General features: G+C 40.9%; 3 protein-coding genes across 3 annotated transcripts; 2 read left to right on the top strand and 1 right to left on the bottom strand.

Moving 5' to 3' along the window:
- Positions 1–8,923: 8,923 nt before the first annotated feature.
- LOC311055902 (extracellular calcium-sensing receptor-like) lies at positions 8,924–15,120 on the bottom strand (the record flags this gene model as incomplete). The annotated part of the gene is made up of 9 exons (XM_084072170.1): positions 8,924–9,840; positions 10,030–10,048; positions 10,487–10,711; positions 11,203–11,478; positions 11,556–11,762; positions 12,360–12,635; positions 13,285–13,359; positions 14,323–14,409; positions 14,860–15,120. 9 exons carry the CDS (start codon positions 15,118–15,120, stop codon positions 8,924–8,926), a joined length of 2,343 nt encoding a protein of 780 aa, XP_083928296.1.
- An 8,923-nt stretch (positions 15,121–24,043) lies between these two features.
- Positions 24,044–31,620, top strand: LOC311055892 (extracellular calcium-sensing receptor-like; the record flags this gene model as incomplete). The annotated part of the gene is made up of 8 exons (XM_084072160.1): positions 24,044–24,352; positions 26,129–26,215; positions 26,708–26,977; positions 28,480–28,674; positions 29,517–29,792; positions 30,175–30,402; positions 30,500–30,623; positions 30,722–31,620. The coding sequence occupies 8 exons, from the start codon at positions 24,044–24,046 to the stop codon at positions 31,618–31,620; spliced, it is 2,388 nt and encodes a 795-aa protein (XP_083928286.1).
- An 8,964-nt stretch (positions 31,621–40,584) lies between these two features.
- LOC311038236 (uncharacterized protein) lies at positions 40,585–50,421 on the top strand. The gene is made up of 7 exons (XM_084047630.1): positions 40,585–40,651; positions 45,639–45,743; positions 48,047–48,179; positions 48,366–48,456; positions 48,993–49,086; positions 49,666–49,811; positions 50,093–50,421. The coding sequence occupies exons 2-7, from the start codon at positions 45,650–45,652 to the stop codon at positions 50,219–50,221; spliced, it is 687 nt and encodes a 228-aa protein (XP_083903756.1). The 5' UTR covers positions 40,585–40,651; positions 45,639–45,649; the 3' UTR covers positions 50,222–50,421.
- Positions 50,422–57,866: the final 7,445 nt, after the last annotated feature.

Genomic DNA, 57,866 nt, shown 5'->3' with positions numbered 1-57,866 from the left:
TGTCACTCACGAGGTCCACAGATGTGGTGGTACACCTGAAGTCCATGTTTGCCCGTCATGGGATTTGTGAATGTCTTAAATCGGACAACGGGCCCCAGTTCTCAGGTAGCCACTTCAAAGCCTTTGCAGCAGATTATGACTTTGAGCACGTCACCAGCAGCCCCAGGTTTCCTCAGAGCAATGGGGAGGCGGAACGCGCTGTACAAACAGTAAAAAACCTGCTGACAAAGGCGTCAGACCCATATCTTGCACTGCTGGCCTACAGAGCAACCCCTCTACAGAACGGCTATAGCCCAGCTGAGCTGTTGATGGGGCGCCGCCTTCGCACTACAGTTCCTGCCCTATAGTCCATGGGCCAGACGAGATGTCGGTACACCGAAAGGTGGCAAAGGTTACTTATCATTTTTGAGAAGCTCTATGTCTGTAGATAACATTTTGGTATGATAACCCTTCCTGGGTCACAGCTAAATTGGTGTTATCAGGTGCTGAAGTTACCCTCCCCCATTGAAAAAAGCCATTTTAGATGCAGGTGCATATCTTGGTATTGGCACCTGTTGAGTACATATTTCAATATCTTTCACTATAGTGTTTGGTATCATTTTTAAGGGGACACTTTAAGCTTTCATTCAAGCCCTTTTGTGTATATGTGGGACAAGTACAGTGGATACTGGAGCTCTTCAAACTTCGAATAAAACATTTTTAACACAATATTTGCCGAAATAATATTTTTTCTTTTAGAGCTGTGCCATTGAGAAACATCAGTGGCACAAAACACAAAATCTGGAATGCTGACATGACCCTAAGGATTCAGGAAATGTATAATTTACCCATATTATTTCATTTTGAGGGACAGATTTTCAGCCTTATATTAAACAAGCAGTTTTAACGCGAAACTAATCAGACCATAGTCAGTTACAACACAGACTCGTTTTAAGTATTTGTTCAATAGTAGCATTTTATAATAAAGCCGTTCATGAGTCACAGTAGTAGTCAAATCAACATGAAAGTATATGCATGAAATGATGTGTCCTTTTATCTACATAATGCTGTATATACAGCAGTAACAACAGTGTAGTAACATCAATATAGATATACATTGTGCAACATTGGGTTGATCGCACTATATAAGAGACTTCAGTCCTTTGTGCCGACCCACTTTATTTTTTGTTCAGTTTTCTCCTTGCATGGCTTATTCTTTATTTCCTTTTTTCTCTTTTTGTCTCTTTTTTCCCAATGTCCTTGTTCATGGTCTAGCTGCCGGGTAGAAGTTTTTTTCCAAACCTAGGGCCATGTTACACATTAAAACTGGTCATCAATTTCTCCATCTGACTCCCCAAGTTCAAATTCTGTTCCAGTGAACAGAATCCAGTGAATGGCCAGCTTGCCATCGTTGTCGGTCCATCCATGGAGAATAGGGCTTGGCACAACAGGAGATGCCTGTTGATGGTCCATTGTGGAACCTTGGACTGGGCCGTCAACCTTTACTTTATAGAGTGTGGAGCACAGTAGCTGTGCTCTAGTAAGAAGGAAGGCCTTGACAGCCACAGCGTTGATATACTGAATGTTATAGATAAGAACTTCAGAATTCTCCAGGCGCTCAACCGAACGCTTGTTTGCATGCAGACCTAGATGTGGAGCGAATTGCCTTCGTGATATATCAGGTCGTATTGTTTTAATATCATTAATTTGCTGTTCTTTTATCCACATAGTATAAAGGGAGTCTCCCTTGTTTGTCAATAAAGATGCCTTGCGCATGTGAACGGTAATTTCTGTGTATGTCGTCTATAAACTGGACTTTAGGGTTCATTGAACCAAGAGTGACAGGTCTGCCACGGCACATCCCTGTAGACAGCAGTTCCAGATTGCTGCCTGGTAGTGGTTGAGTTGGAAAGAATGGAAATGGCAGTCTCTCTGCCTTCTGGATGTCTTATTTGGACATGGTTTAAATCATGTTGGGCCTCATTCGAGCATCTAGAGAGGGAGAGTGGATGCTTCACCTGGCAAGCATTCGAGCAATGATTCCTTGGTGCTTTGCATATGACCAAATTAATTATGCACGGTACCTTCCCTACTATTACGCCCAAATGTCTCAACTGCCCATCACACACCCAGATGTGTATACAGAATTCATGGAAGGGGGTTTCTCAGTTCAAATGGGCTCCACCAATCCCTTTCCCCGAATCCCTGTTGACCAAGCCATAGAAGAAACGGTGAACAAAGACAACCAGACAGCTGGAGGGACAAAGGGATTCAGCTTGAAGCTAGGAGCTGTGATAACCTTACAGCCGAGTACAGAACCTTGTTCCTCAGACATCTGAGAGACTTGATAGGTCAAGGCAGTTACAAGCTGTCCCATCCAGATCTACAGGGTCCAAGGATCAAAAGAAATTATGAGGATGTCAAGGCTTTCATTGACCATATGGAGAATAACTGGTTCAATCCTGTGGCTCCAAATGGCATTGATCTGGTTGGCCTCTCCACTGGCTCCATTGCACCACCTGATGTGACCAGGAATCTCTTGAGAGTTCCTGAGATAGGCGAAGAGGCCAAGGACAAGTGTGAGGAAATAGCAGAGTTGCACTCCACGCATGAGGAAGCTGATACTCATTTGCTTCGCCATGCCTTGCATGCATCTAATGCAGGCTCACAGGCAGTAGTAATTACAGCTGAAGATACTGATGTCATGGTGCTCTGTCTTGGCTTCCAGAAAGATATTGCCTGTCCCATCTATCAAAAATGTGGGACACAGAACCGCACACGTTTTCTGGACATCACAAAACTGGTAGGCTCAATCGGACGTAGTGTATGTGACGGCCTAATTGGCTTACCCACCTTCACAGGATGTGACACAGCGAGTGCATTCGCCGGTCGAGGGAAGCTGAATGCTCTGAAGATGAGGACCCTTTCTGGCAAGATACTTTCAGTCAACTGGGGAAGTCATGGAATGTATCTGATGATCTCTTCCAGAAAATTGAGAAGTTTACCTGTTGCATGTACATCGCCAATAGCAGCGCAGGTGATGTAAATAAGATGTAAGTAAGCTGCGCCACAAACTGTTCTGCACCAAAAGGGGGGAAATCGAATCCAGCCAGCTGCCACCATGTAGAGATTGTCTCTATATGCATTATTGAACGGGCAAACTACCAGGCAGCAATCTGGAACTGCTGTCTACAGGCATCTCCTGTTGTGCCAAGCCCTATTCTTCATGGATGTACGTACCGACAGCGATGGCAAGCTGGCCATTCACTGGATGCGTTCCCCACCTAAACCAGATGTGGTCTTGGAGCTGTTGTCCTGCAAGTGTGTGCAAACTGCCAGATTGCACGTGCCTGTAATGGACTGACCTGCACCGACATGTGCAGGTTGCAGACCTGCAGCAACCAATACAGGCAGATGATCCACAACCAGAATTTGAACTTGGGGAGTCAGATGGAGAAATTGATGACCAGTTTTAATGTGTAACATGGCCCTAGGCTTGGAAAAAAACTTCTACCCGGCAGATAGACCATGAACAAGGACATTGGGAAAAAAGAGACAAAAAGAGAAAAGAGGAAATGAAGAATACGCCATACAAGGAAAAAACTGAGCAAAAATAAAGTGGGTCGGCACAAAGGACTGAAGTCTCTTGTATAGTGTGATCAACCCAATGTTGCACAATGTATATCTATATACTGTTGATGTTACTACACTGTTACTGCTGATATACAGTATATATAGATAAAAGGAAACATCATTTCATGCACATACTTTCATGTTGATTTGACTACTACTGTGACTCATGAACTGCTTTATTATAAAATGCTACTATTGAACAAATGCTTAAAACAAGTCTGTGTTGTAACTGACTATGGTCTGATTAGTTTCGCGTTAAAACTGCTTGTTTAATATAAGGCTGAAAATCTGTCCCTCAGAATGAAATAATATGGGTAAATTATACATTTCCCGAATCCTTAGGGTCATGTCAGCATTCCAGATTTTGTGTTTTGTGCCACTGATGTTTTTTGATGGCACAGGACTAAAAGAAAAAATATGATTTCGGCAAATATTGTGTTAAAAATGTTTTATTCGAAGTTTGAAGAGCTCCAGTATCCACTGTACTTTTCCCACATATACACAAAAGGGCTTGAATGAAAGCTTAAAGTGTCCCCTTAAAAATGATACCAAACACTATAGTGAAAGATATTGAAATATATACTCAACAGGTGCCAATACCAAGATATGCACCTGCATCTAAAATGGCTTTTTTCAATGGGGGAGGGTAACTTCAGCACCTGATAACACCAATTTAGCTGTGACTCAGGAAGGGTTATCATACCAAAATGTTATCTACAGACATAGAGCTTCTCAAAAATGATAAGTAACCTTTGCCACCTTTCGGTGTACCGACATCTCGTCTGGCCCATGGACTACTACCAGCCCTATTAAATCCAGCTTTGCCTGACTACACCGCGCTGGATGCCAAAGAACGGGTGAAGAGGAGTAACGACGCGAGATCCTTCGACAAGAGACATGGGGCGAGGGACCTGCAGCCACTAGTGCCTGGGGAGGATGTGTGGATCACCGATGCAAAAGTCCAGGGCACGGTGCTATCGCGACACAACACTCCTCGCTCTTATCTTGTCCAGGTGCCTCAGGGCACACTGAGGAGAAACCGGCATCACTTGGTGCCGCTGGAGACAAACAGTGGGGGATTCGACGTTGATGAGCCGGTGGGAGAAGATTCACCTACTCCAGAGCCAGCTCCACCAGAGACAACATCACCCAGCGGAGGGGGCCCCACAGAGACTGTGCGAACCAGGTCTGGGAGAGAGGTTAGACAACCACACAGACTTGACTTGTGATTGATTTGTTTTCAAAAAAAAAAAAAAAAAAAAGAGACAAAAGGAAAACAGAGAGAACTGATTTGTGACATGTGATATTGCAGCTATTATTATGTAAAAAAAAAAAGAAGAAGAAAAAAAAGGAAAAAGTGTAATGTGATTGTGAAATTGTTATGCATTACTGTTTACGTTTGCCTGAAACCAAAAGGTTTAAGTTTGGTAGAACACAGTCTGCTAAAGTAATGGTTCATAGTATGGTAATGATTAAGCTATATTATTTGTATTTTGCATGTTGCAATAGGGACAGGTCTTCCAGCAAAAAGGGCAGAATAAACCCCTTAAGACCTGCAGAGACAAAGGTGGTCCACCCTTTGTTCTCAGAAAGGGAGATGTGGTATTATGTGATATTATGGAATGTTATTGGCTGTGATGCGGATGTGACGTCAGGGTTCATAGTGCATGCTAACGCGGAAGCAGCTAGGCTATCATTCTCAAGTTACCGTCGTTGTTGTTCATTCATTGACCTGCTGTTGCTTAATAAATACTGTCCGTTACGTCGTTGTAAGAGCCTGCTTATTAAACAACTCGACAAGGCTCATGAAAGACATATGGAAGAGATGAGAAAGTGGAGAGAAAGATGTGAAAGGGGAGCAAGAGAGGAAGCTGAGAGGTTGGGTTGGAGAGAGAGAGCTGCAGAGGAAGCTGGGAGACAGAGAGCTGGGAATGCTAGGAGGAGAAGATGCACTATTCTATGATTAACAAAGTTCATCAAGTAAATCAAATAAATCCACGTCACAATAAACGTGACTTTAAAGAGTGTTTTGAAGAACTGCATTTCACAATTACAGTTCAGGCCAATGTGTACAGCTTGCCTCTATATTTTATCCTATTAAATCCCTTGTTGATCTTTGGATTGTTATGTGTTGGTACTGTATATATTTGAACCTCTCTTCACTTTCTCTTCTACAGACCAGTGGAACTATTGTGATCATAACTTGTGTTCTGTTAATCTCAATAAATCGATGCAAGACTTTATACATGTGTCATGTGTTGTATATGTTATAATGGACAACATATATTTGACTTTGGTATGAAATCAGTGAAGCAGCTGAGGTGCACCTGGCTTATATTGTTGGAATAGAACCAGTTTTGTTCTTGCTTTGCAATAACTATCACATATAAATGAATATTGGGAATGAATGCATGATAAGAGCACAGTGGGTTGTATGAGACAAGAGACAACAACCTGCTTTTATGCTTTCTGAACTATAACATGTCCATTCAAATGAAATACTTGTTTTATATTAACACCAAAATCTTAGATAAATAAAATATATGTAATATGAACATAGCCTGTACATTTTATCTTATTATATAGTATTTATTCATGCATTTGCTTGTTTGTGACTTGGTAAATAGTTTAATATTGTGTTGTTACTAGTGTGTTTTGTTTTTTACCACATCTCATCAAGTCTAAGCACACTTTTACTTGAAATTAAGGATTCAGTACCTGTAATTCATGATAATGAATGCTGTGTTCATGTTCATGTCTCAATATGTGCATTGTGCAGTCATCTACATTTATATATTCTCCTTTTAAGAGTATTCCACAAATACTCTTAATTATTCAGTGACATTCATGTAGACTACTTTCCCTTACTGTACACCTAGTCTGACCTACTTTAAACTAGTCACACTCATAAACAGAAGAACAATGGCTGTCTTCTGCTTGAAATGTGTCATGTTCACTGAACCACTGATTTAATGAAAAGAACACCACAACGTATGACGCAATGAAGCTGGCAACCCTGACGACAACTAAGGCACACGAAGAACATGCACTGTAACAACTTCTATAATATTTAACACAGAGGGTATACATAGACAAAAGACTATAACTAGACACAGGTGAACATAAGTACAATCAACGCACGATAGGTCGCAACTGAACAAGACACAGGTGAACACATTTGCTAACTAGAAAAAGTGCTCCTCGGAGCAGAAGTCTCCGCCAGGTCAGGTAGGTTATTGTGGCCTCCTGCGGCGCCAATTGGCCAATGTGAAACGGGTGCCATTTTTTCTTAGGCCTTTCACGGCAATCGGACACTGCATTTGTTTAATTGTTCCAAAAAAATGTTTTGCTAAATTAGACCTGCTGGTGGCGCTATAACAGGCCAATGTGAAAAGGGTGGCAGTTCTTCCTCGGCCTAGTGGGAATGTGCGTGCAAAATCTCACGGAAATCGTACACTGCGTTCATGATTTGAGGCATTTTGTTCAAAACGGACCAATCCTGTAAACTTTGGAAGCCAATGTTAGCCAATTAGGATGGAATATGAAATATTGGACACATCCATCTTGATCGTATGACTATAGAGATACTGTGTACCGATTTGCGTGATTTTTGGACAGAATCTGAAGGAGTAAGAGCAAAAAAATGTGTTTTTACAAAAGTCAGCCTCCTGGTGGCGCTCTAAAAGGCAGATGTGAAAAATACAGAGCAAAGGTTTGTCCTTGGCCTTTAGGGAGTGCGCGTGCAAAGTTTCACGCAGATCGGTGCAGTTGAAGGTAAACACAGGTAAAAATCTGCCTGGTATTAGGGCCACCATGAGGCTGATTTGAAAACATTTAAGTGCGATTTCTTCCTGGGCCAAGTGGGAATCTACGGTCTACTGATAAGGCATACTGACTATCAAGAAAATACAAACATGGCACTTTGTGTCAAAAAGGTTGTCGACCCCTGCGCTAAAAAATAAACACAAGCAGACAGGTCATGACAGGAGCGGCCCAATAATAATTCTTACACTATCTGGGGGGCGGCCATAGCTGAGTGGTTAGTGAGCCCGCCTAGGGAGCCAGAGGTCCTGGTTGCCCCAGGTTCGATTCCAGGACAGGCCAGCATATGTGTCGATGAAATGAAATTTGTCCCTGAGCAAGACTCTTAACCCCTAATTGCTCACAGGTTCTCATTGGAAACAAGACCGCAAGGACTTTCATGAACGACCTGTAAGGAAAAATCCTTATCCTTATCTGATGCAGTATATCATAGTCGGCGCCTGATTGGGAAGGCTAATATTTGTTTTAACCACCATGGAGGACAATGTTCAAGCACTGGCCGTAAACAATATGCACAACTAATAATGCAACACAGTAAAACAGTGGTTAGAAATTGAGTTTTAATTCCACAAGACGAGCATGAAGTGACTGGCCTTTGTGAAGTCATTGATTTAACCATGCAACAACCTCAGAAAGGCTAGATATAACATCAAACAATCCACGTATTAATCAGAGCACTTGAAAATGTGTAACAATGGGGGAGTATAGAAACAGCTCCGTCTCTCTCTCTCTCTCTCTCTCTCTCTCTCTCTCTCTCTCTCTCTCTCATATACATACATACATATACTCTTACACTGTTTATTTTCTTAATTTATCCAAATTCCAAAGCAAATAAATTCAATTTTAGAGCTGTGTGTGCGTGCGTGTGCGTGTGTGTGCGTGTATATATATATATATAGAGATATAGATATATATATATATATAGAAATAGATATAGATATAGATATAGATATAGATATAGATAGAAATAGATATAGATATAAAACACAAAGAAGCGAGCTTGACAATTAATAATGTTGTCTTTGGGATGTACATGACGGGTTGCTATAATGGAGTACGGACATTACCGCGAGTGACTGCAAAGAGAAGATAGTAAGTACAATGTTATTAGCTGGTTAGCGGTTTGCGAAAGTGGAACGGCATCACAGAAGCTGGTCTCGATAAGTAAACAATGTTGGTGTAACTGTCGTAGATTTTGGTTGCATGTCCGCTATGTCACGTCTGCACGTGAGTATCCTAGCCAATGACAGTTCGGAACGGCGTCTACAACGACGATAATAGCACAGCAAACAGCAAACAAAAGACCGCACGGGGCATGGAAAAGCTACGCGTGCATGAAAAGCTGCAAATGTATAGATAGAGGCCTCAAGCTGGTCCTGTACCACACAGGAACACCGGATTTACAACAGGTCACTGACTGAAGAGTGAACTTTTCTTTCTCTTTCTCATCATCCTGGTGCAAGTTTATCCTGTGTTGATTACATTCTAATTAAAATGTATTGGTGGTGCCTCGACCCATGATGGACTTCTTAGTGTTTCTCTCAGGTCTAAACAGGATGGTATAACACTTTGGGCCAAACAGTGTCACCAAAAGGCCAAAACTAGATGCTAAAATAGCGAATACCTCCACTACATCTGCATATTTGCCCGGAGAGCTGATATATGCTGGGACGAAGGATATCCACACGGCACAGAAGATCAACATGCTGAAAGTGATGAACTTGGCTTCATTGAAGTTGTCTGGAAGATTCCTCGCCATGAATGCTAGGACGAAGCTGAGGAGTGCCAGTAAACCAATATAACCTAGTAACACTGCAAAACCAGCTGTTGAACCCACCTCACACTCATAGACTATCTTATCACTTTGGTATTGTGTGTTTTTATGAGGAGCTGGTGAGGCAGACACAAGCCAGGCTGTGCAAATTATTGCCTGGATGGAAGTAAGAGCCAGCACTATTCCCCTCTGCTGCATGGCACCAAACCACTTCATAATGTCTGCGCCTCCAGGCTTGGAGGCCTTGAACACGGCCAACACCACCATAGTCTTTACCAGGATGCACGAGACACACAGCACAAAGCTGATCCCAAATATTGCATGCCTCAGCTGACAAGTCCATAACCTGGGACGGCCGATGAACAGAAGCGAACACATGAAACAAAATATGAGTGACAGCAAAAGTTGGAAGCTGAGTTCTGAGTTGTTGGCGCGCACCATGGGAGTGTCTCGATGATAGATGAAGATCCCCAGGACAATGGCACAGGTAAGTGCGCCGAACAATGAGATGGTGGTCAAGGAGATACCCAGGGCCTCATGGTAGGAGAGGAACTCCATGCTCTTTGGGACACAGTGGTCACGCTGGGGACTGGACCAGAAGTCCTCTGGGCAGCTGGTGCACTCTGTAGAGTCTAACAAAGAGGGCAATATTAAAGGGACAGACAGACAGACAGAGTACAGTAAGATAACCTACTGTAGCTAATGTAAACCTATACCAGTTTCATTGCTGATCTCTCCCTCAGAACAAGCGATGCAGTCAAAGCAGCAGACAGGTTCTCCTTTCCTTCTGGCCACACGGGTCCCAGGTGAACAGCTCTCACTGCACACTGACCGAGGTGCCTACAGAGGAAAGGAAAGCAAGTCCAACATATTCATAAAGTGTATTGGCCAAAGTGCTGTAAAGACTAGGATGTAGCTACAATCACAAATATAGAAACCATAGATATAAACACAGAGAATACAATTCAGAGGCACAAGAAAGAAAGAAAATTGCACTACTGTGTTTCTCTCTCTGTTTGCCAAACTTAAATGCAGAATCAAAGTGCACACTGACGTTTTAGACATGGGGTTTTAGAAGGCTGGACAGGTTGCCAAGATGTGATGGAGGCAGGGGGACAAATAGGACAACTTAAACTTGATTTAATTCAGCTGTACAATGTTGTGAGGTATGCAACACTTTACAATAATTATAATAACAAAGCAGTTTATGAGGCTGACCAAACTAAATTGCATTCACATCATGAGCTCGACCTTAGCTATGTTAGAAAGAAAAGTTACCTTTGTGAATGCAAAGTTCCAGAAGATTCTGTCTTCATTGACGATGATTTCATCTCCAGATGCTGACTTCTTGACCACACCCACATTTTGAACCTTTGTCCTTCCATCAGGGAGCCACGCCCAGTTCATGACATCATAGTTTGGTATGGGATCGCCATTCTCATCAAATGATACATCATCACCAAATGATGTGGTGAAGTTGATCTTTTCTAGGTAATAAATAAGCTAGGAATGGTGATGAGCAAAATTATGCAAGATGTGACAGCATGCAATATACATAATTGATATATTGACAGGGTGTGTTGCTGTATTTACACCTCTGCAATATTTCTAACACAATATGAACACTGCATTTTGTTCAAAATGTCTGTGCCTACCTAAGTTGTTGTTCCAAGTCTAGGAATGTAATTAGATGTTTGTAAAATGTTCAGGCTTTTTATGATTGTCATAATTATATACATATACATTTTTATTCAAAATTATAATGTATTTTTGGGCTCTATTTTAGATTATTATTTGGAACACAAATGAAGGGCGTTTGTAAGGTATTTTGTCATTTGTTCACCTCTGGTGTGGCAAGCCAGCAATATTTTTGTTTCATTATTTATTTTGAATACAAGCTTATAATCGTTTATTACCTCATCATATTATCAGTTGTCTCCGGCTATATATATTAAAACATCTTTTAACAAGAAAGCTTTGAATTGATGTTACACCTGCCATGGCTGTATTGTCTGCAAACTGGCACAGCTGTGCCCAATGAAAGGCCCTCTTCCTGGCTCACACTGCAACATGTCATGGAGGGCATGGGCCAGAGCGTACACGGCCTTGTACACATTATACTCTATCCTGAGGTCAGACACATCCAACAGGGTAGTTTCTGCTGTTCCTAGGTCCTCTTGTCCAGTACACACCCCTCCACCAGCGTCCACCCACCCTGGCGGAAGGGGTGCAAATTTACACCCAAATGTGTTCTCCCAAAACTGCCTCACCTGAAGAACCACAATGAAGACTTGAGCATACATATCAGAAATTACAGCTTAAACACTAAATTAAACAAAGGACTCACTATGGTATTCTCATGTCTGTCGTCAGGGTCGTTGTCAGGGTGTATTTTTAACAAGAAGTCCTTGAGACCCGCTATCTCTCCACGGCGGACGACAACACCCAGGGTGCCCGCCAGGTACGGCATGAGTTGAGGAGTCTGGAAATTAGGATCTGTTGTCCAGCCCCCGTCAGCTATCCACTGCACACCTGTCACATTCTGCTTTACCACCTGTTGATTGTTAGATATACTTACAGTGTATATATACTGTAAATATATATAGCCTATAACATTGGTTCTCAAAGTGTGTAAATATAGCATCAGAATAATTATGACCTTTTATACTTTGGCTATTCAAAAATAGCAGATATACAAGCTCATAGCGCGGCACCGAGTGCCGCGCTATGAGCTTGTAGATCTGCTGTTTTTGAAAAATCTTGAAAATGTGTCCAAATCTTTGAACATATATATTTTAAAGCGAACATTTTTAACTGAAATCTTTGCTTCTGGGGGTCCCTGGCACAACATTTTCCGATGGGGGTCCGCGGCCAAATGTATATCAATTTAGGGGTCCTTGGCATGAAAAAGTTTGAGAACCACTGGCCTATAATACCTTTTTTTGAAAGAAAATAAAGAACAAAAGAATACACAATTGCTAATCATTTAAATAAGAACATTTATAAATTGCATTGCAATAAAAAAAACAATGCCTGCAATTAATTGGTGACCTATTTTTTTTTTATATCTATGGAGGGACGTATTAACTTCAATACAACTCATTTCTGATTCCTTATAATTATGAATCCCTAGATTAACATGAATCATAACCGCAACCTCTTCCAGCAGATTAAACATATGGATCCCGTATAAAAATCCAATGACCACGCGAGCCGTGGACGTCTTCATCACGGTGACGATCCTCTGCAGTTCAGCTGGGTCATTGTCCCAGGGCAGAACCTCCGCATAGGCCAGACAGCCCAGACCGGACTGGGCCAGCTCAGACTGGAATGACCTGGCTGCGTCGCGGCCGTAGGCGTCATCAGTGAACAGCATGCCTGTCCACGTCCATCCAAACCGCCTCATGATCTGCAGCATAGCGCGCACCTGATTGAATAAAGAATTGAGGTATAATTGTCTAAGCTAGATCAGCGGTTCTCGGTGTTAATTTTGACAGCAAATTCTGATTTAGTCTTAGTCTTAGTCTTTTGAATAACACAACACTTTTAGTCCTATTTTAGTCATCTGAAATTGTTCAGCCTTAGTCTAGTCCAAGGGTCTTCAACGTTGTCAGGCCAAGGACCCCCTAGCTGAGAGACGGACGAAGCAGGGACCCCCTCTATATTGCATAAAATTGTGTTTCAGATTATACTTTTTTTGCTTACTTGGTCTGCTCTTTTTTCCCTCTACACCTTTACCTCTTTGCCAAAAATAGCCGATCTGCAAGCTCACAACGACTCGCAGCGCGAGGCGTTGTGAGCTTGTAGATCTGCTATTTTTGGCTAAAGTTCTACTCAGAAAAGCCATGCTAGGGTTTAAGTGGTTATGGTAAAACAAAAAAATCATATCACACAAAGATTTGGTGGACCCCGTGTAGTAACTCTGAGGACCCCCTAGGGGTCCCGGACCCCCTGTTGAAGACCCCTGCTCTAGTCTTAGTCGACTAAATATCGAAATATTACTCTTGGTCGTCAACAAAATGAACACTGGTGGTTCTAAACGGCATCCCTGGAAAATACATTTCCTCCACGGTAACCTTTCCCATCAGATCAGGCATAGCGGTGTGGGCCGCAGGTACGTGGCAGCACCACTCCTGGCTGCTGGAACCACGCTGGAGGTGATAGCAATCTCTGTAAAGCCACAATTTTGGCCATTTTACCGCTCCTGACTCATCACAACACGGCCTCCAATGTCAGTCGCTGAATGGGTGTAAGGTTATCTAGCTTCTGACATCTGCTGGCAGCTATAGGAAGAGCACCTTTGCCGGTCTACATAATGTACATTTTCTCCCACAAGATATGTTGTGATGAAAACTTGAGAGAATTTGGACTTTGGTCTAAACTGAATATAACTGATTGAATATAACTTTGTATTTGACGTTTAACCCATTAAGACCTGTGTCATTTTTAGATTTGAGCTAAAAAAGCATTATTTTACACTTTGGGCTATTCAAAAATAGCAGATATACAAGCTCATAGCGCGGCACCGAGTGCCGCGCTACGAGCTTGTAGATCTGCTATTTTTGAAAAATCGTGAAAATGTGTGAAAATCTTTGAATATATATATTTTTAAAGTGAACTCAAATCTTTGCTTCTGGGGGTCCCTGGAACAACATATTTTGATGGGGGTCCGCGGCCAAATAGATATCATTTTGGGGGTTCTTGCCATGAAAAAGATTGAGCACCACTGATATAGAAAACTGTTGAGATTTAGGAGACATGTAAAATCGGCTTCAGGTCTCAATGGGTTAAACTGATACAAAAATGATTGAGTGATATTGGTGAATTCTAAATATTATATATGCAGCACCCCTGGACTGGCATCACAGCCCCCTATGGTGCCGTGGCACCCACTTCTAGAAACCTTGGCCTAGATTACTAAATCAGCAAATATCTTCTCTAAGGTCTAATTATTGTCTTTTGACACTGTCACCAGAGATCGTCAGCTCCAGTAGTAATACATGCAAACGGATGATAGGTGATATTGATTACACTCACTACAGGGACGTTTTAGTCATGTGTGTGGAACATGCAGGCCTACTTCTTGATACCAACATTTGTGTGTAGACGTTCACCTGGAAAAGACCACTTGGAACTGTTCTAAAGAAGGATGGAAACGTATTCAGGTCACTCAGACAGGAGCAGGTGGCGTAGTAACTCACCTGCAAAAAAGCATAAAGGATCATGGTCAGTAATATATGTTAAATGTCCCCTGCAAGTGATGTGTATGCATGTAATCATGTGACGGAAGAAGTACTCAAATGTATTACTTCGGTGAAAGTATCAATACCCTATTGTAGAAATAGTCTGTTAGTACACAAACAAAAGTATTGGCATCAAATTGTTCAGGTCAGTATGTTATCTGTACCTGCTGATAAGTAAAGTCACGTATATATATATTGTTGTTGTCACGCCTCATCAATACATTACACTCTGTGTCTTTAAAGCTGTAAAAAGATGATTTTTAAAAGATTCTTACAACTAATTTTCAATAAACTAAACATAACACAATAAACAATACTTTGTTTATCATATTTTATATCTGTAAACAAGCTAAATTAAACTTATACCAAAATAGTGATGGTAAAACTGGGTTCACGTGGGAAACTTACCATGGGCACTCTGTACAGACCTAATATACTAGAGATGGCAATAGTATTTGTTGAGGAATCGTCACCCACAATCCCGAGCACTGGAGGAGACCCGACACAGCTCTCATCCAGTGTAAACTGCTCCTCTCTCCCACTGACCATGGACAACGCTGCACGGAACGCCACTCCCAGAGAGTAGCAGTTATCATGGAGACTATATCCCAGAGTCACATTGGGCAGCAGGCCGGGGTTTCTGTTGATCTCTGCAATGGCAAAAGCCATGGTCTGGGCCCATCTGAAGCCTTCAATGTTAAAACTAACACACAACATGCACCTTTAATATGTATCATTGTAAAAATATACTGTACATCAACTTATCCTATGTTACTACAGCACTGTTTCCCAAACAGTGGGTCAAGACCCATCTTTGGGTCGCGGACCAACTTTTATGGGTCGCAAGTTAAAATCTCTTTGTTTTTTGTTTTCTAAATTGTGTTATTAATTATTATTATTTATAAAGACTTTTTTTTTAATTCCACATTTTCATAAAAAAAAAAAATCATGAATTAAATAAAAACAAACAAATAAATTCCCTAAATTAGAAAGCAAATAGAAGTGGTGAAAATAGCAGATCCACAAGCTCACAACGCGGCGCGAAGCGACGTGTTTTTTATTTCTATTTTCACTATAGTTTGGATCCTGGGGCAAACGTCTGATCTCTCTTTTGGGTCTTGAGCTAAGAAAGTTTTGGAACCACTGTACTAACAGCAGCCTATCTATGAAAACAAGTTCCCCATCTGTCTTGCTTGCTATCGTATTCTGTGATACTCACGTATTGCACGTGGGGTCCAGTGGCTTGGAGGTGAAAGACAGCTCCGGGAACACAGAGGAGAAGTGGATCGTGAACAGGCCTCCCAGAATAAAGTCACCAGCCTTGTAGATTCTGTTGAGATTAAACTGTGCCTGTAACTCACAAGAAGAGGAAGGTGAGGAAGACAAAGGAGAGAAAGAGGAGAACAATATCAATTTCAAATAGATGTATGAAATAGAAGCCCTCATCATGACTGTGTCCTGCTCTGTCTAGCCGCCCCCCCTTCTCCCCAAGTTGTTCGTCCAGTTGTTAAGTTTTATACACAGCGCTGTGCCGTCCTCTGTGTCAGCTTATACGTAATCTTTCACACCACCCATCTGGGCAGAGGCACTAGGGGCTTTAACAATCATTTGATATCAAAATAATGTTGTGTGCCCTGTTATGTGTCAACAACACAATCTCACCAGGGCTACATACGCAAAACATAATGCACTGTGGGTAATGAGATTCATTATGGAAAACGTTATTCTCTTAGTTAGACTTACAATGCGTAAACAGTGTTGGCAAGCGTTGCTGTTTAGATTCCACGAAGCACCAAGAACATAATAACCAACAACTACACACACATTAACAAACACTAGTCTAGTATAGGGGCCAATACAGATATTTTCATGAATTGGTACCACCAAAGGTGACCATAACATGTCTGCAGTTTATATGGTCCTGCCAATCTTGTAGCAATGACAGTTATCACTCTCTCTAGTCTCTGAACAAACCTACCCCCATATAAAACTGTGATGTGTATATATCATTTATATGACTTCTAGACGATTTTGGAAACCAATGGTCTTATACAACAGTTGAACAAGGTCATTACCCCTGTCGAATGCATTTCTCCTCAGGACATTTTTGTATTGTGCATACTTAATGAGATAATAAGCATATTTGAACAAATTAGTGGAAATAATTATATGATCAATGCAATTAAGTGAAATATTTCAAAAGGTATAAAACTTATGTGAAACAAAAAAGTGTGGAGATACTTCTGTGGCCTACTGGTGATGTGTACACGACATTTGGTCCTGATCGGAACCAAGGGGTTTGCAAGATTAGCTCCAGACAAGCGGCTCTAGCCATAATAAATGTATTGATAAGTGGACTATATGTACACAGAGGGGGATAATTTTGTCAGGACAGTGGCTCTCCCTGAATGTGTGGATGACTGATTTATCACTAACCCACTACCCAGTGGCCAATTTGACCAAGGCCAGGTGTGACTGCTTGATTCACCCCCCATCCCACATACTGTACAGCTGTACAGTTTTAGTCTGTCGTCTGATGTTTGCTCTGTATCATTCTGCCATAACATAGCTTGCTAGATAAATACAGCATCCACTTGTTAGTAAAGTGAAAACACTGTGGCTAACTTTGGCAACTTTGTGTTTGTGTGGTGTATGCGATGAATGATGCGTTGGCCATGTTGCCAAACGTAAATCACACGTAACTTCCAGTGCCCCTGAACTGTGGTGAATGGATTACAGATATTAGGTAAGCCTTAAGATGTTTGAAATTTACATTTTAAATATGTTGAGTAGTGCTACAGCTGATATGTATTGTGCCTTCTGTGTGTGTGTGTGTGTGCATGGCACAGATTGTGACCAGGATCCTACAAACGTACAAAACTAGCTGCATCATTCATTACACTGGTGATGATTCAAAGCCAGTAACATTGCAATGCAAAGTCTGGAATCCTGGAAAACCCTGCTTAGAGCTGCAGAAATAAGACAACCCATTACAATAGCCACGGGCCTAGGAGAAGGTGAAGTAGCCTACCATATACCCAGTATTGTATATTCACTATGAAAAAGCATCTTTATGCCATCTTAAACTACATACAAAACCAAGGTCCTGATGTTGAGGCTACAGATACTGGTAGAAGACAATGATCTAGAGATTCCAAGTACTTCACAAGTATATGAAAGGATATGTATCTTCTGTGACAGCTCAAGCAAATAGATGTCAGGAACATATACACAAGAACATCTCTCACAGTATTTGGAGTTAGAAGCTGATGCCAAGTAGCTACAAGGAAACTTGATGAAAAGGTTCTTGCAGCATTGAGTCGAGACCTTGTTGCAGCAATGGGACATTACCACAAATGATGTCATAAACTGTAAACAAAAAAAAAGAGTCTACACAGACACATTTAGTATGAGTGAAAACCTTGAAGAACATTCAGAGTATGAGAAAGCAGTGGAACAAGCATATGAGCAGCTCTTCGTGTACATAAGGAATGCTTTTCTGACATGTACATAAGGAATGCTTTTCTGCCACATCCTGATGTTCTTCCATTAAAGGACGTCACATCAAAGCTTGAATAATCTCTTAACATTTTCATGGCATTGCACAAGTTAAACCATCAACCAAAAAAAGAAAGAAAACACATCCACCGAAAGTTGGAAAATGAGTTCACCGGATCGCTAAACTTTGTCAATGAGGATAAGGGTCAGACATCAACTGAAGCTTTCTGGTCAACAAGTCCACAAGTTGAAACACGATTTCAAGGCTGCAAGATCTGTCGCATATCATCACTGCAAGAGTTATCACAGAACAAGATATCATCACAAAAGCGTCCATGGAATTGAGACACAGCATATAATAATGCAGAAACATGCATTATTCCTGAACCAATTGCTACATTCCTGAAGACACTGCTAACTGGTGAGAATGAGTGTGACAGTCCTTCAACGCCTGGTAACTTCATTTGGCAGTGATCTGGTGTATGCTGTCATAACTGGCAGGACAAACCACATAAGCATGTTCTTCTCCCTTTTGCCATAGTCTTTGACAGGAACAAACAAGGAACTGATACAGATAATGAATAGACTTGGCCACAGTGTGTCTTACTCACAACTGGAAGAGATTGACACAGCATTGTATCTTCAAAAGCTATAGAACTTGCAAATGAAAATACAGTTCTTCCAAATGCTCATTCCCATGTGTTTACAACTATTGTATGGGACAACATAGATAGAATTAAAGAGACACTCAGTGGTGGTACATGCCATAGGGTTAATGGCAATGCTGTCCAACCCACAGTTGAAGGACCTTTACCAAAGTCAGCATTACCTAAAATAACTAAAGCAAAGAGAAGCAGCATCCCTCCTGTCCCACCATAATGTTGGACGGAGAGCTGAACCACCCAAGATTGCGACTGTAGACACTGATACAACATCAGTAAGTAGACCCCCCCCCCCAGAGCCTTCAGCCACTCTCATAAATGGAATGAGCCTTGTCCAAAAGATGGATGGGAATAACAAGACATTCACCCAACTGGCAGAATCAGTATTGGCTCAAGCTATGCATGAAGGGGGTGATGTTTACAGAAAGATGTCCATCATGTCCAGAAAGATTTGGAGAGAGCAAGAGGTGCATAAAATAATCAGCTTAGGTGCATTGCACCTGGCCACAATATACACCAGCGGGGGAAGCTTTTGTGTAGCTCAAAAAAAACAAAACACTCAAGTTCATGGTGGAAGAATGGAAACAACTTCACAAGATAAAGGTCAAAGTGCTGTATGTTACCTGTGAGGATACCTGCGTGCACGCACGCACACACGCCATTAGGAGCAGTGCTGTGTAGTCCGGCGTATTTTGAAATTCTTTATTAGCACATTGCACCAAATTTCCGGTTTTGCAAAAAGTGACGTTGAGTGCCAAAACCGGGAACCTCCGTGAAGTCACTTTTTTTTTTCACACAGGGGGGGCACAGCTCTGGAATCACCCACGGTGACTCTGAGAAGGAAGGGACAGATGGATCACTGTGCCAAAAAAACTGGCTCCCGTCCGCTCCTATTCTATCTCCTTGAAAAAAAAGTGCATATTTCCTTAACTTTTTACAGTGGGGAAAACCGCTAACTTTCGATCAGAGATCACTCCGCCGTGATGACTCACGTGAGAGATGTTATTGTTCCAGGCGTTAGCCAGGACCATCCACCATCGTGCACGCATATATTGTTTACAATCGGGTGCTCGCCGTGGAGTCTGCAGCTGTAAACAGTGTAGCGCTACAAACGGTGAGATCTCTGGCACTCCACGTCACTTTAATAAAACTCTGGCACCAAATGTGTAACAAAAGAACCCCTCGAGATGCAGCCTCTCATTTTCGAAGGGGTCGTAACGGATCAAAACTGTCACAGTGCGTGTCAGGTGATGACCCAGAAGCAGAACAAGACAAGCAGGCAGGCAGATCAAGTCCATTACTTATTCACGTCAAACAGGCTTACAGCCAGACAAATCCAGACAGGGACCATTGGTAACAATGTTTATAGATTGACAAGGAAACATTCTGAACACAGGGAGGTTTAAATAGACACAGACTAACAGGACACAGGTGAAACATAACTACAATCAACACGTGATTGGCTGAAACTGAACAGGACACAGGTGAACTACATTTGCAATTGCAATTACAGACTGGTGAAACAAGACAGGTAGCAACAACTAGGGCAGACAGGAAACACTAGGAACAACACTACACAATAAAGGTACCCAACTGACAGTTCATTACAGAAACGCAGCACAATAGGCTATATGACGTTTCACCCATGAAACAAACAGTTGGTTGGACATCCTCAGGCCCTGAATTCCGGCCATATACCGTACATGTGCAATGCCTTTACTGGACAAAGTATAGGCTATTACCCGCTGCTGTCAGGAGAGAAACGGATGAAGTACTCTGCAACTTGTGTGATGATTTAGGATGATCTAGGTTCAGATAACTGCAGAGTAAAGTGAGGCAGCTACATAACAGTCCTTGCGGCCCTTCACTGGTTACCCGTGAGTTTTAGAATTGATTTCAAGATTTTACTGCTTGTTTTTTTAAAGCCCTAAATGGTCTGGATCCTGTGTATATCTGTGATATTTTAACTCCCTATAAGCCAGGCCACTGCTTGAGATCACCCAGCAGGGCCCTATTGACGGTTCCAAATTCCCGCCGTGTCACTAAGGGCGACCAGGGCTTTTTCTTAATGTATGAACTGTTGTACTGTTTATGGAATTTCTTATCTTTATTGTATGTCTACTGTTGTTATTGTAAAGCACTTTGTAACTTGTTTTTGAAAGGTGCTATATAAATAAAGTTATTATTGTTATATAGCGTTGTTCTCTCTCCATTGTTCTCAACTTGCTTGTGTTTAGAAGTCCCCAGACGTATCGTTAGGCAGAGATGATCTCTGATCGTCTGGCAACACAACACTATACCCAGGTGGGTATGAATTACACGTGAGATGGGCAAGCAAAGGCAGGTACAGTATGTGTTTCCCAGTGATGACATCCGTGCCCAGGGCTATGAAATAATGACTGAACAGGTGTGATATTAGAAAATAATTAATTTTCAGGTCTAATGAGAGGATTGAGTCTCTGGAGATCATTAACAAAACAACAAGGACACAGAAGTCCTACAGTACTGCAGCTACAGTATGTCTATTGTACAGTTTCATAACAGAGACAGGGATGGGCAACAAAACATCAGTATTAACAACATACCCCAAATGTAAAATATATCTAAATAAACTACAGTACAGAAAACGGAGAGGGGGGACCACCATAATACCTCTCTCTCTATCACAGGGTGATCTGACACATACACATAAAATGCATTTTATTACAACGCATAACACATGGACCCCATGACACATTAAACCCAATAAGCGCTCATTGCCGTGCACTAAAGAATAAACAGAGCACACACACAGAACACGCTGAGGCATTCTGGGAAGTGCAGTTGCTGGCCTTTCCAGATTGGAATCAGATTTTTGTGAATCAGATTTGAACCACGTTCCTTGATGGTTTGATTCAAATATGATTTCCAAACAAGCGTCTCAGTCTGGGCAGTCCGACACTGAAGCCTGATATACACTTTGTTGTAGGGACGCGTTGTAGATGTGCTATTTTCGGTGACGTCTGAATGCACAAATCTGAGCTAGTCATTTGCAATTAACAGTGTGGGCAGTCAGTCCTATTAGATCTGATCCGATTTGCCTACATTGTGAACAACAAGGCCTAATAGCTCGGAGCGCTCAATTATGCACACTTTAACTGTAACAATAGAGTCTGCACTCTATTGTTACAGTTAAAATGTGCATGATTGATGACGGCCACAGTGGAGATGTTGGAGTTGTGCGCGTCAGGCTGGGTTCCTCAGCACAGGGGTTCCCAACCTCCACTTCTGGCAAAAGTAAAGAAAACGTTTTAATCTTTTTTTTTTACAATAATGACATGCCCAGGGGTTTACAGTGTTAAGTGTAGTACGATATCAGTGTTTGCAAAATGTCATACTATACTGAAATATGTATGTCTTTTCTTTTTTAAATCTGTTCATTGGGTTTTTAACCCATTAAGACCTGAGGCCGATTCTACAAATGTATTCTAAATCCTAAATCCATTTTTCTGAAAACCTTATCTTGCTATATCAGTGGTGCTGAAACCTTTTCATGTCTAAGACCCGCAAAATGAAATGTGTTTGGCCACGGACCCCCATCTGAACATATTTTGTTCCAGGGACCCCACAGAAGCAATGATTTGAGTAACAAATGTTAAAATACATATATATATATTCAAAGATCTGCAAAAAATGTCATGATTTTCTCAAGCTCATGCGCGCTATGAGCTTGTAGATCTGCTATTTCTGAATAGCCAAAGTGTAAAATAATGGTTAAAGTGTTTTAAATGGTTAAAACGTTTCCCCCCAGATAATAAAAGGTTATGTCATTCATGAGGATACATGCATACCCCTTACTCCCCACCCACCCACCAACTCTTACCAACCCACCTACTGTCACCCACCCATCTACTGTCACCCACCCACCCGCCTACTCTTACCAGCTGCAGAGACTGGGAAGAGTGAACGATTACGCAATGACATAAGCTGACACTAGGGGGGGACGGCACAACACTGTGTATAAAACTTACCAACTGGACGAACAACTTGGGGAGAGGGGGGGTAAGACAGACGAGGACACTGTCATGATGAGGGCTTCTCTGGACATACACCTGCTTTCATACATGTACTTGTACTTGATATTGTTCTCCTCCTTCTCTCCATTGTCTTGCTCACCTTCCTCTTCTTGTGAGTTACAGGCACAGTTTAATCTCAACAGAATCTACAAGGCGGGTGACTTTATTCTTGGAGGCCTGTTCGATATCCACTCGTTGTCTGTGGTCACCGAGCTGTCTTTCACCTCCAGGCAAAAGGACCCCACTTGCTATGGGTGAGTATCACACAATACAGCAGCAAGCAAGAGAACAGGGGGGCTTGTTTTGATCAGTGGTGGAAATAGTACTACATTTCTTTACTTAAGTAAAGGTATCAATACTGCAATGGAGAAATACTCTGTTACAAGTGAAAGTCTGGAATTGAAAATGTACTTGAGTAAAAGTACAACAGTATTGGAATAAAAAAAATGCACTTGAAGTACCAAATGTATAAAGTACTCATGATGCAGAATGTCCCATTTCACAAGTTTTCAAATGTATAAAGAAATAGCAGATCTACAAGCTCACAATGCGTCGCGATGCGACGCATTGTGAGCTTGTAGATCTTTTATTTTCAAATGGCCGAATAGGGTCGAAATGGTATGTGTATGTAATAATAATCCAAATCTACGAATCTTTGAAATATTTTGTGCCATGGGACCCCTATAAGAGAAGATCTGTGTAAAAAAAAAGAGAGTTCAAAAGTAACATTTCAAAATGTTTCAAGATCAGACAACATTTTTCAAAATAGCCGATCTACAAGTTAACAACACGTTGCAATGCGACGCATTTTGAGCTCGTAGGTCGGTTATGTTTGAATAGCTGAAGCATAAAATATGCTTAAAGTGGTCGAACTGACTCTTACGCTATATTAACACAATTTTAATAATACAAAAAACCCTTAAGGGTGGTTCAACTTTCAGAACAACTGCTGTAGTCTAGCACAGGGGTCTTCAACGTTTTCAGGCCAAGGACTCCCTAGCTGAGAGAGAGATGAAGCAGGGATCCCCTCTATATTGTATGAATTTGTGTTTCAGATAAACCTTTGCTGCTATTTTTTCCCTCTACATATACATAACTCTTTGCCAAAAACTCTTGCGCTGCGAGGCGTTGTGAGCTTGTAGATCGGCTATTTTTGGCTAAAGTTCTCCTCAGAAAAGGGATACTAGGGTTCAAGTGGTTGATGTAAAACAAAATAATCATAATCACACAGAGATTTGGGGGACCCCCTGTAGTAACTCTAAGGACCCCCTAGGGGTCCCGGACCCCCTGTTGAAGACCTCTGGTCTAGCATAATAGGATGTGTTGATTAAATTGTATATTTCTACAATGATACTAATATTAAAGGTTACTAGTGGCATGTCGTGTGTTAGCTTTAACATCGAAGCGTTCAGGTGGGCCCAGACCATGGCTTTTGCCATCAACGAGATCAACAGAGACCCCGGCCTGCTGCCCAACGTGACTCTGGGATACAGTCTCTATGACACCTGTTACTCGCTCGGCATTGGGTTCCACGCGGCGTTGTCCATGGTCAGTGGGAGAGAGGAGCGGTTTACGCTGGATGAGAGCTGTGTCGGGTCTCCTCCAGTGCTCGGGATAGTCGGCGACGTTTCCTCAGCACTTTCTATCGACATCTCTAGTATATTAGGTTTGTACAGAGTGCCCATGGTAAGTGTCCTACTTGAAGCCACTATTGTACCATCGCCAATTTGATGTTATGTTTTAATTTTTGGTTATTTTGTTATTTACAAAATATGATAAACGATGCAGTGTTTATTGTGCTGTGTTATGTTTCGTTTATTGAATAATTGTTGTGTTTCATAACACTAATCTTTTTATATCATAATGTAATCTTTTTGCAGCTTTGACCCTTTAAGACCGGGAACGCATCTGTGTCATTGTAGATTTCTTTGGCTATTCGAAAATAGCAGATATACAAAAATGCACTCCGATCTGTGCTTCTGGGGGGTCCCTGGAACAACATATTTTGAAATGGGGGTCCGCGGCCAAACACATATCATTTTGGGTGGTCCTTGACATGAAAAAGTTGGAGCACCTCTGATATTGCAGCATAAGTTTTTTTTTTTTAAACAGTTAGGATTTAGAAGACATTTGTAGAATATCATATTCAAAGATTTGCACACAGATTTGTTTCTAAAATAGCAGATCTATAAGCGCGGCACTCGGTGCCGCGCTTATGAGCTTGTCGATCTGCCATTTTTGAATTGCCAAATAAATCTAAAATGACACAGATGCGTTCCCGGATTGAATGGGTTGAAGACACAGAGCATATGTACGTATACTTGCAGGCAGAGCAGAGCATTTGTGAGTGTTGAGGGCAGATTTTGAGTGGAGTGTGAAGCAGGTTTTTAATAGGTGGGAGTGCAATATTTATCTGTGTTACATGTTTGATTCTTTGCCTGAATCTGAGAGTAGGAATCCTACAGCGCCGTGTCCGGCCGGTCCCGTTTATGTCCTTTTTGGCTGATGTTCCCCCAGCACATACTGTATGGATGCTGGGGGAAGTAGTTAACCCCTTAATCACTTTGCTCACTCAATACATAATAGGTTTCGTAATATAATACTAAATACATAGCAACATGTGCACACAATATGTACCGGGTTTTGTAAGTGCCTGCACGTAGTTCTGAACGGATTTCTGTTATTAAACTTTCTGCGTAATCTTTAAAGTCGGATGTTTTGTTCCTATATGTTTTTTTTATCAACTGTCATTCAAAGAAAGGGTTAAAATGGGTTTTAAAAATGGCTTTTTGCTACAGTACACCACACTCACACATGCTTTTGGGGAGACGGAATGAGAGAGAGACGGAATGAGAGAGAGAGAGAGAGAGAGAGAGAGAGAGAGATTTCATACAGCAAGAGCACAATTACAGTTTGTATTTGTAACTTTTGATTTGATTGCAACGTTAAAATGCTACACAGCTCTTGTACGGTGTGTGATTTGTGACAGTGTCGCGCGCGTGTGTGCGCCTGTGTGCGTGCGTGTGTGTGTGTGTTTGAGCAGATTGACAGGCAGGGACTGTGTTTATGCAGTGGATTAGAAGGTTATTTCTCCACACTCCACTCCCTCACATGCTCTGCTTACAGGGGAAATGCATCAGTGTCCTCGTACCCCTTCTTGCCACCTCGGATTGATGCTATAGCAACTGACCAAGATAATGGCTACTATGCAGACATATCTTGGTCACTCATGTCTTGTGTTTCCTATTCCTATATTTGTTTTTTTTTCTCTACCACAAAGAATGTGATTTACTGTAGATAGCATGTTATTTAGACAGATGCTAGGTTAGTTGTTTATTTGGTATCCTAGTTTATTTAGGCACTACACTGTTTTCTCTGCTTTCTATTCATTTAGAACGTCTGCTAAATGGCTAAATTGTAAATGTAGTATATTACAGAACACATGCTTTGTGCTTTCTGCAGGTAAGTTACTACGCCACCTGCTCCTGCCTGAGTGACCGGAATAAGTTTCCGTCCTTCTTTAGAACAGTTCCTAGCGGTGCTTTCCAGGTGAACTTCTACAAACAGCTGCTGGTATCAAGTAGTACATGTTCCACACACTTTACTAAAACACCCCTCTAGTGAGTGTAATTGATGTCACCTCTCATTCGCTTGTGTGCATTACTGCTGGGGCTGAAGGTCTCTGTAGACAGCATCAAAAGATAATTAGAATTATAACTTTTCATTGTGGAATCTGTGTAGGAGATTCACTGATTTAACATTAAGTTAAAGGAACACTTCACCATTTTCAACCTCTACTTAGTCCTCACTAATGCTTGTTGAGATGAGATGCACAATTTCCAAATACTCACTCTGCCGTATCATTGGTGGGCTATGGACAGTTCAAAGACCTGCCTCAATTTGATTGCCCTATAAGACGCAGAGCGAGTAGACAGATATGGTGCCATCTTATACATTAATGTAGCATTAGCGAAGACCAATTGAAAAAAGGGTTATAATGTAGCCTTAAACGCTTGTCGCTCGATTCTTTAATCCAACCAGGTGCAAGCCATGCTCCAGATCATGAGGCGGTTTGGATGGACGTGGACAGGAATGCTGTTCACCGACGACGCCTATGGCCGCGACGCAGCCAGGTCGTTCCAGTCTGAGCTGGCCCGGTCCGGTCTGGGCTGTCTGGCCTACGTGGAGGTTCTGCCCTGGGACAATGACCCAGCTGAGCTGCAGAGGATCGTCACGGCGATCAGGACGTCCACGGCTCGTGTGGTCATCGCATTTGTATACGGGAGATATATGGTTAATCTCATGGAGGAGGTTGGCGGTTATGATTCACGTTATAATCTAGAGATTCATAATGATCCTTTCATATATATAAATAGCTATCCTCCTATAATCCTACAAAGCTCTGTGAGGGTGGTGTGAGGGTGGTGAGCCCAAAATCTCTTCTGCCCGGTTCTCCTTAGTGGCTGGAGCAATTGATCTGAATTTGCACACAGCCATTGACCATTACCATGTGCACGGAAAAGCGAAGCCCGTTTTTCGCTTTCCCCAAATGTCAGCTGTTTATTAGCGTTTTTGTGTTCGCTGGCTCCCGGGTTGCCAGATCATGTGCGCATATCCCCCCACGGGTATGGACTAGTTATATATAATACGGGTGTAACGCAGGGGTGGGCAGCATTTATTTCCAGAGGGCCATACTGACTTCGATAAAATGAGTGAAGGGCCACACATTGTTCAATTGAATTGAAAGTTGAAACACATAGTGCTGAATGATGTTAAAACTGCATGAATTTGGTAGACATGCCCGACTACTTTAGAATAAGGTCCTTGCTTTCACAACAAGAATTTTCAGTTACAAAATGTTGATCTTTCTTTATCTTTTTGTATCACTCTGGTGTACTCTGGACGAGGTTACAATGAAAAGATTACATAAAACAATCCACGTCAATGCTGTATCTTATCTTATGTGATATGCACCACTCCATAGGTCACTGATAAAACACATTGCATTCAAATTGCATTCATTATATATGGACTCAAGGCAGACTGTTTCACTGTTAAAAACATAAAACATTTGAGTACATACGGATGGAGGAATGCAGATGGAAATAAATGGAAATACATCTGGAAATAAATGCTGCCCACCCCTGCTGTATACTGTATAACGGTTCATTACAAATGTAGCGTGTATGTGTGTATGTGTGTGTGTGTGTGTGTGCGCGCGTGTGTGTATCAATGTTGATTTTGACAGCGAATTTTGATTAAGTTTTAGTCACAGTCTTTTGAATACAATTCCATATAGTTTTAGTCATATTGTAGTCATCTGAAATGTTTTAGTTTTTGTCTAGTTTTAGTCGGCTAAATATCATACGATTATAGTGGATTAAATCTGCAGTTGATTTAGTCGACTAAAATGTATTTTGGCGGTGTCTTGATGGCTTGAAGCCTGATTTTACACTTGGTTGCCTGCTGAAAATAGCAGATCTACAAGCTCACAACGCGTCGCAGCGCGACACGTTGTGAGCTTGTAGATCTGCTATTTTCAGAGGGCAACACCCGAGCGCAACCACACATAAAATGACTTGTCTTTTAGTTCTACTGGATCTCTTCTCCACTAGTCCCTCACTAACATTTTAGTCTAGTTTATATTTGTTGACGAAATTGTCAATATATTTAGTCATAGTTTAGTTTTTGTTAGTGAAAAATGGTAGTCGATGAACATTTTTCGACATAGTTCTAGTCGACGAAATCAACACTGGTGTGTGTGTGTGTGTACACACACACACACACACACACACACATACGTATATCAACAGGTGGTAAAACAGGATGTGAAAGGTGTGCAGTGGATAGCTGATTTGGGCTGGGTGACAGATCCTAATTTCCAGACTCCTCGCCTCATGCCGTACCTGGCGGGCACCCTGGGTGTTGCTGTTCGTCGTGGAGAGATACCAGGTCTCAAGGACTTCTTGTTACAAATACACCCTGACAACAGACATGAGAATACCATAGTGAGTCTTTTGTTTAAATTAGTATTTCAGCTCTAGTTGTTTCTAGCTGATGTCTGTTGTTAAATACTCACAATGTATTATACTAGAGGTCAGGGCTCTAGTGAGGGCTGGCTTATTAGTCACAATGTATTATATGTGCGCTTTGTTTTCTTTTTCCCCCTTTTCATCCCAATTTAGTCGTTATACCATTAATTGCTCCCCACAAACATGTGTGTGTTGTCACTGCTGTCGTATCCTACTGACTCACCTGCCATTGAGGAGCCCTCACCGGGAGGACATAGCAGAGCCTTCGTCCTACTCCTCCCGCCCAACACTCCCGGCTGACAAGTGCTGCACCCCAGCTTGCAGGAATACGTGCAGCAGTGACAAATATCACCCTCCGGTAACCGTCTTCCATCCCGACATCTCGCCACTCCGACTAGTGGCTTCCGCGTGCGGTTAGGGTTAGGGTGAGGGTTAGGTATAGGGTTCGTTAACGTCGGAAAGGCGACATGTCGGAAAGGCGCCATGTAACCCACCCTCCCTGCCTGATTTCCCTCCCCTGAACAGGGGCCAATTGTGTCTGGACCCTTTCGGCCTGAAAAGGTTGAGAACCACTGATATTCACCTGTTTCCTAGGCTTTTCACTTCCTGTGTGTGTGTTCCACTTCCTGTCGATTTGATCCAATGAAATCCAATGAAACTGGTCAGATGACTAATGATATCCAATGAAATCCGACAGGAAGTGGAAAACACACAGACTAGGAAACAGGTGAATAGACGCTCGACAAAGCCGGATGCACCACGGAGGATTCGAACCCACCTATTATATCTATGCTTAAGTCTTTATTGTGTTTCTTCAGGTGAGGCAGTTTTGGGAGAACACATTTGGGTGTAAATTTGCACCCCTTCCGTCAGGGTGGGTGGACGCTGGTGGAGGGGTGTGCACCGGACAAGAGGACCTCGGAACAGCAGAAACCACCCTGTTGGATGTGTCTGAGCTCAGGCTAGAGTATAATGTGTACAAGGCTGTGTACGCTCTGGCCCATGCCCTCCATGACATGTTGCAGTGTGTGCCAGGAAGAGGGCCTTTCACTGGGCACAGATGTGCCCGTTTGCAGACAATACAGCCATGGCAGGTGTAACATAGTTTACCTTAATATCGTCGGTTCTAGTTAGATGAACATTTTTAATAATAATGAATAAGTAAATATATTGGTAAACAATAAAGGGGAAAATGTCATCCACAGTTGATGAAAAATATAAACTTAATTTTCTTACAATGATTTATAGTCATGCTAATTATGTGGCAGTGTTTGGACACAGATCATGATTGTAATGCTGAAAAGAAAAAGATATATAATGCCTTTTCTAATGGCCAGATTTATTTATGCAAATACTGCTGGGGTGTAAATACAACAACAGACCCTGTCAATGTAAGCACTATGTACTGTATATTGTATACACATTATATTTAAGGTCTATTGCTCTTCAAAACAATTTGCGCATCACCATTTCTAGCTTATGTATTACCTGGAAAAGATCAACTTCACCACATCATTTGGTGATCGTGTGTCATTTGATGAGAATGGCGATCCTATACCAATCTATGATGTCATGAACTGGGCGTGGCTCCCTGATGGAAGCACGAAGGTTCAAAATGTGGGTGTGGTCAAGAAGTCAGCCTCCGGAGATGAAGATCTCATCGTCCATGAAGAGAGAATCTTCTGGAACTTTGAATCCACAAAGGTCACTTTGGCTTTCTTGAATAGCTCATGTCAAGCTCAGGGTGCAAATGTAATTTAGTTCAGACTGAAATTGATCATTACGTTATTTTCCTATGTAGGCACCTCAGTCAGTGTGCAGTGAGAGCTGTTCAGGTGGAACCCGTGTGGCGAGAAGGAAAGGAGAACCTGTCTGCTGCTTTGACTGCATCGCTTGTTCTGAGGGAGAGATCAGCAATGAAACTGGTATTGGTTTACATTACAGTTTAGTGGCAATGTACAGTAGGTTATCTTTAGAACGATGTTGTACTTGTCTGTCCCTTTAATACGGCCCTCTTCGTTAGACTCTACAGAGTGCACCAGCTGTCCAGAGGACTTCTGGTCCAGTCCCCAGCGTGACCACTGTGTCCCAAAGAGCATGGAGTTCCTCTCCTACCACGAGGCCCTGGGTATCTCCTTGACCACCATCTCATTGTTTGGCACCCTTACCTGTGCCATTGTCCTGGGAATCTTCATATATCATCGGAGCACACCCATGGTGCGCGCCAACAACTCAGAACTCAGCTTCCTTCTCTTGTTGTCACTCAAACTATGTTTCTTGTGTTCACTCCTGTTCATCGGCCGTCCCAAGCTCTGGACTTGTCAGCTCAGGCATGCAGCATTTGGGATCAGCTTTGTGCTGAGTGTCTCGTGTATCCTGGTAAAGACTATGGTGGTGTTGGCCGTGTTCAAGGCCTCCAAGCCTGGGGGTGCAGACATTATGAAGTGGTTCGGTGCCATGCAGCAGAGAGGAACAGTTCTGGTTCTTACTTTCATCCAGGCAATAATATGCACAGCCTGGCTTGTGTCTGCCTCACCAGCTCCTCATAAAAACACACAATACCACAGTGATAAGATAGTCTATGAGTGTGCGGTGGGATCCAAAGTTGGTTTTGCAGTGTTACTGGGTTATATTGGTTTACTGGCACTCCTCAGCTTCGTCCTAGCATTCATGGCCAGGAATCTTCCAGACAACTTCAATGAAGCCAAGTTCATCACTTTCAGCATGTTGATATTCTGTGCCGTGTGGATAGCCTTCATCCCAGCATACATCAGCTCTCCGGGCAAATATGCGGATGTAGTGGAGGTATTTGCCATATTGGCGTCTAGTTTTGGTCTATTGATGGCACTATTTGGCCCAAAGTGTTATACCATCCTGCTGAGACCTGAGAGAAACACTAAGAAGTCCATAATGGGTCGATGAACCACCAAGACGTAGCAGCAGTATAGCAAGAATATCAATTATTTGAAAACTTTTACATTTAATGTAATCAACACAGAATCAAACTTGCACCAGGACATAGATATACAAGTTGACTCATCAGTCAGTGAGTGACCTATTGCAGTGGTTTTCAACCTTTTTTTTTGCATCAAGGACCCCCCAATTGACACATATTAGCCCAGGGACCCCCATTTGAAAAGATATGCCAGGGACTCAACCATTTTGATTTATTGGGGATCTCAATCTACACAGTAGTATCATCATCAGTATTCATCTAACTCTGAGGGTGTACAAATGGAACCAAATGGACCCTTTAGGGTCCATTTGGTTCCATTTGTACACTCTCAGAGTTACAGACACACAAGGTTCAATTTGGTTGCTAATATTTGTCTGGGGACCCCCTGGAACCCTCTTAAGGACCACTGGTTGTCCCCGGACCACTGGTTGAGAACCACTGACCTATTGTAAAGCCCTGTGTCCAGCCCTGTGTCCAACGTTCTAATGTTCATTTCAAAACGGCTACTGGCAATTGGCCTATAGACTAGTAGAATTAAAGAGTTATATCTACAGTGTACGTGCTCATCATTTAGCAAGTAATAAACTAATTCGTCATGGAATTAGTTACTTGTTCGAACCAAGACCAACCTCATTTGCTAGCCAGAAAGATACATTAATTTTCAATTGATGATGTAATTTCTCACATCTGAAATGTTGTGAAATCTACACACAGGGGGGTGCAGGAGCTAGGCAAAAGATGAGACTAAACCAGGGGTGGGCAGCATTTATATCCAGAGGGCCATACTGATAAAATGAGTGAAGGGCCATACATTGTACAATTGAATTGAAACTGCATGAATTTGGTAGACATGCCAGACTACTTCAGAATAAGGTCCTTGCTTTCACAACAAGAAGGTTCATCAACAAAATGTTGATCTTTCTTTATCTTTTTGTATCACTCTGGTGTACTCTGTACGAGGTTACAATGAAAAGATTACATAAAACAATCCACGTCAATGCCGTATCTTATCTGATATGATATGCACCACTCCATAGGTCACTGATAAAACACATTGCATTCACATTGCATTCATTATATATGGACTCACGGCAGACTGTTTCACTGTTACATTAAAAACATAAAACATTTGAGTACATAAGGATGAAGGAATGCAGATGTTCTCAAATGGCAAATATTAATTAGCTACAATTAATTGGACTAAAATGAATTTGTCTCAAAACCATTAACATATGGCATACGACTTGGCGGGCTGGATTGAGATGATCAAAGGGCCGGGTCTGGCCCCCGGGCCGTATGTTGCCCATGTGTGGACTAAACCATTAAACATTTTAACTTTTCCATGCAGTGCTCCCACTGTTTTATAGCTGTGGCAATACATATGTTGCACACTTCAATGAATGAATCCAAATCAGTGTGGCTTGAGATTCGCATTTTACAGGATGTTCTGGAACTTAAAGCAGTTTAAGACTGCATCACTCTACAATACAGGATATATTGGCTTCCTCTTTGACTGACAATTTAATACTGTAACTGGACTAAAAACAGAATAATACATAAACAGTCGTGTTGTAAGTGTGGCACTTCTTAAAAGATACAATTATCAACACCTTGTCAATGCTCCAAATAAAGAATAATGAAAAGATCAGCCTGTATAGACATATTTCATTAATATTGAATCGTGTTATTTAGTTCATCAGAGAATAACACAGAGAATAACAGAATCAACACTTGACATAATCTAGGTTCAGTGCTTGTAGTAAGTATTTACTGCAAAGGAACTCCTGAATTCTGATAACAAACTTTTAAACTATGGTAGCCATTGTAAATATGAAATGATTCTATACTGAGCAACTGCATGGCCTTTTTCTCACCTAAAATATTATCAGAAACAGTTTTTTTGTTGCCTGGAACACGGGTCTTTTAAATTCCTGCACGTGTCAAAATGGACAGAGCTAGACCCACCTAAAACATCCATGAGTTGTCAACAGCAGATGATACTTTAAGTCTACAAGTTGGTCTATTGATTCTGTCATCTATATTATTTCTATAGTTGAGTGTCTAAAAAAGCACCAACCCATATACCACCATAATAATCAAGTGATTTATTCTCTTCCTGGGGAATCAGACTAAAATTCCCCAATAAATTAGTTTAAAAGTTTACAGTCCATGCCAATGTTGTGTATGAATTTGTTTTAAAGCCCAAAATGACTGTCCTTGTTCGTCAGGGCTGGTATGGCCGACTCCAGAGGACTGGACTCATGAAGAAGAACTTTTGCTCTTAGATCGTACAAGAACCTGAGAGACAAAGAGACCTCAAGAAGGTCCAACTAAACAGGATCGTATATATTTTTTAACAAATAATAATGCCAAATAAATGGAACTGCAGTATGAAGGTACAGCAGTCAACTCCTGAACCTTGATTAGATCAATCCTTGACTGTTATTCCTACTTTGCTGTTATCTTCCTTCTCTCAGTGATGCAAATGTAACTTTGCTTAATCAGGTCACTTCATCCATTCACAGCATTTATAATTAACGGCCTCTCTTCATGTAAACATAGAGATAGATCTCTGACTTCCCCCATTGAAGGAATTGCACACTGAAATATATAAAATAACAGGGAGACACCAGAGATGTGTCAGTGAGCTGGTCCTTGTTGATGAAACTTCATAGCCTATCTTTATACTTCCTCTGTCTCTCCAGACCTACATCAGGATTTACACATTGAAACAGGTAAGACATTGAGACCTCTTCTCTTTTAGTGACTTGTAGATGGGAAAGTGTGACCTAACCGGTGACACGTCCTATGAATACACATTTACTCAAGTACTGTACTTAAGTACAATTTTGAGGTACTTTTACTTTACTGGAGCATATCCAATTGTCTATACTTTTACTTTTACTTCTACTCCACTACATCTCGGAGGCAAATATTGTACTTGTACTCCACTACAATTATTTGAAAACTTGTGTTACTGGTATAAGATATAAATTATTACATTATAAAACAAACATTAACGACTTTAGCCTTATTTCATACCTAGGTTATTAGGAAATAGCCGATCTATAAGCTCACAAAGCTTCGTATAGTGACGCGTTGTGAGCGTTTGCAATATCAGTGAGTAATGTCAACTGTAATATAATGTCCTAGAGGCATGAAGTTGTGTGATGTAGTTATCCTAAACTCAGTTCAAGTATTGTCCATTAGACCCATTTTTAGATTTCTTTGGCGATTCAAAAAATAGCTGATCTACAAGCTTGTGCGTGGCACCGAGGGCCGCATTACGAGCTTGTAGATCTGCTATTTTCATAGCAGATCTTTTCATATATATAGAAAATTCTTTTCATATATATATTTTTTAAAGTAAACATTTTTAACTCAAATCTTTGCTTCTGGGGATTCTACAAATTTTTGAGAAAGTTTTCTGAAAAAACTTATGTTGCTATAATATCAGTGGTTCTTTTTTTCATGTCAAGGGCCCCCAAAATCACATGTAATTTCCCGCGGAGTTAAAAAGTGTTTTTAAAAACGCTTTTAAAAAATTCAAAGATTTGACACATTTTCACAATAAAAAAGAAATAGCAGTTCTAGCTCGTAGCGCGGCACTCGGTGCCGTGCGGCGCTTTGAGCTTGTATATCTGCTATTTTTTTTATAGCCAAAGTAATAAAAATGACACAGATGCGTTCCCGGTCTTAATGGATTAAGACACACAGTAACTTTTCCAAACACAAGATACTATTTTCTTCCACACAAACCAAGCAGGTGGTGCTGTCTTAATGACACCTACATGTGAGAGTTGTTACTATTACTCAATATCTTGTACTTATTACACTTCTTTCCACTGATAGGTTCTCCCTCCCTGGAATCAATACACAAAGAACCACCACAACGATCAGGAGGGCCGTCTAATCATTGTCCTGTCTTCAGGTGAGTGATGGAATATCAGTCAAGTCACCTATACCCTAACCTACTTCATCATCATGCATGTCAAATGTCCTGCAATAGTTGTCTGTCGAGGCCAGTGGTGTGAAGTAACTACGTACATTTACTCAAGTACTGTACTTAAGTACAATTTTGAGGTACTTTAATTTTACTGGAGTATTTCCAAATGTCAATACTTTTACTTCTACTCCACTACATTTCAGAGGCAAATATTGTACTTTCACTCCACTACAATTATTTGAAAACTTTAGTTACCAGTTACTTTGCAGATATAAATGATTACATTATAAAACATACATTAACCACTTTAGCCCTATTTTATACCAAGGCTATTTGAGAATAGCCGATCTACAAGCTCACAACGCGTTGTGAGCTTGTAGATCTGCTATTTTCAAACATTTCAGTACTTTTACTTTTGGTACTTTAAGTACATTTCGATACCAATACTTTTGTACTTTTACTTAAGTCATTTTTGAATTCTGGACTTTCACTTTGCAGTATAGATACTTTTACTGGAGTAAAACATTTGAGTACTTTTCCACCACTGGTCGAGGCTAACATGAACAAAATTGCCCATACGCTAAATAACACAATTTATTATTACGGAAAAAGGTCTACAGGACGATCTGTTAATCTCTTTTTTATTTGGAGCATTTGTAACTTTTAAGAAGCACCACCCTTATAAAACGACTCCCCCGTTTACAGTATAGAGAGTCTATTACAGCCCATTTGATGAAAAACTGTTGCTGATAGAGTTTAGAACATCATCTGTCTCATATGAATATCTGTTGTTATAATGATACCCCCCCCCCCTCTCTTACAGAGCAACAAAAACACAAGACAGAAATGATGAGTTCAACAGGTACGTACTCCCTCAAACACACACACACACACACACGCACACACACACACACACACACACGCGCGCACTCACATACAGTAAGAATGTTTACCATCCGTAATCATATCATTTAAAATGTGTAATCCACCAGCTCCCTTAAGAAACTCGCAGAATGAAGAATTTCGGATGGTGCTGGTTGGAAAGACTGGAGTTGGAAAGAGCACCTCTGGAAACACCATCCTGGGTTATGAAGCGTTTGAATCTGCATTTCTACCTGAAGCTGTGACAACCAACTGTCAGAAGGTCAGAGGTGTAGTGGATGGTAGAAACATCTCTGTTGTTGACACGCCAGGATTGTTTGACACCAGATTTAGTGCAAACAAAGTCATTAATGAGATCAAAGAGTGTGTGTGTTTTGCTGCTCCTGGTCCCCATGTTTTCCTGGTTGTGATCAGACTGGGAAGGTTCTGCGTAGCGGAGATGAAATCTGTGGAAATGATTAAGACAGTATTTGGTGAAATGTCAAACAAATACACCATGATTCTCTTCACCGGTGCTGACCAGGTTGATGAAGATTATTCAGTTGAAGACTGTTTGAATGATAGTCCAAAACTAACAGAATTAATCAGAAAATGTAACGGTCACTATCATGTCTTCAACAACAAAACCAAGGATCCCTCTCAGGTCACTGAGCTGCTGGTGAAAATCGAGTCGATGGTGAAGGTTAATGGAGGAAGCCACTACACCACTGAGGTGTTCCAAGAAGCAGAGAGAGCAATACAGGAAGATCAACAAAGGATTCTTCAAGAGAATGAACAGGAGAGACATGAAGAAGTTGAAGAAGCTGAAGAAGCTGACGAAAACTCCTTCCTTTACAACGGGACAGAGACCATAGTGAAAGCAGCAGAGACGGTTTCAGCGAATCCTTATTGCAGTATCCAATGAATGACAGAAGCTTCAGTGAGATATACCAACCACTGTATATCCAAGTCAAGAAATCCACATGTTACAGAGAGTTCATATTTGGAAAATTGCATGTTATGATTCATGAAGAGAAAACAAATGCAGCATATGTGTTTATTTGTTTGAAAGAAGAAGACTTGTTTTTAAAATAACCTGTAATGTTGTAATAAAATGAGAAAGGTTTGACCGCTACAGCTGTTCTTGGTGTCTTGTATGAAAATGCATAAGGTTTGGGAACTTTGTGTGTATGACACATACAATAAAATAATGGATATTAAATTAATTAATAAATAAATATGTAAACAAATATATTAATTAATAATCAATGGTCTTGAGAGATTACAGTTAGGTCAATGGTCATTTATATTGACCAGATCTGTAGAGGGCGAATAATTTCCATCTGGCGGACATATTTTATTTTCTGCCCAAAAAGTGTATTATACAGAGAAGGTGGGATCCTGAGAGAGTTCCCACCTGGAGAATAGACTTTCACAACACAAAACAACCTTTGTTTCTGTGAGTCGCGAAATAGGTTTGTTTATTTTTACTAAAGCTGCTCTGCTCATGGACCCAACATTACACTACCCTGCAAGGGCAGGGTAGTGTAATGTTGGGTCTATGAGCAGAGCAGCGTGCCTGGCAGAGCGTTAGAGAGAACTCACTAACGCTCTGGACCAGGGCTTGGTTCCAGGCTTTAAAAAATTATATAAATATCTTTGGAAATCTCTATGGGGAAAAAATGAATGGGCTTTCTATCTGTGGAGCCACAAAATGGCTGCCACCACTGCTATGCCCAGTGGTGTAAAAAGTACTACATCTTTTTACTTAATACCCCACATGGCTCACATATGTTTTGCGGCTCCAGACAGATTGTGTATTTATGTTTTGGTCCAAAATGGCTCTTTTGACATTTAAGGTAGCTGACCCCTGGTCTATACTGTAGCAACAGTGTTTCATCACGTAATCAAATGAGCTGCAATAGACTCTTTATACTGTAAACAGGGGAGTCGTGTTATAAGAGTGGCACTGCTTAAAAGTTACAATTATCAACACCTTGTCAATGCTCCAAATAAAAATTATGAAAAGATCAGCCTGTAGACATATTTCCTTAATAATGAATTGTGTTATTTAGTTTATCAGAGAATAACACAGAAAAAAACGGAATCAACAATTGACATAATCTAGGTTCAGTGCTTGTTTAGTACCTGCAAAGGAGCTCCTGAATTCTGATAACAAACTTTTAAACTATACGGTAGCCATTGTAAATATGAAATGTTTCTATACTGAGCAACTGGCATGGCCCTTGTCTCACCTAAAATATGATCAGACACAGTTTTTTGTTGCCTGGAACAAGGGTCTTTTAAATTCCTGCACGTGTCAAAATGGACAGAGCTAGACCCACCTTAAACACCCAGGTTGAGTTGTCAACAGCAGACGATACTTAAATTCTACAAGTTGGCCTATTGATTCTGTCATGTTATTTCTATGGTATACCGCCATAATAATGAAGTGATTTATTCTCTTCCTGGAGAATCAGACAAAATTCCCAAAGAAATTAATTTAAAAGTTTACAGTCCATGCCAATGTTACATTACAAAATGACTTTCGGAAATAACATAATCATTCCAAATAAATGGAACTGAAGGTGCAGTAGTTAAGCTACTACTATTTTCCAACCACATCTAATGAGACAAGACATCAGTTGAATGAGTTTGGGAACAGACATCATGAGACAAAAGACATAGTATACAACACTATCATTGGAAAATTAATTGCAACAACTATGCAGTAAGTGAAGAAAGGGAACTTGGAAAGACACTTTCATTCTGACAAACCATAAATCATCTGACTAGAACTTTCCAGCAGACAGAGAACTGAGAAAAAGGAACTGAAATCTCTGCCATACAGTATGTATTTTGGTACCATACATGGAACTGGATAGAGCTCTCTCATCATTATTCTACTGTAAGTATTTGTCTCATCAGCAAGAACTGCACGTGATGGTAAAGAAAGATAACTTGGAAAGACACTTGCGGACAAACCACACATCATGTGACTAGACATTTCCAGCAGACAGAGAACTGGGAAAAATACATAAACTAAGGAACTGAAATTGCAACCATTGCCATGGTCAAGTGCAATCATCAGTATGTTAATCATAAATAATGTTTTTATTATTGTGTATATATATATATGTGCATCACACTTTTTTTTATATATATGTGCATCACACATCACAGTGGCTAAATGGATCTCATGGCCACAATGAAACTGTTGGGGCCCAGAGGGGGCCCTTCTGTTCTAACCTTCTTGAATTAGCACACACGTCACAAATGTGTAGCACACTGGCATAGACACTATGGCACATTACGAGTCCATTAGTTTACATTTAGCGCTAGTCATTTGGGTTTCTGGTAAAAAAAAGATATATTGACCAGTTATTTTGTATGTCCGTGACAAAGATAAAATATTGATCAAAATGTCCGTCAGAAGCTGGCATGGTGATGACCGCTGTGCAGCACACATGGTAGCTCTCTGGCCAACAATGTGTCCTTCCGCAGACTATCCATCTTATCCTCTCTCTCCCTTTATTTTTGTTGAAGACTTGCAGCCACACCTGTTTTTTCTCTCTCTCTCTCTCTCTCTCTCTCTCTCTCTCTCTCTCTCTCTCTCTCTCTATAAAGGTCTAAAGGTTAAGACAGCGGGGAAAAAACAGATAGTGAGAGAATGAGAGACGGAGAGAGCATAAGAGTGAAACATACTAACAGCGGAAGGGCCGCCCTTCCGCTGTTAGTATGTTTCACTCACATGCTCTTCTTGTTTCACTTCTTCTTCTTCTAAACCCCTCCTACCAGCGTCGCCCTTCAAGGGCGACGCTGGTAGGAGGGGTTTAGAAGAAGACTCATACTCCATAGACGGGTTTCCGAGCGACGTCATCACAGAGCAGAATGCGCAATCTGCGCATGCCTGGGGGTGGAAGGCGCGTTCGAAAATACAGCCCTGAGCGGCAGTGAGCGCACTGGCCAATACAAACTAATAGGCGAGTGTGCTCCGGTGCGTAATTTCCAAACGCACCCATAGGCTTCCCCCCGCAGCTGCGCGGTCATATTCATCTCAATGTTTACTAACAGGAAACCTGTCTATAGTACAGGATGTTAGACAGACCAGAAGGGATGAGAATGTACAATGACTCAGGAAGTCACCTGAACGCACACTGACTGGGGTCTACGCTGACAAACCGAACGAGGTAGAGTTATTTATTTATTCTGTTATTCTTTGTTAGATTTGTGTCCTTGATGCATTCCATAATCCCTTTGTCACTGGGGTACTACCTAAGTGTTGAACTGACCTGTAGCCGCAGTGGATTCATTATTTTGTTCTACTGTCTACATAAATATGTACATCTGTGGAACCCAGTGAGTGCCGTTGTTTTGTTTGCTCATAAAATAGTTTGTTCATGTAGTGTTCTATTCACTTGCCTCTTATTAATTAAGTAGCTCTTCAGATGGTCAGGGGATCTTATTGTAATCTGAGCGTCAATTGGAATTGACTTCTAAAAAGTCTATTTTTCAGATTTTCGTTTCAGAACCAAAATAAAAAATGTGTTCATTTCTCTTGTCCGCCCAAAAATCAGGAAAATGCTAATTTGTTGTGATTTTGTGATTTATATCTTGGCATTTTTTGATTTGGGACTGACAACGCTAAAAGCTCTTATAAAAGCTTGTTGTCCATTTTTCATCCCAGAACAAAAATCAAATGATGTTTTTTTTCTTCAATTTTCTAGCCCACAAAAAAATCTGGAAAATGCTACATTTTTGTGATTTTGTGATATGTATTTTGGTATTTTTTGATTAGGGACTGACAACGCTAAAAGCTCTTAGTTTTTTTTACCATAATTTTATCCCAGAACAAAAATTCAATGGCTCCAAAATCCAAAATCCATAATAGCTTCATGTTTCCAATTTTCTAGCCCATAAAAAAACATTTAGGCATTTAGCAGACGCTCCAGAGCAACTTACAAAGTGCAAGATCAGAGTAAATGCCACGAACCCTAGTCAACAACAAGAGGGGAAATTGTCACATAAGTCCAAAAAAACAATTTAGTGCTGGAGGAGTGAGCTAGGGCAGGGGGTGAGGTACATGTAGTGAGGAGGAACGATTAAAAGGGGATGAGTTGGAGTGAGGTGAGTTTTCATACTGTGGTGGATAATGGGGAGTGAGTCTGTAGTCCTGACTGAGAGGTGAGGTCAGAGGTCATTCCACAACTTGGAGGCCAGGGTAATGAAGCGGCAGGAACCAAAGTGAAACCAGCAAACAACGATGTTAAGACATATAGAAGCAACCAGGCCCGCTGACAGGCGGGGATAAAGGGGACAGGTGTCCCCCCACCCGGAGGGAGGGGGCCTCAGGTGGGGGGGGGGGGGCCCTGCCGGAACAGAGACGTAGCAAATGTATTAAGAATTCATTTATATTTGTGTGGCGACGACGGTCACTGGACGGGTGTAACTGCGCGCTGCGCCGTGCTGGGGGAGGGGGGGTGATCACACAGCTGAGCTAGCTAGTAATCACTGTGTATGCGCGCTGCGTGTGTTGCAACGTGTCTGTGTGACTGTGTGTGTGTGTGTGTGTGTGTGTGTGTGTGTGTGTGCGCATCTGAGAGAGAGAGAGAGAGAGAGAGAGAGAGAGAGAGAGAGAGAGAGAGAGAGAGAGAGAGAGAGAGAGAGAGGGTTGCCAGGTTAAATCTATGTAAAAAGCGATAATTTGCGGAAATTTGCGCTTACAGTATTGATTGATTGATTGAATATTTTATTGACAGAAAGTACAGTTAAAACACTTTGTCTAAAAGGTCCGTCCAAAAAAGTCCTTGCGGTCTTGTTTCCATTGCGGTCCTTGGTATTCAATTCATAAACATATAATATTCATAGACAGGGTTGCTTATTGCTCTCACAGAATAAATGGCAACACTAGAAGTGTCGGGGGCGAAAACACCATGTGGATTTATGATGAGACAGAAAATAGCATGTTTTCAACTAGAAATGATGAATGTAGGAGATGTTTGTTTGGACGTTGGAGGGACATCTATTGTGAGTAGGCTACAGAATGTTTCATGTGCAGACTTGGCCGCCGTGCCTGACTCTGAGTAAAAGTGCAAAAGTATAAAATTGACTCGTATCAAAAGTAAAAGTACTCATCATGCAGAATGTCCCATTTCAAGTTTTCAAATGTATAAAAACCTTTTTTAAGCTCTGTGAGCTTGTAGATCTCTGTGAGCTGTAGATCTCAGCCCTATATAGGCTACATTTCGGCCATTTGAAAATAGCCATCTACGTTGCATCGCGATGTAAATTGTGAGTAAAAGTACTCACAACGTCACAAGGACTCGAGTACTTTTACTTTTGGTACTCAAAGTACATTTTTATATCAATACTTTTGTACCTTTACTGAAATACATTTTGAATTGACTTTTACTTAAGGGAGTATTTCTACATTGCAGTATTCATGCTTTTACTTAAGTAAAACATGTGAATACTTTTTCCACCACTGGTTATGAACAGAACTGACTATATATTGTCTTGAGGTGGCTAAAATGGCCAACGTGAAATCGCGCAAAGACACCCGACTTAATGTTTTGAGGTCAAAAATAATAATAAATTAATTCAAAAACCAGAAAAAAATAATGTTTCTACAAGAAAGCACATCAGTGCATGCAGTGGTTTCAGAGAGTTACTTCTCTGAAACAAGAGTTACAAGGTCCTATAAATGAATTGTCAAAACATTATAGCAACAAAAAAAAATGTACTTCTACTTTTGCTTTTACTTGCACTTTACTTGTATTTTTAAAAGCACACTGTAAAAAATAATGACGAGATCTACTTAAAGAGGCTATGTAACTTTTTTTAAATTAATAAAAATGTAATTTAGACCAATCTGTATGGTATAGTATGTTAATACAATATAACTTATACAATTGGGGCGGTTATATTTTGTCTCCCTGCTCCTCTATTGTGTCAAAGGTCATGTCTCACCTAGACACAGGATCTGACATGAATTTTGACCAGATGTGTTAGTATAGGAAATCAAAGGTTGTGTGTATGGAGACCAAGCAAGTCGACTTGGCTCTGTGCCATCTTGTTTGGACAGGGTGAAGTTTGCCGCTGTGCATGTCGGCGTCATCTTGTTTTGACATGGTGAAGTTAACGGTTGTGCGTGTGGTATATGAAAATGCAGATAACAGCTTGTGACCACATCCAGCTTGTGCTTTGTGACCACATCCTCTCTCCTTTGCTCTCTCTCATGAGAGCAGAGGATGTACAAAGAACAAAGAAAGCACAATGAACCACATGCGTTGCAAACAACACCTGCCTCTCTGCAACCACCATCTCTGCAGGCATGGATGCCGATTTACGTTGGGTGGGTAGGGTACTCAACAACAAGTCACACACACACACACACACACACGCACACACACACACACACACACACACACACACACACACACACACACACACACACACACACACACACACACACACACACACACACACACACACACACACACACACACACACACACACACACACACGTGTGTCATTCAAGTTTTAACCCCTTTATCAGAAATACCTAATGAATGTTAGTTGGAAACATTGTACTCGCAATAAAATACTTTTTTTGCTGTAAGTGAAGACAGCGATCGCCATTCTTTCCTGTCTCATGCACTAGCTGCCTGCTCCTACGCACCTGTCCCAGTAGGTGTGCAAAAGGACCTTTTTTTTAACTACATTTCAAGTCATACAATTTGATTATTGGCTGATGATGAAATCATAACTGGCATAAGGACTTTGCAGATTTCAGAGAGAGAGTTTGAATGACAGAAAATGACTGTTCACAATAACACGTGTATCAGAATGGGTACATCATGCAGTAGTAGTCAATCACAGAATCACAAAAATGATGCATTTTCCAGATTTTTTTGTGGGCTAGAAAAATTGAAAAATGAACCCATTATATGATTTTTGTTCTGGGATGAAAAAATGCCCAAAACTTTTTTAAGAGCTTTTAGCGTTGTCAGTCCCAAATCAAAAAATGCCAAAATATAAATCACAAAATCACAAAAAAAAATATTTTCCTGATTTGTGGGGGGTCAAGAAAATTAGAGAAATTAAAATATTGATATATATATATGTTGGTTCTGAAACAAAAATCTGAAAAATAGACTTTTTAGAAGTCAATTCCAATTGACACTCAGATTATACTAAGATCCCCTGACCAGTAACTACACACATGTACAGTATGCATTACATTTACCATAATACACATCACATCATCAGCAGATCACCGCAGCACAGCGATGCCTCAGTAAACAGAGTTTTTACTGCTAGTTGCAGCCCACTCACAATCAGACCTCGGCTTTCACCTCAGCTGAGTGTGAATGAATCTCGCTCTGCACCCCTTCAGTATAATCACATGAGCGGTGATAGTGGGTTGAATTGGTTTCAGTCAGAAACCTCTCACACTTTACTGGGACAATATGAAAAATTAGATATTATTTGCAAGTGTATGGGGAAGGAATTGATTTTCAGTTCACTGGAGTTTGATTACCCTGTTATACCCAGTTATTGTACTTACAAAGCAGTGGTTCTATCAGGAAAAACCTTGGTACATGGTGCTTTACTGTATATCAAGGTTTTACATTTAGGATGTAAATGCCATTGATGCCTCAAAACATACTAGTGCTGTTTATACGTCTCAGTTCCTTATGTTCCAATGTTAAAGTTCAAGGTGTTCTTGAGTGTTACTCTTGTGTTAATAGGAGTAAAATATATTTTGTTGTAGCAGCATTAGTAATAATAATAATAATAATAATAATAATAATAGTAGTAGTAAACATTAAACAAACATACAACAAGAAGAAAAAGAATAATCAAGCAAGAGAACAGTTTTACCGTTGCCCTAGCACTTAATCTGCTTGACGGTGCTGTGCGCAAATTTCTTACTCATAAACATCTGTTATTATTATCATAAACATCTGTGTATACGCAAAAGCTGGTGACCTGTGCCAGTGTCAGCATGTGTGTTGTTCAACACACATGCTGTCTCTCTGATTGCTTCTCATTTGATCAGTGCCAGTTAGCGGCCATGTTTATTTACATATTTTGATACTTAAGTGCCTTTTAAAGTCTAAAATTGTCACTATGATTGTTCTCATATATGATGTGTTCCGTTCCGTCCTTTAGTTCTTAGGCAGATGGAGGCCGTTGCCATGGAGATACTGTGGTCATTGCATTTCCTGGCGCTTCTGTTCTCGGCACACTCAGTCCACTCTCACAACAACCTCCCAGGTACATAATCTGTATGGATTATGCTGAAACTGTGAGTGAACTGAATCTTGACTTAGTATTGACTCAGTAATAAGCCTTGATTTGTGCTTCTAAGTATAGAAGTATAACTAAGTAAAGGTGTAAGGAAGTGTGTTGGTTTTGATTGACATTGATGTAGGCTCTTGATCTTACTGGTCTGCAAGTGGACCAGTGAGTGTTGAGTCCTTAGGTAGAAAAATCTGATGTGTATATTGTCTTTGCCTTCGTATGTTTTTTTGTCTTCAACTTTCTTACAGTCTAAATGGGACTGCCTGGCTTTCTAAAAAGTCCCTCCACTCCACAATGTTGTTATGTGATGATCAACATGTCTGTTTGTTTGTTTGTTTGTTTGTTTGTTTGTTTCAAGTTAATCATGGATATTATATAGGTAGCTTTCCAAATTGAGAGCTTGCTACCTTATTATTCAGAGATGTGCACACATAGACACTAGGTAGTGCTTGAGCACCTGCCCGTTTTCCCTCTGGACAGCAATGTGCCCTTTTGAAAGTTTGTTTTTTACAGTGTTTATTTTTTTTAACAGTGTACAGTATGTGGCCCATGGTAATATCGATAAATTCTGGATTAAAAGCTTCTAATATGCCCCAAATGCACGTTGTAATGTTGTCAAACATCCCCACACGTGCCCCGCGGCACTCCCGTACGTCCCTGCAGCCCCTCCCTTCCCTGCTCTCAACGTGAACTCGCAGCGCAGTTCAGAGCAGACAGCCAGTCACTCACTCAGGCAGACAGACAGTCAGAGTGAAGCCAAGCAAAACACACACGACACGTTCGTCCCCTGCGCGGGTTTTCACTTCTCTTTCATTCAATTTTTGCACTGATTGAAAGTATTGTTATCAAAATGTACTTAAAGTACCAAAGTAACTTAAGTAAAAGTGCTCATTATGCAGAATATCACATTTCACAGTTTTGAAAATAGCAGATCTACAAGCTCACAATGCGTCATTATGAGCTTGCAGATCTCCTATTTTCAAATGGCTGCTATAGATAGCCAAAACATTCTAGACTCCATGAAGAACATATTATTCACTTTAGTTTATTAGCTTTATTTTATTTTATAGCTAAGTTAAATAGACTGATTAAGGAATTTTCTGTTGATGCCACAAGCTTTTGTTATGTAAAATCCCTGTGTGATCTCTGGTGAGTTAGCCCAGTGGTTCTCAACCTTTTCAGGTTGATTACTTTTGATGCAGTAATGCTATTTTTTCATTTCATTTTATTTATTTCTGAGGTATTAAAAATGTCTTAAAAGTCACTTGTTAAAGGTGGGTAAGTGATATGTTTTGGTTAAAACAAAAAGTATTTTGTTAAAACACTATATTCTGATAATAATTATTGCTATAGAGTGTTTTTTCAGTAACAGATGTCTCCCTGTCTCTCCAGCTCTTTAATAAACAGAAAATACATTTTCCGGTAGGTGTCAAAATCTCAGCCAATCAGGAGAAAGTACCCATTTGTAAGCTTCATTTGTATAATGTTCCAGTTCCAATTGTGTCAGCTCATTTCTTAGTGTCATCACTTCCAATTTCACTTGTTTAATCTGTCTCCTGATTGAGTTCTCTGTCCTGGTTGGATAAAATTGGAAATGAAACTGAAACGGAAATGCATTTTCTGTTTAATAGAGGTGGAGAGACAAGGAGACTCCTAATACTGAACAAACACTCTATAGCAATGAGTACTATCAGAATATAGAGCTATTTAACACTTATTTTAACCAAAGAAAATCACTTACCCTACCTTTAATAAAGTATTCAGTCAATCAATCAATGCTCACTCAAGTCATTATTTAGTCAGTTATTTATTATTTAGACACTAAAGCATGCACAATGTGGCACCGCAATCTTTGTTTGTTCTGTTGTTGCTTATTGAAATTGTTAAAATAATTTACCAGAAACCAACCTGTTGAATATTATAAACATCTGCATCATACAGCATATGGCTATTGAAATACATATATATGCAATTACCACCTACAGTACAAGATGTGCCTTTAATAAATCTCACACTACTAAGGCAGCCGGCGGTTCCACACGCCACAGAAGGTGCCCTTTTTTTTCACTTGAGCACCTGCCCCTCAAAATGTCTGTGCAAGCCACTGCTTATTATTTATAAAAGCAATGGAATTAGATGTAAGTTGTTGTCAAATATCTGAATTTTAACCATTTGAAAGAAGTGCACACACTTCTATTCTGCTCTGTTCAAGGACAACTAATGACCTATCTTAATCGCTCTGTCTGTCTCTTCTACCTGCTATTTGTCCTCTCAAGGACTATCCTGTGTGAACGACTTTGTGAACAACATCAGCTGTACGTGGAACAGCTCTCAGGCAGACCCAGGAGTCGACTGTTGGGTCCTTGGAACAAAGAGTTTCTTTAAATACCCTGTTACAATACATATCAAGTAAGGATAGGAAAACTACCCTAGCTGCTCCCCTTTACTGCACATAATAGTTTAAAAATTGTTCCTCTATTTTTTCATAGTAAAAAAATAATATTGAAATAATAACAATGATAATAACAATACAGTTATGTGACAAAGCACAGAAGTACATTTTCAGCTTCAGTTTGCATTTATTTATTTTTCTAGGAGAAACTGTAAACTCAAAATGCAGGACAGCCTTGGAGACTCAGTTCGAAGCTGCAGTTTTGTCTTTGAGAACTCGTACGAGAGAACATACGTAAGTCACCCATATAACTAATAACTACTTGTAAAAAGTTTCATGCATCTTGATTGGAGAGATAGAGGGAGGGAGAGAGGGAGAGGGAGTGTCTATTTCACCCACACAATAACCCGAACAATGTCGGTCTCGGTCTGTAGCACTTAATCAGGTTATGATAACTCATCTTATGATAACTTGATCATAAGATAACCCAATGAAGGTGTATGCACCACAACCTTGTTATTTCCATTAAATGTTTTTTTTCCATTTGAAGATAGCCTGAGAAGGCCTGGACGGCTAGCGTAGCGGTCCAGGCACCTAGGCTCAATATAGCCTGACAGTGCGTCGCGGGTTCGAGTCCCGATCTCGATGGCCTTTGCTGCACGTCTCTCCCCATCTTTCTTTCCTGTCAACCTAATGTACTATCAATGAAGTAAATATATATATGTTTTAAAGACACTGTGAGGGAGTCTTGCTTCTACACGGAAAGGCCAACACCACTTGAGCTAGTATAGTCTTATCAAGGTAGTCTGTGTGTCTTATTATCCCTACAGGGCTTCACCTATTATGAGAAGATGCCCAGCATTGAGGTGCAGTGTAACAACCTAACAGTGGACGGACTGACCGACTACATGCCAATAAAACACAGTGGGTGATCTTCCTCTAGCCTATCTAACCTCATCTATGCTGTACTTTTTCATTTAATGTATTCTTAATTGTAGACAAGGTCATAGTGAGAATGACCATCTCAGCGGTTTATAGTTATTACAGAGGCATGGTATAAAGTTCAACCAGACGGTGTATATTCACCAAACACCAATCAATTATGTCACCCTCTTGGCATAGTGGTGTCAAGCTTTCCACCCCTAGCTCCCTGTGGCAACTGGCAGCATTTTATACCAAGCTGCAGCTAATGAGCCTGGACTGCTCCATTCCAAGGGGTGTATTCTAAATCTAAAACCTTAAAAATACATTAATAACTTTAAAATACATTTAACCCATATAAATATGACACATATCTCTATGAACTACAAAAATAATGATTCTTTATCCTTCACAATATATACTACAAAATACATATTAGCAATTGCAAACACACATCACAACGCCCCCTCTGATATGCTGATGTGCGTGTGTGTGTGTGTGTGTGTGTGTGTGTGTGTGTGTGTGTGTGTGTGTGTGTGTGTGTGTGTGTGTGTGTGTGTGTGTGCGTGTGCGTGTCGACAGTTAAGATGCATCCTCCTGGTTCCCCCAACATCAGCTTTGGTGTTAATGAGACCTGGATCGGTTGGGATCCAGGAGATCCACGCTCAAACTTATATCTCCGCTTCCAGTTCGAAATCCAGATCAAACAACATCACCAAACATGGGAGGTGTGTGCGTGTGTGTGTGTGTGTGTGTGTGTGTGTGTGTGTGTGTGTGTGTGTGTGTGTGTGTGTGTGTGTGTGTGTGTGTGTGTGTGTGTGTGTGTGTGTGTGTGTGTGTGTGGGTGTGTGTGTGGGCGTGTGTGTGTGTGTGTGTGTGTGTGTGTGTGTGTGTGTGTGTGTGTGTGTGTGTGTGTGTGTGTGTGTGTGTGTGTGTGTGTGTGTGTGTCCGTCCGTCTCTAACTTGAATAAGCACATAGTACATACAGTACCTTCTCTCACATTGGCAGGAGGTCGAGCCTCTGCCCACACAAGAGCACGAGTTGAAGATACCAGTGGAGGGAAGGCAGGCAGGCCTCTACCAGGTCAGGGTGAGAGTCAAGCCTGAACCTATTGGAGATGACATGAGCTCCTACTAGAGCAACTGGAGTCCCACAGCATCCTGGGAGACACCAGCCCAGGATCAACAAGGTAACAGTATAGCACAGAGCAGAGGTGGACAGTAACTAAGTACATTTACTTGAGTACTGTGTACTTGCACAGTACAGTGCATCACTCAATCGTTTTGTCTTCTTTTTCTTTTGTATAACCTCATGACTTTCACCTCCGTTACATTTCAAATAGGAATATTGTACTTTTGACTCCACTACATTTCTAGGAAAGATCTTTGAGACCGAAATGTACGAATGAATTAACCTCTTAATCAATCTTAATATATTGAATATCAAATATATTGAATCAGAATCAGCTTTATTGTCACATCACAGGTTTACAAAAGTATAAAAAGTGGGTGAAATTAGTTTTTTTGCATAGTTCCCATCGTATCGTTATTTCCATAGAAAAAAAGAAAGGGAAGAAGAAGAGGGGGGGGGGTGGGGCAGGGGGAAAACAAGAGAAAAAAAAGTTATCTACATATTTACACTTGGGGGGGGGGAAATGCATTGATGGTGTGTTCTTAATTCCATCTGCAGATATGATGTCCTGGTTACTGTTTCGTGGACTTTTCTTCCTCACTGTCTTCACTTTCTACACTGTCATCCTGATTGTTCTGTGCAAGGCTCGCTCAAACCCAGGGTTAGTATAGCCGTGTGTGTGTGTGTGTGTGTGTGTGTGTGTGTGTGTGTGTGTGTGTGTGTGTGTGTGTGTGTGTGTGTGTGTGTGTGTGTGTGTGTGTGTGTGTGTGTGTAGACATTTGACTGCTTTTCCTTTGTGTTTGCTTTATACTTTTTTTCTAATTGATTTCAAGAGTTTGCACTTCTTTACAAAATGATGGTCCCTCGGGATTAGCACGGGCCCAGAAATCTGGCACCAATTGGGCTCTATTTATGACATCCATGCTGTCATCTCTCCTACAGGAATGGTTGAATCCACAGACGGCTTTAGAGTGCTATACTTCACGGTCCATGTTTGCGATCGCGTCTCCTCGGTGGAGGTGTCTGACCCTGTCCCCACCCCATGCTCCTCCTCCACCCTCGCCCCCCCCCCCTCGGCGACTCCAGCGGCTTGTGTATCAGTGGTGACGGTGGTGTCAACGTGTCCTCCTTCCAGCGGCCCGCCCCCTAGCTCGGACCCCTTCCCCATCTACTTTACCTGCCAGGATGACTTCCTCACTCCTCATAATGCCGTCCACACCCTCCACCTCACCCATACCCCACCTCCTCCTTGTCCTATACGTCACAGGGGTGGGGCAACTTTGATGATGGAGAGGGAGAGGGCCACTATATTTCCACACTCACTCCAGAGGGCCACATTGCATATAATGATACAGAAAACTATTTTTTTTCGCTGTATTTAAACTTTTTTTCGTAAATGAATGCCGTACTTCACCATTCTATGTCACACAAAAGTAGCACAAATAGCCGATCTACAAGCTCAAAACGTGTCTCGCTGCAACGCGTTTTGAGCTTGTAGATCTGCTAGTTTTGCTATTTTTGAATTGAAATCCTGATTTTTTTTGTGCTATTTTTCAATTGAAATCCTGAAAAGTAACATTTTTATTTAATTCCAAATGCATTTAGTTATACTTATGGTAACTTTATGAACTTAAATACAAATACATTGGACATAAAAAAGACAATAGAATTTTTATGCTAGTCATTAAGCTACTAATATAGACTGAAGTAAGGCTAACAGCACATTACCATATGTAGAAGTATATACAAACAAGTGTCCAGGACAGATTAAAACGGCAGCAATTGGAGGATGCTCTAAAGTTCAGTGATGCTCACCCCCCCAAAAAAAACCTTTTAGAATGAACTCATGCAGCAGCTTCTTTGAAATGTTACTTTAAAAGGACATGTGGCAGAAAGAATGACTTGTGGTTGAGTTAGAATAGCTTTGATATCCAAGTGATGACACCTTGCTCAGTTCTGCAAACATACAGCATTTGTCATGAAGAGAGGATGACCACAACATTCATTTGTATCAGGTTACTGACTCTAAATAGTCCACAAGCCTATTATAAAATGTCCTATCAAATCAATTGTATGATATAGCCTAATGTCTAAGTGTTCATTGGATTGCCTCAGTGAGTGCCTACTATATATGGTGTTGTGTTGTAAATGTTGCAGTAGTTCTCTACAATACAACATTTCAAGCAGTGGTGTGTTTCAATTATAACATTTTTCCCATAAGGAAATAAAGACCCCTGTCAGGTGTAGTGTGTTAATTCCACCAACAGGGGGCAACACAAACCCAAAGCAACACAGACAGACAAGGCTCAGCCCTATCGTGTGAATATTTCTGTTAGACTTTAACAAGAAACAACATCACCATTCACTCTGTTATAGTCATCCAATAAGACGCTACACTTGATTCACTTGAGTCAAATATCATAATGTATGAAACGCTTGTTTCCATGTATTTGTATTAAATCTGATAGGCTAATATACACTTAATAGTCCACATTGCTTCATTATAAGGCCCATATATGTTTTGCGGCTCCAGACAGATTGTGTATTTATGTTTTGGTCCAAAATGGCTCTTTTGACATTTAAGGTAGCTGACCCCTGGTCTATACTCAGCCTGATCGCCAGAGAATTAGTATACATTGCACGGATTTGTGCATGTCATTCCGTGCATAGTCGCCTAAACATCGCCAAATTCCGTGCATATGTACGGGGAGTCCCACGGTGGGCGTAACCAGTCGCAACCCGGAAAAACACGGAAGTAGAGCAGTCCCCACAACAAAATTTACGATTCTGTGCCTATCGGTACGTAACTCAAACGGCGCTGAGTAGGCTCAAGGGAATGTCGCAATGTTCAGGACGGCAACTCGCTCGCTTTAGCTCGCTCGGTGGTCCTTCACACGGCGACAATTCCCTTGAGACTGCGCGCCTCCGAAATGGTTTAGTCACAATGGGGGAGATGCGAGGCGGCTATGCACGGAATTTGTGGTTTTCTAGTAGTCTATGCACGGATTTTGAGAAACGTTGAAAAACGTTCAATGAGAACGTTTCCTCTGGCGATCGGGTTGCTATACTACTGTAGCGACAGTTTTTCATCACGTAATCAAATGAGCTGCAATAGACTCTTTATACTGTAAACAGGGGAGTCGTGTTATAAGAGTGGCACTGCTTAAAAGTTGCAATTATCAACACTTTATCAATGCTCCAAATAGAAATTATGAAAAGATCAGCCTGTAGACATTATTTCCTTAATAATGAATTTAGTTTATCAGAGAATAACACAGAGAATAACAGAATCAACAATTGACATAATCTAGGTTCAGTGCTTGTTTAGTACCTGAGGGTTACTAGCATCAGTGTTCAACGAAAGGCTTCCAATTACTGCAAAGGAACTCCTAAATTCTGATAACAAACTTTAAAACTATGGTAGCCATTGTAAATATGAAATTATTCAATACTGAGCAACTGCATGGCCCTTTTCTCACCTGAATTATTATCAAAAACATTTTTTTTTGTTGCCTGGAACAAGGGCCCACCTAAAACACCCAGGTTGAGTTGTCAACAGCAGATGATACTTAAATTCTACAAGTTGGCCTATTGATTCTGTCTATGTTATTTCTATGGTTTAGTGTCTAAAAAAGCACCAACCCATATACCACCATAATAATCAAGTGATTTATTCTCTTCCTGAGGAATCAGACAACATTCCCCAATAAATTAGTTTAAAAGTTTACAGTCCATGCCAATGTTGTGTATGAATCAGCATTTGTTTTAAAGGTTCTATGACATTCATTTTCACTTTTTTTTATTTTTTATGTTTTTTTTAGGGTTTTATGACCTCAATTACACCCAAAAAATCTGAACTTTGAACATTCAGTGGATTTTCTGTGGTCTGGGGTTTTCTGAATAATTAGGCTGAAAAGTAATCTGAGGCCATTAATCCCGCCCACTCTCCTGGAGGGAGCAGAGGCGATGATTGACAGGCAAAATCCCTCAACAGCGATACTTTATAATAAGATCCTTGCTTTCACAACAAGATTGTTTTTATTGTTTTATAGCTGTACTGTACTGTATCACTCTGGTGTACTCTGTACAAGGTTACAATGAAAAGATTACTTACATAAAACAATCCAGGTCAATGCCGTATCAAATTTTAAAGGAGCCTATAAATTTATACAGTATCTTATCTTATTTGATATGCGCAACTCCAGGTCACTGATAAAACACATTAAATTACATAACATGCATTATATTATAAATATGGACTCAAGGCACTAGGCAGACTGTTTCACTGTTACATTATAAACATAAAACATTTGAGTACATACGGATGGAGGAATGCAGGTATGTACTCAAATGGTAAATATGAATTGCTATTGTCACAGCCCTTTGGCCTGGCCTGTGTGTCTGTGCATAGTATACTCCCCTGTCAGGGGTCATCAACATGTCCGTACACGGACAAACGTGCGTGGCAAGACTTGTCTACGCCCGTGGCCCATTTTGTTTTATTTATTATGAAAAAATAAAAATGATATTCTATATAGATTGTTTTCATGACAATGTAAAAACATACTACATATTCACAATCTAATCTTTTGAATTCAAATTGGTTTAAATCATTTTGGTGACCATCAGGTGAGGACAAGACAGCTAGAAGTAATGTTTGATAATAGCTACCTTAATTCCCTGAAAATAGCAACATGTGTGTTTAATCCTTTGTTGGAGAAACCTTTTATTTTTTAAGACAATGGATTCATATGTGGTGGGGTCAGACAATTAAACTGTAGGAAAAGATCAAAAACATTTCTGTTCAGAAGAATCCATTTGCTACAAAAGCAAAGGAAGGCAGAACTGGACAAGAAAAGATGTTCACCGTTGAGAGAAAGTGTTTCAAAGTGTTATATAACAATATATAACTATAATAACACTCCACAATCATATTCAGTGGAACTGGAAACCCTTGATCCACCGCCTGAGGTCCACAATCACCATCAGACCTCCAGCTTATACGTAATTTTCCTCTGATTAAAGTTTATTATTAAAGTCCATTGTTCCACATATCTTGCGTCACAACTATGCAAGGTCTAAGCCTTCTCATCAAGATATCACCGTCATGGAAAGAAACCACAACTATCGAATCTACGATTGGTATGGTAGAACTGGTAACTTGATCTGCACCTGACCTCAAGTAACACTGTCCTCCTACAGTAACCATAAACCCGCACCCACTCACCTCTGCACCTAAATGACTCTCTCTTCGCCCCGCTCCCCTCAGGCAGGAGGTTGCGGTCACTGAAGACTGTGAAGGCCCGACACTCACACAGCTTTTTCCCCACGGCCATCCGGCTACTAAATGCTGCTGGTGCCCCCCCCCCCCCCCCCCCACTTTTGGCACTTTGGCACTTCTCATATTTATGTTTATTTATTACTTTTTTTCTGCTCTATGATGTTGGTTTGCACTGTCTTGTCCTGTCTTGCACCAGTCCTGTTGTAAACTGCGCTCCGCTGTACCAAACCAAATTACGAACATGTTTACATGTTATGGCAATAAAGTCTCTTTGCTCATGTACAGTGCACTGTAATGTGCGATGGAAGCACTGTACTGATTAGACCCTCTTATTAATATCCCAAATACGGCATAGACTTCCATCATGCCACATTTAATGCCTGTCTTAGCCTCCAGGCAGTCTTAAGGTTTTCTTCAGAATAGGTAACCTCTTTAACCCTGGCATCCCCATTTTGGGCTTGTCATTATATTCAGGGGTGCTGGAAGTCATTTATTCCAAGGGGGGTTGGGCTTGGCGGGGGACTCCGCACGAGCGCGTAGCGCCTTTTTCACGTTTTTTCAACAAATATTTTATTCCCCAAACTTAAATACATCATTGTTTTAATTGTGTATATAGACTTTAAATGATATATATTTGTTTAATTTAATTTATCCGGCTTTGTCGAGTGTCTATACGAACACTATTGGCATTTGTTCGGGGGAGGGAAGCCGGGCAGGAAGGGTGATGTTTGTCACTGCACATACTGTACTCCTACAGGCTGGGGCGGCACCGGTCAGCAGGGACTATTGGGGCGGGAGGAGTAGGACTGAGGCGCTACATCCTCCCGTTGGGGGCTCCTCACTGGCAGGTGAGCCAGTGAGAACACCAGGGCAGAAATGTCATGGAGGCCATGAAGGCCATGGCTGCCGTACCCCCTCAGTTTGGCTTTAAGCCCTTCATAAATGGTATGCCCTGAGGCTACAGTGGCCTAGCCTGGCATGGCCAGACTAATATCACTGAGGGCAGATTTGTCTGGTTTACAGGTTTACAGGGGCCTTGATTCCCCCCACCATGCCCCCTGCTGATTACATTGTTTTCTCCTCTGCTTCTTTCCAATGTTTTTTTTTTAAACGTCAGTGTCTTTTATTGAGATCTTCAAACTAGTCCAGTGACTCTGATTGGTACAGGGCTGAATATGTATGAACTTGTGAGTTTGCCCAATTATTGTTAAATATGAATATTGTTAACTAAAATGAAAATGATTTCTGTGGACCAAGTGGCCTTGCCTCGGAAATTCTAGGCCTTGACAAGACACACACATTTGTATGGGGAGGAATAGGAACTAAATTGGGTAGAAAAAGGGGGTATGACAATAAATAAATAAAAAATAAAAGTATTTAGAGCAAGGGAACAGCTTGACCAACATGTCTACTTGTCTTGTCTTGTATTGATGTATTTTTTTGTATGGATAGCTACAGTATATCACCACTTTTTAAAAGCCTGCTCAGGCAGGGACTACAGATGAAAATTAGCTTTTGGCTAACTCTAGCTCATTTACGTGGATGTGAAAAATGACATGTTGATTAATCAATTTGATTAATGTGCACTGTCCCTGATAAATAAATACGCCCTCGTTATTCCTCCTTTGCTGTTATCTTGAACTTGTATGAACTTTGTATTATTAGGTCACATGATACACTCACAGCATTTACAAGAAATGGCCCCACTTCTTGTCAAAGATAGATCTCTGACTCCCCCCATCAAAGGAATTGCTATATAATGATAGGTAACACCAGAGACTTGTCAGTGAGCTGGTCCTTGTTGATGAAGCTTCATAGCCTGTCTTTATACTTATTCTGAGTCTCTCCAGACCTACGTGTATACTGAAGCAGGTAAGACACTGACTGCTTGTCTTTTAGTGACATGTAGACGGGAAAGTGTAAATTACAGGAATTCCTTTGCTGATTCCTTTATTCTTTCCTTTAATCGTTACTGTCTTTCCTCTTTCAATTTATCCTTCCTTTCATTCATATCTTACTTCTTTTTACTGTCAATTTATTGTAATTCATTCTTATGTTTTAATAATGATGTGTATTTTGTGTCATCATTGACCTTTGAATGTTTGTGTTTTTATTTTGAAGCATATTGAGTCTGAGCTTGTCATATATGAAATGTTCTCTATGAATGAATTTGACTTGACTTGTCCTTCAGTGGTGCAGGGGTGCAATGCTCACTGGACGGCCTTGCACGCCGTGCCGGAACTTATTTGACCAGAAGCACACGCAGGCACACGCAGAGATTTAAAACTACTTTAAATTAGATGGGATGCCTCATTTTTCCACCCTACTGCATGACCGATTTGTAGAACATGTTTGTGATTCTGACCTCAG

Source organism: Gymnoscopelus microlampas, assembly GCF_963454915.1.
Source record: "Gymnoscopelus microlampas genome assembly, chromosome: 2".
Lineage (NCBI taxonomy): Eukaryota > Metazoa > Chordata > Actinopteri > Myctophiformes > Myctophidae > Gymnoscopelus > Gymnoscopelus microlampas.
Note: the sequence above shows the minus strand (reverse complement) of the source record. Positions and strands in the feature narration are given on the sequence as shown.

Excerpts from the sequence above, each read along its gene's own strand:
- LOC311038236 (XM_084047630.1), top strand. The coding sequence starts at position 45,650 with ATGGAGGCCGTTGCCATGGAGATACTGTGGTCATTGCATTTCCTGGCG. Across the intron at positions 48,180-48,365 it reads CCTGTTACAATACATATCAA|GAGAAACTGTAAACTCAAAA; the intron begins GTAAGGATAGGA and ends TTATTTTTCTAG. Across the intron at positions 49,812-50,092 it reads AACATCACCAAACATGGGAG|GAGGTCGAGCCTCTGCCCAC; the intron begins GTGTGTGCGTGT and ends TCACATTGGCAG.